This window comes from Palaemon carinicauda, chromosome 8 (assembly GCF_036898095.1).
Source record: "Palaemon carinicauda isolate YSFRI2023 chromosome 8, ASM3689809v2, whole genome shotgun sequence".
Classification (NCBI taxonomy): domain Eukaryota; kingdom Metazoa; phylum Arthropoda; class Malacostraca; order Decapoda; family Palaemonidae; genus Palaemon; species Palaemon carinicauda.
In genome coordinates, this window is record NC_090732.1 from 65,174,679 (window position 1) to 65,246,767 (window position 72,089).

The 72,089-nt window shown below is 45.0% G+C and overlaps 4 protein-coding genes across 4 annotated transcripts in view; 2 read left to right on the forward strand and 2 right to left on the reverse strand.

The window, feature by feature from the left end:
- Window positions 1-11,449: 11,449 nt before the first annotated feature.
- Window positions 11,450-11,881, forward strand: LOC137645264 (uncharacterized). The gene has a single exon (XM_068378084.1). It carries the CDS (start codon window positions 11,450-11,452, stop codon window positions 11,879-11,881), a length of 432 nt encoding a protein of 143 aa, XP_068234185.1.
- A 4,942-nt stretch (window positions 11,882-16,823) lies between these two features.
- LOC137645265 (uncharacterized) lies at window positions 16,824-17,498 on the reverse strand. The gene has a single exon (XM_068378085.1). The coding sequence runs from the start codon at window positions 17,496-17,498 to the stop codon at window positions 16,824-16,826; it is 675 nt and encodes a 224-aa protein (XP_068234186.1).
- A 3,450-nt stretch (window positions 17,499-20,948) lies between these two features.
- Window positions 20,949-21,896, reverse strand: LOC137645266 (uncharacterized). Its single transcript, XM_068378086.1, has one exon. The coding sequence runs from the start codon at window positions 21,894-21,896 to the stop codon at window positions 20,949-20,951; it is 948 nt and encodes a 315-aa protein (XP_068234187.1).
- Window positions 21,897-59,567: 37,671 nt separating this feature from the next.
- Window positions 59,568-72,089, forward strand: part of tank (EI24 domain-containing protein tank) — a 543,339-nt gene continuing 530,817 nt past the window's right edge. Inside the window, exon 1 of the mRNA XM_068378643.1 lies at window positions 59,568-59,783. Within this exon, the coding sequence (XP_068234744.1) occupies window positions 59,769-59,783 (15 nt within the window). The 5' untranslated portion in view covers window positions 59,568-59,768. The remainder of the gene's footprint in view (window positions 59,784-72,089) is intronic.

Consider the following 72,089-nt stretch of genomic DNA (forward strand, 5'->3'; position numbering starts at 1 on the left):
AATGGTTAAGGATACCAAAATGTGTAATTTATTCCAAATGATTTATTACAGAAAAAGGGATGGAAATAACTCGATGATTTTAACACAACAAAATTAAAAATTGGAAAAAATATCAGTAACTCAATTATAAGTTTTACATATGATAAAATGAATAAGTGAATTTACAACACGAAAAATTGAAAACGTTAAACGGAATTAACTCGTGGATTAAACCTCAAACAGAATAAATAAGAGTAAAAAAACTCTGATCAACAATTTGTGCGGTGGCTGCTGTGAGGTCCCAACATGTGGTCAGTAACCTCAAGCAAATACCAAGATCAAAAAAATATGAGTACATTAATTTCCATGCACGCAGCCCGAAAGCTGTAATGCCAAAATAATACCTAAACTTAACTTATGAGAAATTGAAACTTATCTAAAGGGGGAATGGCCATTAGTTAAACTCACAAGATTTTTTTATGTTGTGGGCGCCCGTGTCCTAAATGTGGCGGTCTTCAGTTTGCTCACTAGGCCTACAGCACTTATTCTGCAGAGTCAACGGCCCCCTCCAAGCTCTCCAACTAGCCCCCAAGACTGGAACCGACGTGCTGTAGAATTAGCAGCTATGCACTAACACTGGTCATCTGCTTGACCTCTTCTACGACGTATTCTTGGCTAGTTATTGTGTAAGGGGACAGGCTAGTGATGGAGAGTGGGAGCACGAGGTTGACATTGGAGCCTGACTGGGCAGCTCCGTTTCGTACCGTGGCCTGTATGTTTGTGAGGTCGAGTTCAGGTCAGCTGCGTCCTCCTTCCTTCCCAAAAAAAAGCATATCTTGGTGCGTAGGCCTACAGTCTTGAGGTGCCAACTCTCATTTAGGACAGGCTCAAAAACCTTGTGCCTTGTGAATTTCAAGCAACACACTTATTTAGAATACAAGGAGAAATCTTGCAACTCCAGGGGGCAAAGATAATCCTAATTCTAAACAACTGGCATACAGAATAAAAATGAAACTAAAAGGTAATTTAGCAAGTCGGGCTTACGTGTGTGGACAACCATACCTCCTAGACTAGCAGACTTGAGTTGTAATTAAGAGATTTAAAATACTGTACCTAAATACTTACGGTAGAATAATGTATACAAAAAACACATAAGTAGTAATCTTGGGACACTCGCTCAAGAAAGACACATTACTCACATTTTTCCCTACCGTGACGTCACGAACAATAACAAAGTCTACGTATGAACTATGAAGAAGAAGAGTAGTGAAGAAAATTCTTCACACTATGCTTACCTTATTCAAAGCCCTCGGCACTTACTCTACAAGGGGAAATCTACCACGATACATTGATTCTCTGGTACTCTTCCATCAGGACGTCATGGCTTGAGCCCAAAAAACGGATTTTGAGCGAAGGGAAAAATCTATTTTTGGGTGAGATAGCCATGACGTCCTGATGGACCCTCCCTGCTACTCTAGTCCAGCCTTTCAGGCCCCACCCTGTCCTGCTGTATCATGGTGATTGGCAAGCAGCTGGCATCAGGATGAGGACGGACGTGACGTCATTTAGCAATGGCGCCCGTTTGTTTACGTTTCGAGTACCAAAAGTAGCCACGGACGAGTATAGCTGTGGAACGGCTCCCCAGTTATTCTCCGCCCCACCATATCGAAGTGTTAACTCTATATGGGGTGCAGATAGCTATGTGGGGTGTTAATACATGCGTCCCCTGTTGATATACGATGTCTTAAAGGGAAACCTTTAGGATACTCGCTCCAGAAGTTAGAATTCTGTGATAACCTGTGGTTAAATTCTCTGGGAATATCTTAGTAGTTAATATACCCAAGGAAGCTACCAAAAAGGAACCTTCAATCAGGACGTCATGGCTATCTCACCCAAAAATAGATTTTTCGCTTCGCTCAAAATCCGTTTATTGTGCCTAAGAGCTAGGCCTGTTACTGGAGGCGCCATGGGCGCCGTCGTTCGTTAGGCATGTGTTATTTAGTTAGCAGAATGACTTCCAGTTTTAAATAGCTTTATTTAATTAATTTAATTATTTAGCTATTTAGGCAATTATACTCGTAAAGATTTTAATAATGTGCATAATTTTCCTTTTCAATGTCGATTGTATAGTTAGAGTTTCGGTGATTTAGGTAACCGAGATCTCGTCTAGCCTAGGTAACCTAACCTAGGCGTTTTATTATACGTTCAGACATTTCCCCGGTTACCCTCATGTATTGTTCTTTCAATTCAAGTGGAGACTGATACCTCCTAGAATTATATGAAACATTACACGTCTCGATGGAGATTTAAGGGTAATCTCTTTTCCCTCTGAGTGTAGCTTCAGGCTACAACCCTAATGGCTGTGCCATGAATTTTATTCAGACATGACTAGCCTAGGGTTTTTCTGCCTCTTCCCTTAACCGCTGGTTGTGGTATACCAGCAGGTTTTGGGATTTAGCCAGAATCTCAGAGTATTTAGTTTTATGTCGGCGACCTGTCAGCAGGGCGAATGGGTTGTAGGATACCATCATTCCCCTGCCGGCTAGGCTGCCGGCATTGGAGGCTAGCCCTCCATATCTGCACTTGAAATTGTGGTAGGATACCATCTTCTTGCGACTAGAAGACTAGTCCTGTGCCGCAGTCCCCTAGGCTGAAGAGTGATATTCTTCTTTTGCCTAGGATGACGTGGCACTGGAACTCTGTTTTTACCCTTGTTGAGAGGAGGCGGCAATGCCGCCATCCCCTTAACTGTATCGGCAATCTCTAGGGTGGAGAACTGAGACTCTCCTGTCACCTAGGATTCTGCCGATACTGAAACAGAGTTTCTTTTAAGAGGTGGTAGGACTGATAATTTTGCCAGTTCCTTTCACACGCTATACAGGACCCTGTTCCCTACCCCTCTGTCCACTTTTGATAGCCTAGCCATTGTCTTTCATTGGGCCGGCATCTTGCAACCTTACTATTGCCGGTAGGTTGCCAGAGCCGGCCAGACTCCCTCTCTAGCCATGACAACTGTCGGCAACCATGTTGGATGTCAGTAACCATGGCTGGCGGCAGTGCATACTGCTGGCAGCCACATCATCTGTCAGCAACTATGGTCTCTGCCGGTAGCTGATGACTGTCGGTAGCCAAGATGGCTGCTGGCAACTGGCGGCTGCCGGCAGCCATGATGGCTTTGAGTGGGATGTCCCTTTCTGTCCCCTTGGACTGCTATCCACAGGTTCTATTGCCAGAATACCGCCGGCCAGGCCTGCGCAGATAAGTGCTGACTTAGATGGCAGCACACCGACTGTACTGATACTGCCGGAGGCTAGCCTGCCGGCAGTGTATTGACGGCACCTTGCCGGCAATAGTACTGTAGCTGGATGGAAGCCTGAATGGTACATTCTCCCCTTCCATTAGAACCTTCTTTCTGGAGAAAAGCAGTAAAATTAGACTTTTACATCCTTCATTACTGTATACATACACAGTAAAGGAGTAGCCTTTACTCCATGCTATCTCTCTCTCTCTCTAGCTAGCATACTAGATATGCTGGCAAGACCTAGCTATGCCGGCAACATGTCGGCTGAACTACAGTATATGTTATACGGGTAGCCAGTATATCTACAGTATAGAATATACTGCAGATAGAAAACTACTTTATATTTCATACTAGTAGTTATTTCCAATATATCTTGGATATCCATACACAGGTATTTGCTGAACCCAATCCCATATTGAATGAATATAATTTCTTCAATATTCTGATTAGAAATCAGTATTCGGATTACCCTACAATATTAAATAGCTTCAAGGCAGGGGTGATACACTCCTAACCCTTAAAGGGTAGAGCCTTTATCCTTGAGTCTCCCTGATCAGGAAACTCTATAATTTAATATTGTAAGGAAGGCTACGGCAAATAAGCTTAGTGGGATACACAAATATATGTCTTTATTTTCTGAACTACAATACATGATTGTACAGTAACCAGTAATTTGCAATATAGACTTACTGCAAATAGAAAACTACAGTACCATTATACAGTAGTAATTTCTAACATAACGTGGGTACCCGTGTGCGAGCATTCTGCTGGTACCGCTCCTATATTGAAAGAATAATGTTTCTTCAATATTCTGATTGAGAATCAGTCATCCTGACCCCACAGTATTAACAATATAAAGGGACAGTGAATTTGTACTTCTCTACCCCTAGGGGTAAGAGCCCTTCTACTCGGAGTTACTTGATAGAGGAATCTCCATATAGTTAATACCGAGGGGAGGTAACAGCATTTGCTTACGGGGCTACACATGTATGTATCTCCTACTATCCCTTTATAGCTTACTATCCTAAGCTATTCTGTTATAGATGACCTTTGCATGTTGATTATCAGGGAGATAATCCTTTGTATACTCATTTGGTTTTCCTTTCTTTACAGGAGGAACACCTGATACCTTGTGCTGCAGTCTTTTGCAAAGCCAAGAGTAAGTATTTTTACGGTCATAATACTTACAGGTTTCATGCCCCCTGCAATATTATTTCCGAATCCCTACATTATTGGAACCCGTAGGTTTGCAATATATGTCGGACATTAATGTCTGAAGGTTTCGAGAATCCCAAGTCTACGGGGACTAGGGATACAGCTCAATACAAATTACGCAACTGGGTGAGAGGCTTCCAGAAAATCTCTCCGGGACCTTTCCTAACTAATGATAGGATGCATAAACTACTATTTCCGAAAGCAAGTAAGGAAATAGTAGTGCCTCAGGCACCAACTACATCCCCTGACGGCCAGATAACCTTTGGGAATGAGGGCAAGAAGTGCCCCAGGGTAGAAGAGGAAATGTCGTGTCGGAATTTCCTCCGCCTATGCTGGCTCTAGAGCCATCGACGTCGACATCTTCGTCTTCTACCCCTCTATTAGATAGAATGGTACAATTATGTATCCAACTGAATAATCAAATAGAGAACTTTCGTAAACAAAACGAAAAGCAGGAAGTAAAACGCAAGATAGAGCCTCGCAAAACTTCTATTGTCGCTTCCCAAGGGTCACTCAAACGACCCATGGATCAAGACCTACTAACATGCTCCAAAACCAATCCCTGGAGGTTTGCGAAGCTGATGCCGATTTTTAATGGCAAACTCTACATCTCAGAGAAGATGGGTGCTGTTCCTTTGGACAAAATTCAATTTTGGCCAAGCTTTGATGCTTTCCCTAATTGTTTGGTTCGACTGAGGTACGAACCAAACTCAAGAAAAGGAACGGAATCAAAAGAGGTCATGATTCTCGACCATGATAAGGCACAGGCTATCCTCTCAGGTAGTCTGAAAAAAGGCGGGTTATTCAGAGTCGAAGGTATTCTCACTGAATAACAGACACCCTTCCTTTCTTGCTCCTGCTTCATTCTCATTCCCCTTTGTGAGGAAGGCATTTACATCTGTTGCCGAAGCGGTGGAGGCGGGTATGCCATGTCCCACACTCGAGGAGTGCAAGCCTTTGTCACCAGCTTTTCCCAGCCAGGAAAAGGACTGGAAGGAAGTCCATTTAACCTTTTCAGTAGGAAAATTAGACGCGGATGTCGCAAGTCGACAATTTAATGAATGTCTCCCTAAATTATCTGAGTTGCTCTTGTATAATGAACAAGAGACAAAGGGGAGACTTCCAGCCTCCCTTTCTCTACAAAACTACATAGAGTTGTGTTCAACCTACCAAAATACCCCAGACATGCTCATGGTCATAGCCAAAATGCATATGGCTACCTTAGTGAAGGACCTTTACGCCTTTATGAAGGCTAGGATAGCATGTAGAGACTTTGTGTTCGCTGCTGCAACAGTGAAACACGAAACAAGGAAGCTAATATCTTCCAACATCTGGGGTAAAAACCTCTTCCCACACGAGGTAATTAGGAGAGTGATTAAGAACGCCACCATGGAGAACATAAGTGTTCTCCAAAAATGGGAAATGCTGGAAATATCCGGGCTGCTCAACAACATCCCACTATTCCAGTGACCACGATGCCACAGGCAGATTGTCAAAAGTTTAAACCTACTGACTATTCGAAGCATGAAAACGCTTCTGCTAGGAGGAACGTTCCTTCAGGATCGTCGGACCTTCGATCCTTGGGTCCAAAGCCTATTCATGATGGGACCTTGATGGGAAACAGAAATGTATTCACCATCATTTCCTTACCTTCTCCTACAATCCAAAACCTTCCTGGAGGAGTATACCTGAGAGCTCTAGAGCATACAGGTAGTAAGAAAACTATAGTCCATCGAGTTCCAGGGAAGGCTGTTTTGTGTTCACGAGAAGGACTCAAGGAAACTCTGAGTCATTTTGAACTTGTCGCCACTCAACAAGTTCATAGAAAACAGCAAGTTCAGAATGTTAATCCTTCCGAACATATGGACCTTGTTCCAAATAGGGGTGTTCATAGTCTTGTCAGACCTGAAAGGTGTCCTGTGGCAACTTCCAGTCAACCACCCCCTTCCCTCCTATCTAGAATTCAAGTTACAGATAATAACATTCATCCTAGGAAAGACACGTGTCGGATTGGACACAGTCCTAAATATCTTCATAGGATTGGCAGACTTAGTCACGTTAAAACCAAGCCTAGAAATGGTTCAGGCATTAATATACCTGGACGAGAGGCTGGGGTGGGCAGCACCCGAAGTGGCTGGTCAATGTGCATCTAAAGAAATGACCCGGTTCCCGGGACATCACGGATGCAAGATAAGCTTCTAGAAGTCTCGACTCTCTCCAGCTCAAGGGTTTCAATGGCTGGAAAACCATTGAAGCCAGCAGTCACATCAACTCTCCTTTCCCTTGGGAATATAAAAGGAGGTCGCGAGGTCTGTCAAGAGACTCAGGTAATCGGTTAGATTTCCAAGACGCTAACAGGGAGAAGCGCTAAACTCTCTCCAGTTCGTAATAGTGACAGACCTAGTGCTAAGAGCACTGCGGAAAGATGCGTTAAGAGCCTGGAGAAAATACGCATCAAACGCTTGAAGAGATAAAAAAAGACCGATATTGGTCACTCCTTAATCGCTTCTCTAACAAAAATTAAAGCACAAAAGTCCCAAGACTCTGCTGGTCCTATCAAAAGTGAGGAAGCTCCCTCCACACAGAGCAGACTTCTTACGACTGATTCGGGACACCGAAGCGATTATAAGACGTCACAATTGATAATGCTAAAGAACGTCTCATACAGTCTAGGTGAAGTTAACCATCCCTTTCTTAAAGGGATGGCACCTGTCAGCAGTTCATATACAATTGATCCACAATGTGACAGTGGATGCTCTATTTTAATTCAAGCCGATAGAGTCGGAATGGTCCATGGACGCAGACCTATTCCCTCCCAGATGGGAACAAGTCCCGGAACTGCAGATCGACCTCTTCATCACGAGCGTTTTCAAGAAACTACCTCGATATGTAGCCCCATACGAGGATCCTCTAGTGGGACTGATAGACGACATGTCTCTGGAATGAAAGGGATGGACTCAGGTATACCTGTTCATCCCATCCAATCACCTGCTGAAGATTCTCAACAGGCTCAGATACTTCTAAGGGGGAGTAGCTCTTTTGGCTCCCAGATAGCCCAAGAGCAATCTGTCCTCCCTAATGAAGAAACTGAAGATAAGGCTGGTCCTAGTTCTGATCCTAGGTATATTTCAGAAGGTTCAAAAATTAACTACCTTCGTTTTATCACAGAGAACCCAAACCCTTCATTTCATGATTTTCTTACCGTAGCGGTTAGAAAAAGATTTGGGATCTCAGAAGGCAATATAGAATTCTTAGAAGAATACAAGGCTAAGTCAACTAGAAGACAATATGAGTCTTCCTGGAAAAAGTGGGTTGCGTTTGTGAAAGCAAAAGGACCGAAAGAAATTTCAATGAACTTGTCTGTCCTTCTTTGTCCACCTTCATAATCAAGGTCTGGCGGCCAATACGATAAATACGTGCAAGTCAGCCTTGACTATAGCTCTTCTATATACCTTTCAAGTAGATCTGGCGAATGAAATCTTTAATAAGATTCCGAAGGCATGTGCAAGGCTTAGGCCCTCAGTACCACCAAAGCCCATCTCTTGGTCTTTGGACAAGGTCCTACATTATGCCTCATCTGTGAACAATGAAGATTTTTCTCTTAAGGATCTAACCCAAAAGGTTATTTTTCTATTCGCTATAGCCTCTGGGGCTAGAGTTAGTGAAATAGTGGCCCTATCCAGAGATGAGGGCCATATTCAGTTCACAGAAGTGGGAGAACTGAATCTCTTTCCTGATCCATCCTTTCTCGCTAAAAACGAGCTACCCACTAGGAGAATCAGCCCTCTGAAGGAAGATGTCTCTCTATGTCCTGTAGAGTGTCTAAAGGTCTATCTTCGTAGAACTTCAGACTTCAGGGGAGGACAGCTCTTTAAAGGAGAAACTTCTTGATCAAATTTATCCCTGAAACAACTAAGGGCGAAGTTCACCTACTTCATTCGTAGAGCGGATCCTGACAGTAATCCCGCAGGTCATGATCCGAGAAAGATTGCTTCATCACTGAACTTCTTTCAGTATATGGACTTTGAGCGTCTTCGTTCATACACTGGATGGAAATCATCCAGAGTGTTTTACAAACACTATGCAAAACAAGTGCATGAACTGAAACACTATGTAGTGGCGGCAGGTAGTGTATTAAAACCTGCCCCCTAATTACTGTTGTAAACAGTCAATGGTTTGGGACTTCAAATGTCCTCGCACATATGCTGGGTGAGAATCATCCAGAGTGTTCTCAAACACTATGCTAAGCAAGTCCATGATTTGAAGCAGTATGTGGTGACGTCGGGTGGAGTATTTAACCTGCCGTCTAATTCTACAATGAACAGCTAATTGACTGGGAATGTCAATTAAAGGGAGAATGGGTCATCCCTCTTAGGGTGTGACCTCATTTGATTAAGTGTTACCATGGTGACACTAGCTCTGTTCAAAATCCCAGGTGTGGAATTATACAGATAGCACTAGTGCCGGTGTACGAAGTACAGAGTGCAGATAGAAGTAACCAGCACAGGAATTATAAAGAGAAATTGCTTTATAAATTTTCTTCAATCTGAGAGTGGCACTCATCATTTCTATCCTTTCAGGAAAGAAATATAGTCTCTGTACTCGTTACAGGTATAATCCCATTGTCATACTACATTCGTTTTACTAGCCATTTCTTTTAGTCATTTATTAGGAATAAATGTCTATTAGAATGTAGTGCATCCGCATTCGCCCGACAATTGCGTGTATAAATGCCAGAGTTCTTTGACTTACCAAAGTAAGTATTCCTCATATAATTGTATGCTCACAAATAACAGATATAAGAGACACTGATATTGATTCAGCAATATATACAACAATGAGACTGTTTGTATATTCAGTGTATACTTATGTTTGTTCATATTTGTTAACCTATATTTTTGGGTGAGGTGGCCATGTCGTCCTGATGGACCCACCCATCTCTTCTAAAAAAAGAAAAGATCTTCACAGTATCCCTACCATTGCACTGTATCTGTAGCACCATGCTCAATGCTACAAGGAATGTCCGCCATCGTGGAAATGGCGCTGTTGTCATACTCTATAGTAGTACGAGAACGGGGGTAAACTTGATACGGCTCCCCTTCTATTCTGCCACACCTCCTCGAAGCGTAAATGCTATTAGGGGTACAGATTGCTATGTGGCGTGTCAAGAATACGTCCTCTGATATTATACGATATCCTTGAGAGAAAATTTAAGGATATTCGCGCCAGGAGTTAGAATTCTGGATACCTAAAGGTAAAATTCTCTGGGAATATCACTGTAGTACATATTTCCCTTAGGAAGCTACCTTAAGGAACTTCCATCAGGATGACATGGCCATCTCACCCAAAAATAGATTTTTCACTTCGCTCAAAATCCCTTTTGTTAGCTACCTGTTGACGTAATGTAAACAACAGGATTTGTGTGTGATCAAATGTCTCTCTTATTCATTCATTCATTCTATCAGTGATAATTCCTAGTTTCTGCGCAGTATTTGGCTGTTCTAATACAAGTGAAAACCTAAAAGTTCAATTATAAAATATGATCTTTTTCCATACATAGATCAGTGGGTATAATACATTCATGTTGTCGTACAAAGTGAATTAAAGTCCTAATACGAAAAGTCTATTCAAGTTCCAGAAAGGAATAATTCTTATCATGTAAATTTGTCATTCCTTTGTTTAATAGGTTAAAAGGTTCTTGTAGCATTGTCAACCTACTGACACAAAGATTAAATCAAGTCATCAAGATTGCCTTGAACGTTTCTTTGGATATAAAGGGCAAATGGACGGTTAGCATGATCATCCACATAATATGAATTTTAAATTTAGGCTTGAAAAAAAAAAAAACGTTCTTAGGGAATCAAAAGAAGGTAGCCTAATAAGAGAAACATGTGATACCACAGTTGAAAAATCGCAAGAATCTGGCAAAGGAGGAAAATAAGATAAAAGAAAGGGAGTTAGCTTTCGAAATGTCCAACAACGCAGATGTTTACAAATTTAGATTCCGATTTAGAAAAAGATATTTTTGACAATGAAGAAGACCTTTTGAGTAAAGAGAGAAATAAAAAAAGATATCAAGGGAGCAATAGAGGCAGAAGCTCTTAAATTCGTTGGGGGAAGATTATATTGTCGAGACAGTATGTGTTAAATATTCTGAGTTAGGAAGTAAGAATAGAGCTCAATTCACACATTTCCGATTATGGCTCCCGATGCTGATTTTTTGTTCTATCGTAAAAAAATTGCCGATTTTCCTCGATTATGTGCGATTGGAGGGCCCAGGCAGAAGATCGACGTCATAGGCCGAAAATCTGGAATCCTCGGGGACCACGCTACGACTGTATTAAGACTGTCGAATCAGTATTACATTCGATGATTGTAAAGGTTTACGATGATCTGTTGTGTGCTAGAGAAATTAGGCCACGCACCCTTAACGATGTTCGGGAAGTTGCACGATCGCCGTAAGAAGCGATTCGATTTTCAGCAGCCATTCAACAATCATTGGGGGTTGGCTTCGACGGTCTAAAGCACAGCACGAACGTCGGGAACAAGGATGGCTTCATATGAAAGGGCAGTGCACCTGTGTGCTGTACTCATTCATTGTTCATCTCCCGTTGCAACAACAACTCTCACAACATGGATGCACTTTTGAAAATCATGGAAGAGGACGTGGCTGTCATCAAATCAGTCTTTATGAATCCTGCAATCCTTCAGAACAAGAATTTACTGATAGCAATTCTTAATTACTTGGAGGCTATAAAAACTTGGGATTCAGCAAGAAGAGAAACAACAGCCGTATTTGCAGAGAAGAATGGAGCAAGGACATTACGACAACCTTATGCGAGAGTTGGCCAATGAGTGTCCAGAACTCTTCAAAAATTTTACAATGATGGACCAGACGTTGTTCAACGAGATAGTGGAACGTACAACACCCCTCATTCAGAAGAAGACTACCTGATGGTGTACACCTATTCCCCTGGCTTTCGTGTTGCAGTGACCCTATGGTTCCTAGCTACAGGCAGCTTGTACAAGACTTTAGGCTACGCATTCAGAGTTGCTTACAACACCATCAGCTTGATAGTTCCAGAGACTTGTCGGGCCATCATCAGTGTGTATGGTGACGGTGAACTGAAGTTGCCACAAACAGCAGAACAGTGGGAGCAGGTGGCCCAACAGTACGAAGAACGCTTGAACCTGCCACAGTGTATTGGTGCCATCGACGGAAAACACATTTGTCTTCCTAACCCAGCACTAGGTGGCAGCTACTACTACAACTACAAGAAGTTTTATTCAATTGTGTTGCTGGCCATTGTAGATGCAGCATACAAGTTCATGTACATTGAAGTCGGTGCCATAGGGTCCGAATCTGATGGTGGTGTCTTCGCCTAAACCCAGCTTGCTGGTCTTCTGGACAGAAATGAGGCTCAACTCCCGTGGTGGTGGCAATGTCTCCTGAAGGAGGACTTGGGACTTCCTCAAAGTCTGCTGGGCTTGGGCTACAGCTGGGGGAGGGGCTTTGTTGCTTTGTTGGCGAGGAGCCTTTCCCATGTCCTTCCTCAACTTCTTCATGTCCTTCTTAAGCATGATTTGTGGCGGTGGTGGGGTGCTGAGAAGGGCGCAGAAGATGTGTGTGCTGACTCAAGCAAGAGTTGAAAGGCAGACTGTCGAAAGGCATCCCCACACCTCATATTTATGCTCGGCATTCATGGCAACGATCATCGGAAGGTTGCCAACGAGGGTATTTTTTTCACCGAAGTTCATGCGCATATTTTGATCATCGTATTCTATATTATGATGATCTAAATGCTCCTTAATGATCGAAGACATGTTTGGATGATTGATGATGTTACGATGATCAGAAAATGAATGCCAAAGTTTGTTAAAAATTTCGACAAATGGGTGTTGCCCCGACCATTTAGCGTGGCGCTAAATGGTCAGCCCGGTTCGGGCCACATGGCGCCGCGCCACGAGGCTCACCCCGCGTCCCGCCATTCGTACCAACCTCACCGACGTGGAAAAAAACCCTTCGATATTCTGTCATTAAACCTTCGATAATCGTTATAGGTTGCCATATATATATATGTGTCTGTGTGTGTGTGTGTGTGTGTGTGTGGCATGAAGAGGCAAAACCTGATGAATGGGAGTTAATGATGTTGGTGAAGATAGCATATATATATATATATATATATATATATATATATATATATATATATATATATATATATATATGTATATATACTGTATATATATATATATATATATATATATATATATGTGTGTGTGTGTGTGTATGCATATATATATATACTGTATATATATATATATATATATATATATATATATATATATATATATATATATATATATATATATATATATATATATATATATGTGTGTGTGTGTGTGTGTATATATGTACTGTATATATATATATATATATATATATATATATATATATATATATATATATATATATATATATGCGTGTGTTTGTGTGTCATGAAGAGGCCAAACCTGATAAATGAGAGTTAGGAGACTTGGTGAAAAAAAAGAGACCTGACTGATTGCAATAATTACAGTGGCCTTACACTTACGAAGATTGATGAAAAGCTGAGAGCTGAACAAGCAGGTTTCGAAAAGGTAAAAGTTGTACTGACCAAATTTTCATTTTGAGACATGTACAATAATGCATAGAATGTATAAATCGACGGTAGATGGCATTTGTGGACTATGAGAAAGTCTTTGATAGTGTGCACTGGCCAATTCCATGGATAGTCCTACGCTATTATGGAATTCCTCTTAAATATGTGAATTTGATTAAGTCTGTTCATGAGCGTAGCAAGTGCAAAGGTAATGTCCTATTAAATGAATTTCCCATGAACAGTGGCTTACTCCAAGGAAATGTGTTGTCACCTATATTGTTTATCCTCCTTATGGATTTTGTAATGCATAGGATATTCGGAGATGGCGAAGGATTGGACTGGATTGCTAATAGGAAGTGAGCAGACCTAAAATATGCTGATGAAGCTGTCATTATTAGCAGAACACCACAGGCCTTGCACTGCTTGCTTACCAGAATGAATGAAATATCACACGAGGTTGGGCTCAAGAAATATAAAAGAAATACAGATGATGAGAACGGAATATGCAATGGAAGATGAAATATCATTGGAAGGAGGAAGGATTAATGAGATAGAATCATTTAAGAATCTAGAAACTATGATCTCCAATAGAGGGTCTTTAGAATTAGAGTTTAGTGAAAGAATGAAAAAAGAAAATTAGACAATGGCTAGGTTAAGTAAAATTTGGAAATCAAATCGCCTGAATTACATATAAAAATCAGGCTATATATCAGTTTGGTGAGATTGGTGTTACTCTATGGACACGTCTTGGTATGACAATGAAACAGTCTACAATAGATGTAGTAGATTTGAGAACAAAGTCCCCACAAGGTTGTTGAGAGTTAGATGGCAGGACATCATTAGAAATGAAACTATGAGATCATGATGAGAGGTAGATGAAGATGGTTTGGGTATGCTCTTCACACTCCCCAAGAGAGATTAGTTCACCAAACGTGTAGCTGGGCTCCATAAGGCACTAGTGGAGTTGGAAGACCCAGGCCTACATAGCTGAGGACTATGAAACGTGAAGTAGGAGATGATGAATGGAGAAGTATTGAATTAAAAGCTCAAAATAGAGACGACTGGCGAAATCTAACCGAGGACCTTTGCGTCAATAGACGTAGGAGATGTTGATAATGATGGTATAATATATATATATATATATATATATATATATATATATATATATATATATATATATATATATATATATATATATACAGTATATTATGTTCAACTATCGTACATGACATACATTATACAAATCAACCAAAAGTTTACCAAACAATAGCAAAACATTGATAGCAAGTGAAAATGATAGCCAGCAAACATAAACTATAACTATATTTAAGAGGTAGAATACATATTTACAGTATTATACAAGATCCACTGAATTCTCACAGCAAACCACAAAACTAATTAATAATATACAATGTTCTTGCAAAGAAGTAGGTCTTGAGTTAACACGAATTTCGATGCAATTGCAGTGAGGGACAGACGAGGTTGCTGTTTCAGATATAAAAGGTTGATATATAGGAGCACAGCTTTTAACGTTGAAACATGAATTTTTTAACTTTTTCATCTTCAAGATATTCTATCGTTGTGTGTAGTCACTAATTTTCAGTCACTTAGGGTTTAGCTGGAAAATGTCTCCAAACACCAGCGGTGTGGTAGTCTCGTTTCCCTCCTCTTGCTTGTCACTTGTCATTTATATACGAGGGACCAACACTCCCGAATGTTCCTGACGGACAATGAGTGCCCAGGACTAGCATTACACAAGTAACAACATGAAGGAGCGGCAGAGACACTTTCGAATCTTTTGAGTTCTTATTGGCGCCGAAGGAGTATCTACAGCTCTCGTTTTAGAACACAGCTATATTTCAGTCTCAGATTACATTAGCATGTATAATAAATTATTTTTTTTTTATTTTTACATTAACATACTGTAAGGACAACGTCCTACAACGCTTACAGCATTATCATCACCTTTATATATATATATATATATATATATATATATATATATATATATATATATATATATATATATATATATATATATATATATATATATATATATATAGTGTGTGTGTGTGTAGTTATAATTCCTGACGTTGTGTGTCGTGAATTTTCTCCGACTGATTACAATTATGATTCTAGGCCCGATAGTGTGGGCCGATAACAAGACCTTGAAGAGGTTAGCCTCCTAAAACTGTCCAGGATTCAATAAAATATGAATACACTTTACAAATTTATTACAAAAATAATTATTTAACAAGGAAATTACACACTATAACATTTGAACTAATTGATAAATGAAACTGTCTCCCTTGGGGGTCTGTAACATGTGCCCGTGGGGCACTAAGTCCACGTCGGACTAAAAAAGAACTAAATACACTCAACTTCAATGTAATACCTTGGTAGAACACCTACCAAGGTTCTCTGACATATCTTAGTAAAAAAATCTAATCCCCAATCACTGGGATCACAAAGTTATAAACAGATATAAAAAACACTTGGCACTCGGAAAAAGACTAGGGGGAACCGACCTGGTTTCATGCAGTTTGGAGCAGAGATAAGAGAGAGTAACAAAGAACAACTTACTTGTTTGGGGACTATAGGTAGAGAGGACGACCATAGCTCTGGGCAGCTCCGAAGAAAACTTCGGTCTCCCGCGCTAACTAAAGTGTCCTTGGTAGAGGGGAGGGAATTCTTACGTTATTTATTTAAAAGGGGACTGATAAAGCTTCTTTATCGACCACAAGACTGAAAAACTGTTAAAGTCTTACTTCAGATCGAAGGATGAGCTTAATGCTTCGGCTAAAGGCCATAATTTGCTATAATTCACCAAACTAGAGAGTCCTTGGCTCTAAACATATACATCAATATTTTTATCGTGGTGCAGTAATACGAGACGAATTCTGTGATTCGTAAATAACAAACACTTAATTTCTCTGACACCCGCTCCTTCCCCAACAGGTGGTTAAATTTTATGCCCCAATACCGTCACGTATTGGACCATAGTCATTGGCATCAACGCCCACGAGATCTTCCAGACTTAGCTCAATTTAACGTAACGTTTGTGGAGTTAAATGGCGGGACTTTCGAATGATCAGTTCGAAACTCCCGACATCCTCCACACCCGAAATAAAGGGGCGGTGAAACGTCGGTCAATTAGGCAAGACTGGACTCGGGGGAGGAGTAACCACTCCAAGACTCCGTCAGGCTCGACAGCAATATTACCCCGGGGCAATCAACTCTTACAGGTGTGCACAAGAATGGCAATAAAAAATGTACCCAGACATATAATAGGCTACATACATCAACTATTTAAATAGAAAGGCAAGTAGGCAATGGGCCTACAATAATCAATAAGCATGTATATATACACAAGAATGGCAATAAAAATGTACCCAGACATATAATACATACAACAATCCAATCATAAGGCAATCTGCCCTTAATCATATCAATGGAATCACCTTTCCCACACTGCCACACCTTGGCAATTACTTTAGGGGGAACAAGAGGGAGGGGCCTGGTTCTGTACAACGCTCGGTTAAGTACGAGAGACCATCCCATCCCCGTTCTCCACACCCGACGCACTTCCAACCTCTGTGGATTCATTCGCACCTACATTCACTTCTTTTCATCCTCCCTACCTACCGGATGGGGCACTCCCTTTTTCACTCACTGTTTGCAACTATGCATTATATATCCTCACTCCGGACTAAACGTTCTATCAGTTCTCGCTGCTTCGCAGCGGCCCTTCTCAATGGGCGTGTGGAACGTCCTTGTGCGTCCGTCGTCTCGGATCCTGTCTCATTTTCACTTGCCTCACTTACTGCATTGTTATCACTATTAGCGTCATTATCCAAGGTCTCTGTGGCTGGTTGTCGAGATGTCGTAGCCTGAGCCATCTCCTGGTTGTCCCCAGACGTCTCAACAATCCCTGGCATTCCTGCTGGCAAACTGTACGCACCCTCCTCTCCGTCGTCGTCGTCGTCTTCTCCAACACCATCATCAGAGGAGGCAATTTCCAGGGGAACCAGGTGGCTAACAGCTCGCAGGGACTCGACATCCTCAAATAACACCTTGGCTGAGCCCACGACTCCGTCGTCGTCAGGATGTGTCTCCACGACACGTCCAAGGGGCCACGTAGCTCTTTTTTTATTTTCTTGCTTGACTAGCACGACGTCTCCGGGGTGCAGCTTGGAAGGTTCCCCAGATCGACAGTCCTGTCGGGCTCTCAGGGCACTCAAATACTCCTTTCTCCACCTCTCTCGGAAGGCCTTCAAAGAGTCTGTCAGTTTTATATAACTGTCCCGTAGTCTCCGGGCGGTGAAGGTCGCATTGAGGTGGTCGTCCGGCAAGATCGGTGCCATGAGGTGGACTGGGTGTCATCTCAGCAAATGGGAGGGAGTGAAGACCTCATCCTCGCACTTGTCGCCGCTGTACATTAGAGGCCTGTTATTTACCACTGCTTCTGCTTCCTTCACAAGGGTTAATACGTGGGCGTCCGGAAGGTCCTTCTTCCCGAGGGCTATCTGGAGGGTACGTTTCGTCACTCCGATCAGGCGCTCGAAGAACCCACCTTTCCAAGGTGCACGGGGCATCTGAAAGCGCCAATCTATGCCAGTTCTCCTCAGGAACTGCTGAACTTCATCCTCTTCGTAGAGTCCCTGAAGGAGGTTGCTGGTAGTCTTGAACGTTTGATGATTATTAGATGTGATGAACGACGGAGCACCGTGGGTGGCACAAAATCGTCTTAGGGCTAAGACGAATTCTTCCGCTTCCAGGGAGGGGCAGAAATCGAGGTACACGGCCCTGCTGGCCATGCATGTCACAATCAGTATGTAGCCTGGCCGCGTTTCAGTCTGTATGGCCGCTGTATGGTCCACTCCGACTGCTGTAAAGGGCTTCGTTAGGGTGATCCTTTCCTTCGGTATGGGGGGTGGTGGTGGCTGTCTCAACAGGGGCTGGAAGGCTAGCACGCATTCTGGACACTGTCGTACGGTCCGCTTCACAATGGAACGTAGGCCCGCCGCCCAGCATTTCTGTCGAAAGATACCCATTAGTGTATTCACACCACAATGTAAGTGCAAACGGTGTAAATATCTTAAATAAGCCCTAACTAAGTACCCTTTGGCTGGCAAGAGAATTTAATGTTTAATTTCCTCTACTTAGGACACTCGTCCCCCAGTGCAAATTAATTTATCGTCTAACACTAGTTTTAATTGTCTGACAAAATTAGTAACTTCACGAGGGGGTCTGAAACCGCCCTCCAATTAAGCATACACTGTAGGCAAATAATGTTTTTGCTCTAGTTGGACAACAATACTGAACGGATGCCGTTTCAATCTGGTAAACCTTTGAATTACCCTAGCAACTCTCAACAAGAATTGGAACTCTACTTCCCTCTGTAGAATTTCCCATATCTCTCCTGGTGGGACAGGTCTTATTTCCTCCCTCATTTCTTGTACCGCCACCACTATGGTGTTTTCATGGGTAGGCTCGTCCTCCTCATACGGAACAGGCTCTCCTGTGGTCCTCAAGAAGTCTGGACCATTTTACCAAAGAGGGTTATTTAGCAGTTGTTGCGTCGTTGCTCCTCTGGACAGGACGTCAGCAGGATTCTGTTTGCTTGGGACATGGTTTAAACTGAATCGGCAAACCTGATGAAGAAAAACAATCTCCGCCACTCGGTTAGATATAAATATGTTCTTGTGGTCCTTGGCATCGGGAGATGCTACCCATGCCAACGTGACCTTGCTGTCGGTCCACATGACTATCTCTCGTGGCTCTATCAGCTCTTTGAGTGTCCTAGCTAATCTGCAGCCTAACAACAATGCTAATAGTTCTAGCTTGGGAATTGTCAACTTGTTCATCCCCCTTGGAGTGATCCTCATTTTACAAGTGAGTAGGCTTACCTGATTGCAATTGTCCCTAGTATATGCTACTGCGCTGTATGCCTTACTGCTGGCATCGGTGAATACATGGAGCTCTAAACCTTTCTTACCTACTGCTCTTGGAAATGTGATGTCGCTCACCGCTTTCAATTCACTCAACAACTCATTCGCTTCTCTAGCTTTCTCTCTCTTTAACACATCATCCTAACCCACGTTATCCTCCCATAGTTGTTGGAGGAAGAGTTTTCCTCTTACAAATATTGGGCTTACCAAACCTAGAGGATCGTAAATTGAAACCAACATGGAGAGTACCCTACGCTTCGTAGGCATCCATCCCTCCCCCAATTCACTGATTCTCTTACTTTCTTTCACACACAATCTGTCGACGTCCCGGGCCCATCGCAGCCCAAGCACGTTCACATTCACCGGCTCACTCCACTGCTTCTCGCTATCGAAGGCTAAGTGATTGGACGCCAACCCCTCTAAAGGCATACCAGCCCCTTTTAAGATCTTATTGACAGACTCATACTCCTGCCTCATGCTCTCTAGATCCTCGAAAGTACTAAGATAATTATCTACGTAAAACGACTTCGTCAAATCTGGCCTACCTTCCCTTTTGAAATGACAGTTTAAAACTTGTTGCAACAAAAAGTGCCTCGCCGGGATGCCGAACACCACGACTCTAAAGGCGAAGGTGAGCACTCGACCTGCTATCTCGCGCCACAGAAATCGTGTGTATTTGGCATCACGAGGATCTAACAAAACACGGTGGAAGGCCTTGCTGATATCGGCTAGCGTGGCATATTTGTTCAACCTGAACCTTATGAGCAAATGATATGCTAATTCTACCAGATTGGGGCCAGGTAAGAGGCATTCATTCAACGATTTATGACCCTTGGATTTCGCCAAGGCATTGAACACGATTTTGAAGGGGGTCGTGCGGCTATCTTTCTTAATTCCAAAATGCGGCATATAATACCCTTCAACCTTGGGTTCCTTCACTTCTGATATAAAACCTGCTTCAAGATATTTATTTATCACTCCCTGATATTGATCAAAATATTCCCTGTCCTTCCTGAACTTAGTTTGCAACGACTCTAACTGCGCTACAGCGTTTCGATAGTTCGTATCTGGCCTAGCATCCGACCTGAATGGTAGGCTAACCTGATAACCCTCAGGTTTCTTTACAACACTTTGTGACACCTTTCGCATGGCTTCCGCCTCGCGAACAGTATATTGCTCTGATGGGGCGATGCCAACACGGTCCAAACGCTATCACTCATCTACGTCAAACTGGTATGGATCACTCGCAATTTTACATACTCTCAGCGTTTTCACCTGTTCGATCCTTTTCCCTTCCAATAGCCACTGCGGCACTTTCCCATATGGCGACATACCATTATGGGTCAGGAAAAGATTTATCCCATCAACCTTCTCGATGCCTATGATGAAGTAGCTAAAATAATCAGCCCCTACTAAAATGTGGAAATTTTTCAGCACATCGGACTTGTTCTCTGGATCGGCTAATTTGACTCCTTTACTCAACCGATGCTGTCTGACTTGTACATAACCAGCGTTATGTATTGGGATGTCAACGTTTTCGTGTGCCACCAGCTTCATTCTTACTGTTCTTTTTCCCATCTCTACCCTACAGCTTACAACATCATATTGCCCGCTTATTTCTGCGGAGCCAACGGAGCTATGTTCGATGCTACCCTTCCTACCATCGGTAAGCCTAATTATCTCGCGGTTTTCGCAGATATGAAGCTATTTTGGCTTCCTGAATCGAGGAATAAGCGGACTCGCTTGTTACCTTTTTTATGATTGACTTCAGCCATAGCCATTGGCAAGTTGGTACATGGGAGGTCCACGTCGGATGTCTGTGCGATCTTTGCACTTTTGCACTGTTTGGATTCCACTTTATCTTTAGAAGGGCGGGGGGCAGTTTCCAGTTTCGTGCTGTCGAGGTGTCGCATTTACTACGGGGCGGGACGTTGTAGACGGACTACTACTATTACTTGGACCTGATTGCGGTCGTCTTCCCGCATTATAATTATCACAAATGGCTGTGTGGTGGTTAGCATTACAATTTTTACAAGAGTTTGGGACGGGACACTTATCACTTCGATGACCAGACTTTGTACAATTGAAACAGAGGCCCCTTTTTAGCAAAATGCGACGTCTGGCAATCACATCAGTTACTTGTCGGCATCCGTGAGGCGGGTGCAGTTCGTTACAAAAGGGACAAGAATTATTGTGGATGGGTTTTGTCTTCGCTCTTACACTGATGTCTACTCTCTTGCCAGGTTCAAGTTTATCTCCTCGCTGCAAGGCATCGTCCTCGAACCTTCTGATAATGAAATCTATCACGTTAAAGAACTCATCTAACATATAGTCACACTTTCTTAGATGCTCGACCACTTTCCTGTAGAGCTTCCCTTCAGACAGCTTTTGATTAATGAGGCTCATGACTATACCATGGCCTATATCATTACTACTTAGCCTCTTGATTTGCTCAATTATAATTGCGAAACGGAACCTTTTCAGCTCTACAGGATCTAATGAGGGTACAAAGATATTAGCCAACTTTCTGTGCAAAATTACGAGTGTCTGATGGACATTACCATACTGTTTACCTAAAAGATCCAACGCTATTTTATAGTTTGCGGCAGTTACACTTAGGGATTTCACGATCCTAAGCAGCTCTCTGCCTAAGGTCCCCAACAAATATGTGAATTTAGATACATCATCTAAATCTGCTCTTCGATCTACATGTATCGTAAAGAGCTCTCGAAATGAAGCATATTCCTGCACTTCCCCTTCAGACGTGGGGAGAAGCAGCGGCTTCAATCGGGGGAGGGAAACATTCCCCATTGGAGCGACTTTCACTCTGTCAATGCGATTATATAGAAGGGTAGAAGCTCGCGTAGCTTCTCCCAACGGCTGATTCGGGCTTCTAAACTAGGTTCTAGTTTAACATATTGATTCTTATACAGCTCTCTTGGCTGTCTTACCTCCTCTTGTAATTCCATGACCAGATTCTGGTACACTGATTCAGAGTAGGTTTCTACCAATGCGCGTTGCGTTTCACTAAGTACAGTAAGTCGACTATGAGGCCCATTGACGCCTCGATGTGTACAATCGTGGCCACCGCCATTTTGACTAACTTTACTCTATTTTAGGGGGGGGGGTGGTTTGGCAAACTAGAAAGAAAGAGAATTATATTTACGTTAAGAAGGTGGGGGCACAAAAAAAACCAAAGGCGCACGCGGTCGATCGCACATCGGGACGCTGAGGACTTTAATTGTTACGTCTCTCCCTCTCTCTCCTGATCAGCCTCATCAAACGGTTGAGGAAAGCATTGCAAATTGTTTGATCGAAGTGGACTCCGTCCCTTACCCTGCCCTCGCTGTAGGCTCTTGAATTCATCGGCAGGTGTCTCACACCGTACCGATGCCTCGTTGAATAATACTTGGAGACTCTCGCGTTAAAGTTCTTTACCTTGCTTATATACTCGGTCGGATTGACAGCGAACCTATTGTCAGGTAGGTACCCCCTAACCTTGGCATCACAAATAGCTATAATTTCTGTAATGTTCCTCAACCGTTCAACCAGGACCCTTAAGTTATCCCACACGGTTTTGGGGTGGTCGGTGGCCAGGTCGTTCCCTCCCAGGTACAAGACAATCAGATCATACCTCTTCTGCCAATATCGGAAATCGTCATTTAGGAATTGATTAACCAGACCCCCTGGCCTTCAGTAAATTTCTTCCTCGTTACCTGAACATTGCGGCAGATTCGGGGGAAGCTGGCTATGTCCTATCAGGGCTACTCTAAAGGTCATACTTTACTGATTTCCTTTCTAGCTCTGGGAGGCACTTGTTATCCGGTTCGAAGGACCAAATGTCGTGAATTTTCTCCGACTGATTACAATTATGATTCTAGGCCCGATGGTGTGGGCCGATAACAAGACCTTGAAGAGGTTAGCCTCCTAAAACTGTCCAGGATTCAATAAAATATGAATACACTTCACAAATTTATTACAAAAATAACTATTTAACAAGGAAATTACACACTAAAACATTTGAACTAATTGATAAATGAAACTGTCTCCCTTGGGGGTCTGTAACATGTGCCCGTGGGCACTAAGTCCATGTCGGACTAAAAGAGAACTAAATACACTCAACTTCAATGTAATACCTTGGTAGAACACCTACCAAGGTTCTCTGACATATCTTAGTTAAAAAATCTAATCCCCAATCACTGGGATCACAAAGTTATAAACAGATATAAAAAACACTTGGCACTCAGAAAAAGACTAGGGGGGACCGACTTGGTTTCATGCAGTTTGGAGCAGAGATAAGAGAGAGTAACAAAGAACAACTTACTTGTTTGGGGACTATAGGTAGAGAGGACGACCGTACCTCTGAGCAGCTCCGAAGAAAACTTTGGTCTCCCGCGCTAACTAAAGTGTCCTTGGTAGAGGGGAGGGAATTCTTACGTTATTTATTTAAAAGGGGACTGATAAAGTTTCTTTATCGACCACAAGACTGAAAAACTGTTAAAGTCTTACTTCAGATCGAAGGATGAGCTTAATGCTTCGGCTAAAGGCCATAATTTGCTATAATCCACCAAACTAGAGAGTCCTTGGCTCTAAACATATACATCAATATTTTTATCGTGGTGCAGTAATACGAGACAAATTCTGTGATTCGTAAATAACAAACACTTAATTTCTCTGACACCCGCTCCTTCCCCAACAGGTGGTTAAATTTTATGCCCCAATACCGTCACATATTGGACCATAGTCATTGGCATCAACGCCCGCGAGATCTTCCAGACTTAGCTGAATTTAACGTAACGTTTGTGGAGTTAAATGGCGGGAGTTTCCAATGATCAGTTCGAAACTCCCGACATTGTGATAGATCAGTACTTGATGGTTCTCACCAAAGACTATAAACTGAAGAAAGATAGGAAGGCTGACTCCTGAGCCTAATAGCACTCAATTGAGTGTGCTAGTAAAAGATGCCAGATACTCCCATACGAACGAATGACTCCATCTATTGAGCGGACGGTTAAACATTCAGATCGGTAATGCTTACGGGAATACAGGATGGAATTCCATTATATATTTTGCTACATTTCTTTTCATTATTTGCAGTATATTTTATTCTTATACTTATGACATTCTTAAATTTTAGATAACTAAATTATAATTCTACAAATAGGTAGGCCTATATAAATAGATTAAGAATACATATCTTTATGTTTCTCTGTCTATTTTTCAGAAACTTAATCGCTATATCTCTTATAATTTAGTTATTTTTCTTGCAGTATTAAGTATTGTAATTACAATAATTTTTAAATGCTCTATACATAATTAAGTTAATTTTCTTTCAATATTAAATATTGTATATTACAATAATTTTAAATGTTCGATACAATATCATGTTCGAGTAAAGTAAAACATACTGTATATCTGATTTGTTAAATTTAGCCAAAAGTGCATATGTGTAGGCATAGACTACATTTTATTACAGTTTGTAGGCTACTGTAGAATGGAGATATTAGGATTATATAAAACACATTTGCAAATTTTTTATCGAAACGGAAATGCATGATGCACTCATGTACACTCTTTAGTAATCTAAACTATTGAATGTATACACAGAAACTGTGGAAATTGTTTCCACGCTTTATTTTAGTCAACCCCGTTATTCCATTTTTTATTTTTTGCTTGTTATTTTCTGGGTTTTACGCATCTCTTTTTTTCTTTTGTTTCCTTTGTAACCTTCATTATTATACCCTTAAATATTCATTGCTGCTAACATGTCCATCATTCCCCTGTAATGCTTTACCTTTCATCACCTCATTCCTCTGTAGATGATTTTATCTCATTTCCTGAGCTCACAGTACATTGTTTGACGATGCAACCGACCGTCGACAATTTTTAAGAAAAAACAGCACTTGGTTGCGTTCTGTTCCAAATGCCCTTGAAGCTTTGGATGTTTATCCACAATTGGTTTGTATTTAAGTAACGCTTTAATTTACGTAACTCATTGATCTTAGCTTATTGCTATTTACATCTCAGTACCTATTTATGAGTATGTCTAGCTAGGATTGTTTTTTGTGTTATTGAACATCACTAAATGCCACTTAATTTTTTTGTATGTATATTAATTTTTATAAACCAGAACGTAGGATTTCTTTATAATTACACTCCCCTGGAGTTTCAAGAATGATCCTTGTATTTATAAAAAGCACCCTTAAGCGAACCACGTACTCATGAAAATTTGAAGAAGAAGGACTCAACCTGCTTGAACCTGCTCAGCGCCGGGAGGAAGAAGCGTGTGAGCGCCCCACTTAAAAACCAGGAAGCGTGGAAGACGGACGTAGATATAGCCTCTTCTTCCGAGACGTCGTTGTGGTATAGGCGTCGGTTCGACTACCTGTTGGTCAACCATTTACTAACCAACAGTATGCCTTTTTGGGCTCAAGCCATGACGTCCTGATGGAAGGTTCCTTCGGTAGCTTCCTTGGGTATATTTAACTACAAGGATATTCCCAGAGAATTAAACCACAGGTTATCACAGAATTCTTACTTCTGGTGCGAGTACCCTAAAGGTTTCCCTCTAAGATATCGTATATCAACAGGGGACGCATGTATTAACACGCCACATAGCTATCTGCACCCCATATAGAGTTAACACTTCGATATGGAAAGGTGGAGAATAACTGGGGAGCCGTTCCACAGTTACATTCATCCCTGGCTGCTTTTGGTACTCGAAACGTAAACAAACGGGCGCCATTGCTAAATGACGTCATGTCCGTCCTCATCCTTCTGCTTGTAGCACCTTGCTCTAGACGGATTTCCCCTTGTGCGATTTTCATCGACTTGCATCGCCGTTATGTCTTTACCTTCAGCCTCGCCTTCTGGAAAGTTGAGTACCAGGTCCCAGTATTGTTTAAATAAGCTCTAGCCGTAAAGTAACTTTTACTTTTCGTAATATTTTGTGTTTTGTGGCAGAGCTGTGCTGCTACCGGACACGCCATTTTATGGCGTCGCTGTTCTCTTGCATGCCTTATTTAGCTAGCCAGAACAGCTTTATCCGGCCTCTTAACTAATTGATATTGTTAGTTATTTAGTCTTCATAGCTAGGAACTACGTATATCGTGTTTTAACGCTCTATTACTCGGTCGTCGTTCGACCCCATACTAGATCGCTAGCTTAGCCCCTAGGCTAGATAGCCTAGCACTTGTGTTCATGCATGATATATTCCAGTGATCCTAGGTTAAGTTATGAAGATAGTGGCATTATTTATCATACTGTTAACTGTGATGTAAGTGTTTTCGCCTTCAGGGACCATATAGGGGATCGGTTTGATTGCGTTCCTTTCTAACCTAACCTAAATGTAGGAACCCCTATATGCTCCCTCCATCCCCTGCCTACGGGCTTTCCCTCTGTGTGGCCATGCTTGCCCTTCTATATAGGGGAATCTTGTCCCAATCAGAGTATTTATCGCTTTCTCTGTCTACCCTAAGGGAATGATCCCCCCTTAGGGTTGCGACCGAGAAAGAGGAACGGCTCTGCCCTTCCTCAGTTGCTTCTGGTTGGGTTACTCATCCCTCCCTGCAACTTGCGATGTGTCTTTCCGCCTACCTAGCCTGGGAATTAACATTCCTTATCTAGGTTAGGCTTTGGGGGGGGCTAGTTCTGTACTGTACTTTTATAGTTTGAGACGGTACCCTTACACCATTCTCATTCAGGTTACCTACCCTAGGCTAGGGAGCGTTCTCTCTTTCCTTGGTGGCCGTTCTTGTACAGAGCCTCCTCTATGAAAGACCCCTCTTCTTCTCCCTCCCCACCTATCCCTTTGGTGTAGGCTAGCCTATACATAGGCTTGCCTATACACATCTGTCCCTAGTCCTACAACTCCTCCCTTGGGTGGAGTGATAGGGCTATCTTGCTCTCCTGCTGAGCAGGCCGCTCTGGTACACATACCCCTCATAGCGTCCTATGGGGGTAGCCACTGGCAGCGATTTGTCCAGCAGGGGGTTCCCCCTCTTGAGTGTACTCTAACCCAACCTTGGGTTACCCTGGCACCCGGCCGACTGCCGGCCCCCTGCCATTGGATGCTAGGAGTATCTACTCCTATCATGTGTACACTCTCTCTGGAGGGATGCCGGAGGGGTATGTGGTCTTACCCCTCCAATCCCTCCTTACCTTTCTCTCCATCTATCCATGTGCCGGTCCCTTGCCGCCTCCACTGCCGGCGATACCGCCCTACACTTTGGTGACACTCTTTCATAAGATACCCACCCTCCTCTAAGTCATCAGCCTTCCGTGTGCCGGGGGCTGCCGCCTTCCGTCGGCATACAACCGATGTTCCACCCCTCCCTTACCTAGTTTCAGTTGGCCGACCTTCGGGCCGGCCTCCGGCGTGCCAGCATTGATTACTGGCAGTCTGGGTATACTACCATATACTTAATTATCTTATGAACTGATCCAAGCTCACCAAGCCGTCAGCCTTCGACTGCCGGAGCCGCCGGCGACCCTCCGCTGTGCCGGCGGTCGCCAAGATGGTATTATGCTTAGATACTCAATGTGTCTGTCTTGATGCCTTCCACCCTGCTGGAGCGGCCTCCGGCCGGCGTGCCGTCGGCCTGGCGGCGCCCTCCGGAGGCGCCAAGGGACATGCACCCCTTCTCTTACCTGCCCACAACATGCCGACAGTCCTACACTACAGCCAGATGGTTTAGCCACTTCTATATATAGGTATTGTCTTACCATCTAAACTTGTGGCTGTGCTGTCTTCTTGCACATTACAATATTCCAGCATACTCTGTGTGTCTTAGCACGGCCGGTTGCCCGATCCTATATCTAATACGGGGCTCCAATTACCCTTCTACCCCAGGGAACTGAGTGGTCTCAGTCCCTGATACACCTCGCAGGCAATTTCTGTTAGAAACTTAGCTTCTACCCACCACGGTGATCCACATGGATTTCCGTTTTGTGTCCTTCAGCCACAAAAGAAATTACCTAATGATAAGGTTACGGTAACCGACTGGGTGGGATTCACAAGTATGTGTCTATCTACTTCCTTTCCCGCTCCTACCCTCAAACATTATAATACTTATGAATTATTTAATGTTAGATAAAATTTTGATTACTTAATCTTAATCTTAGAGTAATGTAAGTCATTCTTATGCCTTCCATATACTCATGATCTCTTTCTTTTACAGGAGGAGTATATGAAGTGTGAAAGCAACTTCTGTGGAGTGAAACGCCCGGACTTCTACGGGCACAAGGCATGTCAGACCTGCGCCGCCAAGAGAGGCGACCTGAAATTCTGGGACCCGCAGCACTGTACAGTCTGCAAGAGTCATCTGGTTGAAGCGTTCGACGATCCTCCTTCAGCGGAGGCAAGGGACAACGCTCGGGAGAAGCTACGCAAGTGGGTGCGTGGCTTCCAGAAGAACGCCACCGGACCGTATCTCGCCACCGAAGATTTGAGGGCCTTGATCTTTCCGAAGGCATCAAAAAACTCAGTGGTCCCCAATGATCAGATTCCCACCGTCCAGATAGTGGTGGAACCTGATATTGTCATGGCCCAGTCCATGCATGAGTGCCGTCTAGATTCCAACAACGCAGAACGTATGTCGGAAGTTTCGGAAGAAACGGAGAGGAACCTCATGGGCGAGGAGCTCAACTATGAGGAAGATCAGGTGGAATACCCTGTTTCGGAGCATGAGGTCGCTCCCATTCCTACCCCCGCACCGACTCCTACACTGACCGAGGAATCCCTTCCTTCGACGTCTGCCACCCCAGATCCTCTCCCATCAGGCACTCAGGAGGTCTTCAAGATGCTTGAAGCCCTCATGGATAAAAATCTTCGCGAGACCCACGAGCTATTCAGGTCTAACTTGGGAAGTTTTAAACAACCGAAACGGATTTTGGTTAAGGACCTCCCTGCTTGCTCGGATACTAACCCATGGAGGTATGCCGAGCACATGCCGATCACCACGGACAAGATCTTCATCAGTGAGAAGGTCGGCTCGATCGCGTTGGAAGAAGTGGAGTTCTTCCCGAATTTCGAGGCTTATCCGGACTGTTACGTCCGGCTCAGGTCCGAACCCGCCTCTAAAGAAGAGACCGAACCGAAGGAGGTAATTGTGTTCGATCTCACGAAGGCCCAGGCTATGCTAGCCAACACGGTGAAGAGTAGGGGCTTCACCAATTCCAAGATGCCGGCGCTCAGCAAAAAGCACCCAACCTTTGTTGCACCGAACAATGCGACCTTCCCCTTTATAGAAAAGGCCTTCACTGCGGTATTGAAAGCAGTGGAAGAAGGGAAACCTTGCCCTGTACTGGAGGAGTGCATACCCTTCTCCCTGACTGTTCCCCCTGATGATAGACACTGGAAAGACGTCCAGTCAACATTCACAGTGGAGAAGTTAGAGCCTGACGTTTCCGGTCGTCAGTTTAATGAGGACCTCCCGAAGCTCAACGATCACCTCCTGCGTAGGGAACAAGATACGAAGGAGAGGCTTGCCGCATCGCTGTCCCTCCAGGTACAGCTTGAAGTCATGGCCGGAGACACTAGAATCCTGGACTTCTACATGGTCCTAGCCAAAACGCATTTGGCAACGGTAATGAAGGACCTGTACAGCTTCACTAGGGCTCACAGAGCCTGTCGTGAATTCGTGTTCGCGAACGCTACGGTGAAACACGAACCCCGGAGGCTGATTTCCTCCAATATCTGGGGTAAATACCTCTTTCCATCCTCCTTAGTGAAAGAGATCGCTGACAAAGCCGCCACGGAGAACAGGAACCTTCTCCATAAGTGGGGCATGTCGAAGAAAAGGAAATCCTCTCAGGACGATGGCCCTCAACCTAAGAGGAAACCTCAGAAACCCAAACCCCAGCAACGTCAACAGAGACGGCAGTTTCCGGGTTCCGCTACTCCCCAAGTGGCAGCTCAGCCACAACAGACCTTTCAGCTGGTCACCCAACCGGTGGTATCGCAGTCACCGGTCTTCACCCCTGCATTTGAGCAGCACACCATTACCTTTCATCCCAAGGGTAGAGGCTCAAAAAGAGGTTCTGGCAGAGATTCGTCTCACTGCCCCTCCAGAGGCAGAGGAGGAAGGGGAGCCAGCGGCCGAGGTGGCAAACCCTCGGGAAGCCAGAAGCAATGAAGTGCTTCCGGTGGGAGGAAGACTCCGCCAATTCCAGGATCGTTGGACCTTCGATCCCTGGGCACACAGCATCGTCAAGAAGGGACTAGGCTGGAGCTGGACACAACAACCCCCAGCCTTCCAGCAATTCTTCCAACAGTCAACCCCCCTCCTGGAAGAATACGTCCTGGAACTCTTGAACAAGAAGGTGATCAGGAGGGTAAAGTCAACCAGGTTCCAAGGGAGACTATTTTGCGTCCCCAAGAAGGACTCTGACAAACTCAGAGTCATTTTAGACTCTTCCCCCCTCAACAAGTTCATTGCGAACAACAAGTTCAAGATGCTGACTCTTCAACAAATAAGGACCCTCCTGCCTCAAGGGTCCTATACGGTCTCCATAGGATTTCGACTCCAAAGGAAAAGTTACGCCTTCAGGGCCATGCCCTTCGGGCTCAACGTGGCCCCACGGATCTTCACCAAGCTGGTAGACGCCATCGTCCAACAGCTCCGCCTTCGCGGCGTCCAACTGATGGCTTACCTAGACGACTGGCTGGTCTGGGCGACATCGCTCGAAGATTGTGTACGATCCTGCAACAAAGTCACCCAGTTCCTAGAACATCTGGGATTCAAGATAAACGCCGAGAAATCTCGCCTCTCTCCCTCTCTCCAGCTCAGAAGTTCCAATGGTTGGGAATCCATATGGATCTTCAGTCACACCGCCTTTCCATCCCGCAGAAGAAAAGAAAGGTAATAGCAGGGTCTGTCAGAAAACTGCTGAAATCCAAGCGGATCTCAAGACGACAGCAGGAACAAGTTCTAGGCTCTCTACAGTTCGCCTCTGTGACAAACCCAGTGCTTCGCGCACAGCTAAAGGATGCCGCGGGAGTCTGGAGACGTTCTGCATCCATCGCTCGAAGAGACCTCAAGAGACGGCTTCCAAACAGACTACGGCTACTCTTAAAGCCGTGGTCGGAAGCAAAGGCCCTGAAAAGGTCCATTCCTCTTCAACACCCGCCTCCATCGCTCAACATCCACACGGACGCTTCGCTGGAGGGTTGGGGAGGTCACTCCCACCAACGATAGGTTCAGGGAACATGGTCTCCCCTATTCAAGACGTTTCACATCAACATCTTGGAGGCCATGGCGGTCCTTCTCACTCTGAAGAAACTCTCTCCGCCTCCCTCGATCCACATCCGTCTGACTCTGGACAACTCGGTGGTAGTCAGATGTCTCAATCGTCAGGGCTCGAGATCGCCCCAGATAAATCAGGTACTTCTTCCAATCTTCCGTCTGGCAGAAAAGAAGAAATGGCACCTGTCTGCAGTTCACCTACAAGGATTCCGCAATGTGACGGCGGACGCTCTATCACAGACAAACCCAATAGAGTCAGAATGGTCTCTAGACGCAAGATCATTCTCCTTCATCTCTCGCCAAGTCCCGGAACTTCAGATCGATCTCTTCGCAACGAGCGACAACAATCAACTTCCTCGTTATGTGGCCCCGTACAAGGACCCCAAGGCAGAAGCAGTGGATGCCATGTCACTGGATTGGAACAGATGGTCCAGGATATACCTGTTCCCTCCCCCCAACCTTCTGCTGAAAGTCCTCTCCAAACTGAGAACCTTCAAAGGGACAGCGGCCCTAGTGGGTCCCAAGTGGCCCCGGAGCAATTGGTACCCCCCTGGTCCTGGAGCTGCAGCCCACGCTGATCCCCCTCCCGGGCCCAGTTCTCTCTCAGCAAGTACAGAAGTCGACTGTCTTCGCTTCATCACTGAAAGTCAGGGACCTTCATCTCATGATTTTCTCTCCGTAGCTGCAAAAAAAGGTTTGGGATCTCGAAGAAAAGTCTAGACTTCCTCGAGGAATACAAGACCGAATCCACACGACGGCAATATGAATCGTCCTGGAGAAAGTGGGTCTCGTTCGTCAAAGCAAAAAATCCTACGGAAATCACCATTGATTTTTGCATGTCCTTCTTCATTCACCTTCATGGACAAGGCTTAGCAGCCAACACGATTTCTACCTGCAAATCGGCTTTGACTAGACCACTACTGTACGCCTTCCAGATTGATCTGTCCAGCGATATCAATAAACTACCAAAGGCATGCGCTAGACTACGCCCAGCACCTCCGCCAAAACCTATCTCCTGGTCCCTGGACAAGGTGCTCCATTTTGCCTCTAACTTGGACAACGATTCGTGCCCTCTCAAGGATCTGACTCAAAAAGTTATCTTCCTTTTTGCTCTCGCCTCGGGAGCCAGAGTCAGCGAAATAGTGGCATTATCAAGAGATGAGGGTCATATCTTGTTCGCAGATACAGGATAACTTACCCTCTTCCCTAATCCGACGTTTCTCGCAAAAAATGAATTACCCACCAAGAGATGGGGCCCCCTGGAGAATCTGCCCCCTGAAGGAAGATGTCTCTCTATGTCCAGTGGAGAGTCTCAAGGTCTATCTTCGAAGAACTTCAGACTTCGGTGGAGGTCAACTCTTCAAAGGAGAAACCTCGGGTAGTGACCGGTCACTGAAACAACTAAGAGCGAAAATCACCTACTTCATTCGCAGAGCGGATCCTGACAGTACACCCGCAGGTCATGATCCTAGAAAAGTTGCGTCTTCTCTGAATTTCTTCCAGAGTATGGATTTCGAAAGCCTCAAGAGCTTCACAGGATGGAAATCTTCACGCGTTTTCTTCAAGCACTACGCGAAGCAAGTGCATGAAGTCAAACATTTCGTGGTAGCCGCAGATAGTGTTATGAAACCTGCCGTTTAACTCTGCATAGAACAGCGAGTTACTTGGGACTTTAACTCTACGGGTGCCTGTGTTGACCCTCGTGTGATTCATAGTGATTTCATGGACACTTAGTGTTTCTAATAGACTGTTCTTATCAAGGTGAAATGTCATAGACTTCACATGAGTGCCACATGCCCTAGGGCATGATGTGTTTTTTTCTTTGATAAAGACTGATGTTCCTCAGGAACTTGTGTTTTCTAAATTTGAAATTTCTTTCAGATTCAAGATTGAAGTCTTCTATTGTCTATGTACATTATTTATTATTGTAAATTAACTTTACACCCTTTATTGCAATTATTATTACTATAACCTGCAATTTATGAAATAAAATGTCTATTTTATTACTTGTGCGTCTCTCTTCGCTCCTATTACCATTATGAAATACATGATTGTCATAGTTTCATTTACCCCTTTCACTTGAAATGAGAAGAATAATATAAATTGTCTGTATTATATACTCACCCATGCCGTGTAATATTCCTACTTGAATACTTACCTTCGTCATGCCTTCGAGACCAGATTGATCTCTAATCTATGGAATGTAGTGATTAATTATCACTTGTCCACTCTTGAGAATATTCCTACACAAATATTAACCTTCTGTCTTGTCTCCGAGTCCTACACGAACTCTCCGCAGGGTGAGTAGCCCTTCGATGACCACTTTGGATTTTGGTATAATCCGCCGGGACTTCTCTGCCAGGGGGGCAGGAAGCTGGATCCCCACGGAACCTCTACCGAGGTCACATTACATACCTCTATTCGAAGCCCTTGGCACTTACTCCAAAAAAGGGGAAATTTTCCACGATACATTGATTCTCTGGTACTCTTCCATCAGGACGTCATGGCTTGAGCCCAAAAAACGGATTTTGAGCGAAGCAAAAATCTATTTTTGGGTGAGATAGCCATGACGTCCTGATGGACCCTCCCGTCTATTCTAGTCCAGCCTTTCAGGCCCTACCCTGTCCTGCTGTATCATGGAGATTAGCAAGGAGCTGGCATCAGGATGAGGACGGACGTGACGTCATTTAGCAATGGCGCCCGTTTGTTTACGTTTCGAGTACCAAAAGTAGCCACGGATGAGTGTAACTGTGGAACAGCTCCCCAGTTATTCTCCACCTTTCCATATCGAAGTGTTAACTCTATATGTGGTGCAGATAGCTATGTGGCGTGTTAATACATGCGTCCCCTGTTGATATACGATATCTTACAGGGAAACCTTTAGGATACTCGCACCAGAATTAAGAATTCTGTGATAACCTGTGGTTTAATTCTCTGGGAATATCCTTGTAGTTAAATATACCCAAGGAAGCTACCGAAGGAACCTTCCATCAGGACGTCATGGCCATCTCACCCAGAAATAGATTTTTCGCTTCGCTCAAAATCCGTTTATTTTGTGCCATTATTCAAACGATAGGACTAAGAAGACAAAACACGACTGTGCAGAACTGAAGATGCACCGTGTTGTTAACAGTTTTCAAGATGCCTCCACTTCAATCAACCCTCAAGAGCGTGAGTGCAAATTAGCGGTGCTCAACCTTGGCCAAGGAATTGTACCCCCCATTTTTTTCTAGCCTTTATTTGACGATGTGCACATTTAGCTAGGAAGTCATGTTCAAACTGTCTGGTTTAATCATTCGTGGCGTGTCCATTAACATAAGTTGTGTTCCCGTTCCCCTCTATCAAGTTTGAAATTTTATTGCCCGAGAGGAATGTGTTCAAAGTAGTGAGTAGAACTTTTGGTATTATTTCAGTCACCATTTTTACTTTCATTGGTTGATTAGTTATTTACTTATTGATTTACGATTTAATTGATTTGACCATTTTCTTAGCATTTTTCATTTTTCATATGCCATGCGGTCTTTATTCAAATTTCTATTAGGTAGTTTTGCTAGTATTTTCCTGTGTCAGTTCGGTGAAAATTCCTGTTGTACTTTATGGAAATAAATGCCATTTTTAGGTTAAAATTATTAACTGTTTTTAACTTGACCTTTACATTTTGAAATGACTAAATGAGTTATCACATGAGGTGAGATATGACTTAAGGGTAAGTTTATATTTACATCAATCTAAAGCTATCGGTGTCAATCCTTTATTGTAATGTTCTACGGTATTACCTCCCGGTGGTCCTTAGGACGTTTTGACTTTTACAGTATTGCTCCCCCTAACTCTTTGTGAAACTGTCGTTAACGTAACTGATTCAGTCCAACCACACTTGATTGGGATTTACTATTCTGTGCCCTGGAGTAGCGTCTGAAACTGTCGTTAACGTAACTGATTCAGTCCAACCACACTTGATTGGGATTTACTATTCTGCGCCCTGGAGTAGCGTCTGAACATCAAGGTGATATCGGTGCCGACAGTCCCGGTATAGAATAATCTTTGGACTTAAACGTGTAGGGAAGCTAACCGTCTTCGTTGCGGTTCTCTAGTTTGTCAAGTGTGAGAGTGTTGGTGCTCTATCCTTCAGGCTCGGGTCCGGAAATTAGAAACGGGGAGGCCTTTCCCGGAATTATTTCCCACAGAAACAAAAGGAAGAAAAAAATAGCATACAAGCCAACCAAAAAATGCAAGATAAATCACATGCAAATGAACTTTAATAAATTATACATAAATAAGAAAAAAAAACAGTAAATAGTATTGCACATATAAAAATTGTAACCCACACCCCCCCCCCCCCCCACCCCGCAAAAAAACAACATACAAGTAAACCAAAATTGCATCATGAATTACATGCAAATAAACTCTCATATGATTATTAATATGAGAAAACATAATACCAAAAAAAAGGGTTTCTTCAAGAATTGAATACATCGTGCAAACATAAGTCAAAGCAAGTATGCAAACATAGAAAGCACAGACAGTACACACACATTCAGTGTACATGAAGATACAAATACAAACAAATACAGTTTACATATACTGTAAAGTTTTCAGTCTTTAATTTAGGAAATAGAAAAAAATAAGAAGACAAGGAACACTTACAAAAAAACTTGTTGAAACATAGGCCTATACTCCTGTAATGCTACTCAGGTGTGCAAACATGCTGAAATATTCAAACACTTATAAGTTAAATCAAAGTTAAATATAATACATACCACTAAACATATTCTTAATGTCAAATATGTCAGTTCCTGAGAAATATATAATTTCAATAGCTTTATGACCAAGTAAAAAAGTTTGAAAAAACGGATTTTGAGCGAAGCGAAAAATCTATTTTTGGGTGAGATAGCCATGGCGTCCTGATGGAAGGTTCCTTTTTGGTAGCTTCCTTGGGTATAAGACTACTAAGATATTCCCAGAGAATTTAACCACAGGTTATCACAGAATTCTAACTTCTGGAGCGAGTATCTCAAAGGTTTCCCTTTAAGACATCGTAATACAACAGGGGACGCGCATGTCTGAACGCGCCACATAGCTATCTTCACCCCGAACAGAGTTAATGCTTCGGTGTGTAAGGACTGAGAATAGCTGGGAGCCGTTCCACAGCTAATCTCACTCGTGGCTACTACTGATACTCGAGACGTAAACAAACGGACGCCATTGCTCTAATGACGTCACGCCCGTCTTCATCCTGAAGCCAGTTGCTGCCCATCACCATGATACAGTAGCACAGGGTGGGAACAAAACTGGACGAAGTAGTAGGGAGGGTCCATCAGGACGCCATGGCTATCTCACCCAAAAATAGATTTTTCGCTTCGCTCAAAATCCGTTTTTTGGGCTCAAGCCATGGCGTCCTGATGGAAGAGTACCAGAGAATCAATGTATCGTGGTAGATTTTCCCCTAGTATTAAGTGCCTAGGCATTGACAGAACAGCAAAGTAATCTTAGATAAAGAACCATAGGGAAGAAGTATCCTGCCCCCCTTGGCAGTGAAGTTCCCATGGGCTATGCCGACGTCAAAGTGGTATTGAAGGGCTATTCATCCTGAGAGAAGAACTTGAAGAACTTAGAGATGAAGCTGAATGTTTGGTATTTGTATAGGAACATTCTGAAATTAGACCAGTGGTGGTTGGACACTGTGTATAGAGTTCATCTCTTGGGTATCAGAAGTAAGTATTCGTGTAGGAACCTTACTTAGTCAGGGTGAATATAATTTAGGATTAGACATCTTAAATTCTTCATAACCATAAGAAAGGAGGAATAAATAAAACTATGACAGGTATGTATTTCATAGTAAGTAGGAGCTGATAGAGACGCACAAGTAATAAAATAGAAATTTTATTTCACAAATGCAGAAATTAAATAATTTACAGCAAAAAGTAAAGTTCATTTACAGTAATAATAATGTACATAGAAATAAAGGCTTGCTCTTGAATCTGAAAAGGAATTTCAGGATATTAGTAGGTACTCGTTCTCGAGGAACGCAAGTCTTTAATTAAAACACATCATGCTCAAGGCATGCGGCACTTGTGTGACACTATGACATTTCACCTGGGATAAGAACAGGTATAAAAGCACTAAGTGTTTTTCGACATCACTATGAATCGCTCGAGGGTCAACATAGGCACCCGAAGAGTTAGAGTCCCAAGTAACTCACTGTTCTACGCAGAGTTAGGTGCAGGTTTCATAACACTACCTGCGGCTACCACAAAATGTTTGACTTCGTGCACTTGTTTCGCATAGTGTTTAAAGAAAACTCGCGAGGACTTCCAGCCCGTGAAGTTTTTAAGGCTTTCAAAGTCCATGCTCTGAAAGAAATTCAGAGATGATGCCACTTTTCTAGGATCATGACCAGCGGGTGTACTGTTCGGATCCGCTCTGCGAATGAAGTAGGTGATTTTCGCTCTTAATTGTTTCAGTGACAGGTCGCTGCCCGATGTTTCTCCTTTGAAGAGTTGGCCTCCACCAAAGTTCGAAGTTCTGCGAAGATAGACCTTGAGGCTCTCTACTGGACATAGAGAGACATCCTCCTTCAGGGGGCATATTCTCCAAGGGCCCCATCTTTTGGTGGGTAATTCATTTTTAGCGAGAAACGTCGGATCAGGGGAGAGGGTCACTTCTCCTGAATCGGTAAACAGGATGTGTCCTTCTTCTCTTGATAATGCCACTATTTCGCTGACTCGAGCTCCCGAAGCGAGAGCAAATAAAAATATAACTTTCTGAGTCAGATCCTTGAGGGGGCATGAATCGTTGTCCAAGTTGGAGGCGAAATGGAGTACCTTGTCTAGTGACCAGGAGATCGGTTTCGGTGGGGGTGCTGGACGTAGGCGAGCACATGCTTTTGGTAGTTTGTTGAAGATGTCGTTGGACAGATCAATTTGGAAAGCATATAGAATTGGTCTAGTCAAGGCCGATTTGCAGGTTGAAATCGTATTGGCTGCTAATCCTTGTCCATGAAGGTGAATAAAGAAGGACATACAGAAATCAATCGTGATTTCTTTAGGATTTTTTGTCTTGACGAAGGAGACCCATTTCCTCCAGGATGATTCATATTGCCGTCTCGTGGATTCGGTCTTGTATTCCTCTAGGAAGTCTAGACTTTTCTTCGAGATCCCAAACCTCTTCTTTGCGGCAAGGGAGAGAAAATCATGAGATGAAGGTCCTTGATTTTCGATGATGAAGCGAAGACAGTCGACTTCTGTACTTGTTGAGAGAGAACTGGGCCCGGGAGAGGGATCAGCTTGGGCTGCAGCTCCAGGACCAGGGGGTACCAGTTGCTCCGGGGCCACTTGGGAGCCACTAGGGCCGCTGTCCCTTTGAAGGTTCTCAGTTTGGAGAGGACTTTCAACAGAAGGTTGGTGGGAGGGAACAGGTAGATCTTGGACCATCTGTTCCAGTCCAGTGACATGGCATCCACTGCTTCTGCTTTGGGGTCCTCGTACGGGGCTACGTACAGAGGAAGTTGATTGTTGTCGCTCGTTGCAAAGAGATCTATCTGAAGTTCTGGGACTTGGTGAGAGATGAAGGAGAACGATCTTGCGTCTAGAGACCATTCCGACTCTATCGGGTTTGTCCGAGATAGAGCATCCGCTGTCACGTTGCGGAATCCTTGTAGGTGAACTGCAGACAGGTGCCACTTCTTCTTCTCTGCCAGACGGAAGATTGGGAGAAGCACCTGATTTATCTGGGGCGATCTTGAGCCTTGGCGATTGAGACAACGAACTACCACCGAGTTGTCTAGGGTTAGACGGATGTGGATCGAGGGCGGCGGGGATAACTTCTTCAGTGTTAGAAGGACCGCCATGGCCTCCAAGATGTTTATGTGGAACGTCTTGAATAGTGGAGACCAGGTACCTTGAACCTGTTTCTGGTGGGAGTGACCTCCCCAACCTTCCAGTGAGGCATCCGTGTGGATGTTGAGTGATGGAGGAGGGTGTTGGAGAGGAATGGACCTTTTCAAGGCCTTTTCTTCCGACCACGGCTTTAGGAGGCGTCGCAGTCTGTTTGGAAGCCGTCTCTTGAGGTCTCTTCGAGCGATGGATGCCGAGCGTCTCCAGACTCCCGCGGCATCCTTTAGCTGTGCACGAAGCACTGGGTTTGTCACTGAGGCGAATTGTAGAGAGCCTAGAACTCGTTCCTGCTGTCGTCTTGAAATGCGTTTGGATTTCAGTAGTCGCTTGACAGACCCTGCTATTTCCTTCCTTTTCTTCTGGGGGATGGAAAGGCGGTGTGACTGAAGATTCCAGTGGATTCCCAACCACTGAAACTTCTGAGCTGGAGAGAGGCGAGATTTTTTCTCGTTGATCTTGAATCCCAGGTGTTCTAGGTACTGGGTAACTTCGTTGCAAGACTTTGCACACTCTTCGGGCGATGGAGCCCAGACTAGCCAGTCGTCGAGGTAGGCCATCACCTGGACGTTTCTTAGGCGGAGTTGTTGTACTATGGCATCCGCCAGTTTTGTGAAGATCCGAGGGGCCACGTTGAGGCCGAAGGGTATGGCCCGGAAGGCGTAGCTTTTCCTTTGGAGTCGAAATCCTAGGTAGGAGGAAGCGTGATGGTTCATTGGAACGTGCCAGTAGGCATCCGCCAGGTCTATAGAGACCGTATAGGAACCTTGAGGCAGAAGGGTCCTTATTTGTTGAAGCGTCAGCATCTTGAATTTGTTGTTCGCTATGAACTTGTTGAGGGGGGACTTTACCTTCCTTATCACCTTCTTGTTCAAGAGGTCTAGAACATATTCTTCCAGAAGGGGGGTTGATTGTTGGAAGAATTGCTGGAAGATTGGGGGTGGTTGAGTCCAACTCCAGCCTAGACCCTTCTTGACGATGCTGTGCGCCCAGGGATCGAAGGTCCAACGATCCTGGAATTGGCGGAGTCTTCCTCCCACCGGAAGCACTTCATTGCTTCTGGTGTCCCGAGGACTTGCTGCCTCGGCCGCTAGCTCCCTTTCCTCCTCTACCTCTGGAGGGACGGCGAGATGCGTCTTTGCTTGCACCCCTGAATGAGCCTCTACCTTTGGCACGAAAGGTAGTTGATTGTTGCTCAAAGGCAGGGGTGAAGACCGGTGACTGTGACAACACCGGTTGGGGGACCAATTGAAAGGTCTGTTGTGGTTGGGCAACCACTTGGGAGGTAGCGGGTCCCGGAAACTGACGTCTTTGCTGACGTTGCTGGGGTTTTGGCTTTTGGGGTTTCCTCTTAGGCTGAGGTCCGTCGTCCTGAGAGGGTTTCCTTTTCCTGGACATGCCCCACTTGTGGAGAAGGTTCCTATTCTCCGTGGCGGCTCTGTCAGTGATTTCCTTCACAAGGTCAGAAGGAAAGAGGTGTTTTCCCCAGATGTTGGAGGAAATCAGCCTCCGGGGTTCGTGTTTCACGGTGGCACCGGCAAACACGAATTCACGACAGGCTCTTCGAGCCTTTATGAAGTGGTACAAGTCCTTCATTACAGTCAATAAGTGGGATTTGGAGAGTACCATGTAGTGGTCTGGTACTCTAGTGTCACAGGCCATAACTTCAAGTTGGACTTGATGAGAAAGAGATGCCGCAAGCCTCTCCTTCGTGTCTTGTTCCCGACGAAGGAGGTGATCGTTGAGCTTAGGGAGGTCTTCATTAAACTGAAGTCCGGCGACGTCAGGATCGAGCCTTCCCACGACGAAAGTATGTTGAACATCTTTCCAGTGTCGAGCGTCAAGGGGGGTCACTATGGAGAAGGGTCTGCACTCCTCCAATGCAGGGCAGGGTTTCCCTTCATCCGCCGCTTTAAGGCATGCAGCTAAGGCCTTTTCCAAGAATGGAAGAACCGCAGTTTCAGGTGCAACGTAAGTAGGGTGCTTCTTGCTCAAGGCCGGAAGCTTAGAGCAGGTAAAGCCTCTACTCTTGAATGCGGAGGCTAGCATAGCCTGGGCCTTTGCGAGATCGAACACTATCTCTTCCTTAGGTTCGGTCTCTTCCTTAGAGGCAGGTTCGGAACGAAGCCGGACGTAACAGTCCGGGTAGGCCTCAAAGTTTGGGAAGAACTCCACATCTTCCAAAGGGACCGTGCCGATCTTATCACTGACAAAGATCCTGCCGGTCGCAATAACCATATGCTCTGCATACCTCCACGGGTTGGCATGAGAGCAAGCGGGGAGATCCTTGACCGAAATCTTCTTCGGTTCTCTGGATCCTATCATCGACCTGATGGACTCCTGGTTCTCCTTCAGCCTGTCGTCCATGACGGCTCTAATCAGTCGGATCAATTCTTGAGTGGAAGAAGAAGGATCCGGAGTCGAGGAGGTAGACGGAATAGACATTTCCGTCGGTGTAGGAGTAGGAGGGGGGATGGACGGGGGAGCGACCTCTTGCTCCGACTCGGCGTATTCCACCTTGTCTTCGTCATCTTCGGCTCCTTGAGCCATAAGCGTTTTCTCCGTGTCTTCCGAGACATCCGAAATCTGTTCGTCATCTTCGGAATCCAAACGACACTCGTGCATGGACTGAGCCATGACTACATCAGGTTCCACCGTAATTTGGACAGTGGGGATCACGTCTTTGGGTACCACTGAGTCAGGGGAGGCCTTAGGGAACAACAGTGACCTCAGTTCTTCGGTGGCCAGGTACGGTCCGGTAGCATTTTTCTGGAAGCCACGCACCCACTTGCGCAGCTTTTCACGAGAAATGTCTCTAATCTCCGCTGAGGGAGGATTATGGAAGGCCTCAACTAGGTGAGCCTGACAGACCGTACAGTTCAGTGGATTCCAAAACTTCAAATCCCCTTTCTTGTCTGCACAAGGGGCGTGAGTCCTGCAAGCCGTATGCCCGTAAAACTGCGGGCGTTTCACAGCGCAGAAGGCGAAATCACACTTCATCTGCTCCTCCTGTGGAAGAAAGAGAAAATGAGTATGGGGGAGTCATAAGAATGGCTCTTAAAGTAAGTTAATATTAATTATTAATTTTAACTTAATGAAAGGTGTGATGCATAGAGAATGAAATAGTAAAGGAGAACATGCTCCATGCATCTCGCCCGGCTGGTTACCATAAGCTTGGTCCCTGGATAATCCGAGTGACCGAGGGCACCGGATATAATTCCTTAGAGCTCCAAGTATTTTGGAATTCCGTGGAAAAATCCAAGGGCAAGATTGGGACCGAGATCATTCGGTTCCAAGTTAAGGGCCAGAAGGCCTCTTTTAAAGGTAACTGCTTCTGGCAACCAGCCGTGCTAAGATGCACATAGCATGCTGGAATTAGAAGAATGCAAAGAGACAGCATGATCACTAACAGAGCAGTACCAGGTACTGATCTTAATAGTAGAAACAGTCTATCTGTTTGCGATATAGGGCTATCATTGTCCTATGATAGCTACAGGAAGGGGGTGCAAGTATTCTTGACGCCTCCGGGGCATCCGGCAAGCCGCCGGCATGCCGGAGCTCGCTCCAGCATAGATTCTGGCATTAGGACAGACAATGTTCAAAGTCAGTCAAATACCAGGATGGAGGCCGCCGGCACAACGGCGGCACGCCGGCAGGGAGCGGCGGCTCCGGCAGTCGGAGGATGCCGGATTGGTGACTGGGATAAGGATGGTTAAAGCTGTACCGGGTTGCCGGCAGTATATGCCGGCACTCCGGCGGCCGACCGGCAGGCGGACGACAAGCTAGGAGGAGGAGAGCCGCCGGTAGTAGCCGGCAGTCCCTCGGTACACGGGGGGCTGGCGGCAAGGTTAGGAAGAGTCACCAAGTAGGAGGCAGGTATTGCCGACAGTAGAGGCGGCAAGAGACCGGCACCCGGATAGGGAGAGAGACAGGGGGGAGGGGGGAAGGGATGCAGGAAGTACCATCAGGACTCCAGACATCCCTCCCCCTCCCTGAGAGGGTGTACCCATGATAGAGGCAGGCTCTAACATCCAGGAGCAGGGGTCACTAGGGACCGGGAGCAAGGTAGCCCAAGGGAGGGCTAGGGAACACCCAAAAAGGGGGGGGGGGGGGAGACTCCCATATGCAGAGCTATACTAGCAACTAACCTTATAGGACACTATGAAGGTATATGTACCAGAGCGGACTGCACAAGGAAGCTCGGGTAGCCCTACTATTCCACCCTAAGGAGGAGTTGTAGGACAGGGGACAGATGGGTATAAACTAACCTAAGCATAGGCTAGGCTATACAAGAGATAGGTGGGGAGGGAGAAGAGAGAAGTCTTCCAAGGAAGGGTTTCTGTACCAGAGCGGCCACTAGGGAAAGGGAGGACACTCCCTAACCTAAGATCAGGCAGATCAGCTAAAACGGTGCGAGAGTACAGTTTCAGCATGGAACAGAGAAACCTTCCTAACCTAACCTAGAGCAGGGCTAAGAGTCCTGAACTAGGAAAGGAAGAAGACATATCGCTATCGCAGGAAAGTCATAGACTATCCTAGCCATAGAGGTAGGGCTAGCCTAACCTCACTCTCGGATGCAACCCTAAAGGGGGTTCATTCCTTTAGGGAGGACAGAGAGGCGATATATACTCTATTAGACAATTGATCCCTTTACTCAGAAAAGGAATCAAGGCTAGATAGAGGGAATGCCAAGGCAGGGGATGAAGGAAGCATATAGGGGTCCTATCATTAGGTTAGGCTAGAAAGAGTCACTGACTAGCCTATCCCCTATATGGTCCCTGAAGGCGAAAACATTTGCATCACTGTCAAAAGTATTGTAAAATAATGCCACTATCTTCATAACTTAGCCTAGGATCACTAATAAATCATGCATGAACACTTGTATGTAGGCTCCTGGCCTGGGGGCTATAGTAGCCGACTGGTATGAGGTCAATCGATGACCGATAAAAAGCGTCTAAACACGATATAAAAGTTCCTAGCTATGAAGACTAAATAAACTAATGTAATCGATTAGTAAATAAGGCCGGAAACGTTGTTGTGGCTAACTAAATAAGACATGCATAACAACAACGACGCCATAAAATGGCGGGTCCGGTAGAGGCACAGCTCTGCCACAAAACAGCAATTATCTCGAAAAGTAATATTTACTTTACGGCCAGAGCTTAATTAAACAATACTAGAACCTTGTACTCAACTTTCCAGAAGAAGGCGAGGCTGAAGGTAACGACATAGCGAAGATGCAAAACGATAAAGTTAACACAGGGAAAATCCGTCTCAGTAGGGCAGCTACTAAACAAAGGATGAAGACGGGCGTGACGTCATTAGAGCAATGGCGTCCGTTTGTTTACGTCTCGAGTATCAGTAGTAGCCACGAGTGAGATTAGCTGTGGAACGGCTCCCAGCTATTCTCAGTCCTTACACACCGAAGCATTAACTCTGTTCGGGGTGAAGATAGCTATGTGGCGCGTTCAGACATGCGCGTCCCCTGTTGTATTACGATGTCTTAAAGGGAAACCTTTGAGATACTCGCTCCAGAAGTTAGAATTCTGTGATAACCTGTGGTTAAATTCTCTGGGAATATCTTAGTAGTCTTATACCCAAGGAAGCTACCAAAAAGGAACCTTCCATCAGGACGCCATGGCTTGAGCCCAAAAAAAGTATATTGTGGATGCCTTGCCCTAATCTTATATCCAAAATCGGTGGGGCTTACTCATTAGTAGCACATATTTCATGTATTATACTTTCAGTACTCCCCTGTCTGTATCCTTACGGAACCTGTGAAACTCAAAATGAGGATCGGTTTCCTTTCGTTTATTGCAAAAAAGACACTTCTGTGACTTATTCACAGTTGTCGCCATGGTTTTGTCTGTGTCAACTGTCAAATTCTAAATATAAACAAACAGACGACATGCGACATACCTACAGATTACAACACCATCTGAATACTGAGCGTCAAACTATTATGTTCACTTTGAAGTTGGCAATTAGTGTAATAACATTCGTATTTTGAGCCTTCCTATCTTCCTTCAGTATAGAGTTTCCGGTTCTTACCATCACTGAGCCCCTCAGATGACGTAGGTGCGCAGAAGAGGCTTAAATTTGGTATGTCATCATCATCTGAGTAACCTGTTGTATATGGACAGTCGGTGGTTGGAAAGAAAAGCACTGCAAGAAACTTTGGTGGTATTCAAATAAACACAAATAACAACTCTGTCCTGATATCTAGTAAAGTTTGTGATCTAGGTTTATCTCTTAATTGTAACTTTTCTTTCAATGACCAAATAAATAATGTAGTAGAAACATTGCTTTTATAAAGAAATACCTGAATGAACATTCTGTAAAGAAAGTTGTGATATACTGAGCTATTACCAGTATTGACTACTGTAACTCCATCTACTACAATTTACCAAAAGTACAACTCAAGAAATTACAAAACATAATAATTAGAGGAACAAGATGGATAAAAGGTGTCACACCCTGAGAAAGGATCACTCCTATACTACTTGATTTACACTGGTTGCGTATTAAAGAGAGAATTGAGCTTAAAGTATGTACAATAACACATCAAGTTACCAGAATCTGACGTCCAAAATATCCAAGAGAAATACTACATATTGTAAAGCCTACAAATCGTGTTGGCACGAGAATAGTTACACATGGTTTCAAAAATATGGGAACGTCGATCCATGTCTACTGTAGGCTCTAGAGCAGGGGTTCTCAACCGGGGTCCACATGGACCCTAGGGGTCCATGGAATATTTCTGGGGGTCCACAGGCAAAACATAACAAATTGGGGGTCCACAGTGATATTTTGGTGGTCCATGATGAAAACCAACTCATGATGGTTTTTATTATTAAAAATTTAATTTCTACTGCAATTTTGGCCAGACGATTTTACTAGGTCATGAAGGAAGTGGCAGCTGCCTTCCTAAATAGGTTGGATTATAATCTCCTTAGGGAATCAATTCTAGAAATACTTCGATCTGTCGAATCCTTCTATATTCGACCCGAAGAAATAAGGCGGCTGAAATCTTAAATATTAGGGGAAAGTCATCCTTTTCGGCCATAAACAATCTGACCAAGCTTCAAGTTAATCCTCTGCCCTGATTAACACCTTGGTGCCAATGAGGAACCCCCATCGATAAAGAGTACTTGTTGTTGTTGGGGTATTAAAGCCAACACTTGTTGTTGGCACGGGCCTTTCCCTTGGTTGGCCCGTAGCAAAGAGTACTGATCCAGGACTGCTAATCTATGATTATAGGTGGCCGTGACCATCATTGGTCATTTCACACGGCTTAGTCATGAGTGAGGACAAATTCTTTGCGTTGAGACAATAAGGATTACTAGGAGGTAGGTAGATTACTGACCCTTCAAATCACCTCCCACCGTGCTCAGGTGTTTAAGTGCCCTATGTCAATTCCTGTGGATCAACTATAGGGGAAATTTATTAAAAAGTGAATTCACCCAAGCAGTTGACTTCAGTCTAACGTTGAACTCCATCGTGGAAAGGTAAGAGATATTAAGAAGTTCCTAGTATAGACATTCTATCGTATTTTTTCTTTTATTTCTGCATTTCGATAACAAAAAAATCACTTTCCAGTATAAAAGTATGAAAAGACTGAAGAGAAAAATGGCAATTTTTTCCCGTTTTGATACAAATTTTAAATATCAATTCATAACTTGTCAATTATCTGAATATAATTATCAGCTTTGAGGAAGTAAAAAATGTCAATGGTGACCTTAATGATAATAGTTAATGACTTGTATAGTTTTTTTAATCATTCAGGTTATTTTAACTATAACATTTCTATTTACCAGTTTTACCTCAAACACTTAACTTGCACTCTGTATCTAAATATGTGTTATATTTGTCGAAAATATATATAAAAATTAATAGCAATATACATAGTTAGATATTATGAACTGGAATAATTGTATTACCAGCTGTATATATATATATATATATATATATATATATATATATATATATATATATATATATATATATATATATGCATATATATATATATATATATATATATATATATATATATATATATATATATATATATATATATATATATATATATATATATATATAAATATATATATATATGTATATATATATATATATATATATATATATATATATATATATATATATATATATATATATATATATATATATATATATATATATATATATATGTATATATATATATATATATATATATATATATATATATATATATATATATATATATATATATATATATATATATTGTAAGGACAGTGAGACGAGCTATGACCAACAACAACTGACGGTTTATTCAAACATGTGCGAGAATATAATACAAGGTGCGGACGGAAAAGTAGCATGCACGCAGGCGCCAATCTGGCTTGAACTAACCGCTACAATATGTGTGTTTTTTTACACTTACAAATGCTTGAAATACAAGTCAATAGAAATAGGTAGCGAAATGATAAATACATAAAATTGTAGCTCTGAGGGAGCGGAATAAATATATACAGTGAACTACAGTGTGGTGAAAGGAGAATTTAAATGAAATGGAGAATTCGATGAGAATGCTGGACGACGGAGGGAGCGATGTCCTTACAAGTCTTCCCCCCCCAAGACATCAGGCGGCGTAGAAGGCTGATGAGGCTAGTCTTCGTATCGTTTCGGGCGTCGGAGGGTTCCTCTTGTTCTTGAACGGAGGGGCGCTTTGGCGGTCGGCGTATGGATCGCTACCTCTCGTCGTCGTTTGTTGCTTTTCTTCTCATTGGGCGCCTTGTTTTGAGGTGGCACTCTGGATCTGCCAGGTCCCGCGGAGGCAGTGTCGCTTCCTTCGAGAAATGCCGGTTTCACGCGGTCTATTGAGACCCAGTCCTCTTGGCCATGCACGCCGAGAAGGAAGGCTTTCGTTGTTTTCTTGATTACTCGGTAGGGGCCTCGATAGGGTCTGATTAGCGGCTGTCGATGAGCGTCGACACGGACGAAAACATACTCTCAGTCGTCTAGGTTCCTCGGCTTGAAATGCTTAGTTCTGTCCTGGTAAGTTTTAAGACATGACCTGAACTTTCTGGCGATGTCCCTAAGATGATCCAGCTGCGTGTCGTCGGTTGATGTGGGAAAGAATTCGCCGGGAACTGCGAGCGCCTCTCCATAAACCTTTTCAGCGGACGATGGCTCGCCATCTGCGCGAGGGGCGGTGTGAAGGCCGAGAAGTACCCAAGGAAGTCGTGATTTCCAGTCCCTGTCGGTGCAGCTCACCATCAGGGACGCCTTGAGGGCACGATGAGTTCGTTCGACCATGCCGTTTGCTGCGGGGTTGTATGCCATGGTGCTGTGGAGTATCGTTCTCATCAGGTTTGCCAGAGCGAGCCATATCTCTGACAGGAAAGCGGGGCCTCTGTCTGTCGTGATGTCGTCAGGAACGCCAAATCTGCTCACCCAGCTTGACAAAAGGGCTTCGGCGCATGCTTGGGTCGTAGCTTCGGTCATCGATGATGCTTCCAACCACCTCGTGGAGTTATCGATGATTGGCAGTAGGTAGTGAGCAGATCCTGAAGGCGGCAAAGGTCCCATGACGTCGATGTGGATGTGACCAAAACGTCTTTTCGGTTGGGGAAAATCACCTATCCCCGATTCGGTGTGATGGCTTATCTTGCTTGTCTGGCAATTGATGGATGTCTTCGCCCATTCCCGGGCGTCCTTTTTGATCCATGGCCAGATGAACTTTTCAGATAGGAGGCGAGTAGTGGTGCGTCCTGAGGGGTGTGAAAGTCCATGGATGATGTCGAATATTTTTCTTCTGCAGGAAGCCGGAATCCAGGGACGTGGGCGGCCGGTGCTGCTGTCGCAGAGGATAGTTACTCCTGCTGGCCCGAGGGGAATTGCAGTTATCTTGAGCGCAGATGGCGCCGTCAGGTGATCCTGTGCCTCTAGGTCGGTGCGCTGCTCGGATGCGAGGTTGGCGTAGTCAATTCCCAGGTGGACTGCGTCGATTTCAATCCTTGAAAGGGTGTCTGCGACTGGGTTTTTCTTTCCGGAAACGTAGCTTATGGTGCACCCAAATTCGGCGATTGCTGCGAGATGACGTTGTTGTCGGGAGGACCATGCGTCTGTCGATTTTGTGAAGGCATGTACGAGGGGTTGATGGTCCGTCGCGATGGTGAAGGGTGGGCCTTCCAGGATGTGCCTGAAGTGGCGGACGGCGAGGTAGACGGCGAGGAGCTCCCTATCGAAGGTGCTGTATCTTGTTTCGGCGGGTTTCAGTTTTCTGCTGAAGAATGCCAATGGCTGAGGAGAACCATCGACGAGCTGTTCCAGCACAGCCCCACAGGCGACGTTGCTGGCGTCGGTCGTCAGTCGCAGTGGGGCATTGTCGTCGAAATAAGCCAGGGTAGTGGTGTTTGCGAGGGCGTCCTTTGTCCGGGTGAATGCGTGTTGTTGTGGGGAACCCCACTCAAGTTTCTTCGCCTTTCCCTTCAGGACGTCGTCGAGGGGTGTCAGGGTCTGTGCGATGTTGGGGATGAAGCGCCTGTAGTAATTGACCATCCCCAGGAACTCCTGAAGTTGGCGGGTGGTCGTAGGTGTTGGGAACTTTCTGATGGCGTCCACCTTGGTTGTCATGGGTTTTATCCCACTCGAGGACACGCGATGACCGAGAAAGTCCACTCCTTCAGCGCCGAATGTGCATTTGTCGAAACGTACAACTAGGCCATTCTCCTGCAGGCGTTTGAGGACGGCGCGGACGTGCCTCCGGTGTTCCTCCTTGGTCCTTGAGAATATCAGGATGTCGTCGACGTAGCAGACGCAGAATGGTAGGTCGCCCAGGATGCTATCCATTAGGCATTGGAAGGTCGCCCCCGCATTGCGTAGACCGAAGGTTGAGTATGCGAAGGTGTAAGATCAGAACGGTGTCACAATGGCAGTTTTCGGAATGTCCTCTGGAAATACGGGGACCTAGAAGTAAGACTTGAGAAGGTCCATCTTGGTGAAGTATTTCGCGCCATGCAACGCATTCGTCAGGTCTTGCATGATGGGCAGAGGGTAGTGGTCAGGCGTTGTGATGAGGTTGAGGCGCCTGTAGTCGCCGCAAGGTCTCCAGGTCCCGTCAGGCTTCTTTACCATGTGTAGAGGAGATGCCCAGGGGCTCGATGCTTTCTTACAGATACCCATGCGTTCCATGTCCTCAAAGGCGCGTTTGGCGTCCCTCAGCTTCTGAGGCGGGAGGCGGCGGAATTTGGCGTGTGTAGGAGGTCCCGTCGTCGTGATGCGGTGGTAGATTCCGTGCTTGGAGGGGGATCCCAGCGATTGTCGGAGCTCGGGCTTGAAAACGACAGGAAATTCTTGCAGAAGGTCGGCGTAGGGCTGCGTCATTACAGCGGATACGGACATTGTGGCAGGGCCGGCTCTCAGGGTGCGGGACCGGCAGGTTCCTGTGTCAATGAGGCGTCTCCCGACAACGTCGACAAGTAGTCCGTGGTGAGCGAGGAAATCTGCACCGAGGAGGGGGCGACTGACGTCAGCGATGGCGAAGGGCCAGGAATACGAACAGCCCAGGATAGATATCCTGAGGATCCTAGTCCCATAACACCGTATGGAAGACCCGTTGGAGGCGACGAGCGAGGGGGCGTCTTTGCTGGGACCACGGTCTAGGTCGGCTTGTGACGGCGGGAACGTTGACTGCATAGCGCCGGTGTCAACCATGAGTCTATGGTTGGAGACGGTGTCGAGGATATAGAAACCATTCTTGCTTTGGTTTCCTGCAGCTGCGATGGTGGTAGGTGGTTTCTTCTGGCGTCATCTTCTAGGGAAATTGCATGGTGCCCTACATTTCTTGGCGTTGCTGCTGAACTGCTGGTGGTAGAAGCACCATGCTGGATTAGGCCTAGGGTTCGTACGTGTCGGTTGCGGTGGTTTCCTCCTTGCTAGAGCGTTGATCTCGTCGTCGTCGTCAGGAGGCGTTGCTGAAGAGTCTATGGAAGAGCAGCTGAAAGAGGAGAATGAAGGCGATACTGATGATGCCCCGAGGCGAGAGGCTTTGGAGGCCTCGTGGAGCTTCTGAGCCTTCGACAGGAGTTCGTTCATCGGAAGTGTGTCGGCGTCCGTCAATTGGGCCCTTACGTCCTGCGGCAGGCGTCGAAGGAAAATCTCAAGAGATAGGCTAATCTCGCGCCGTCAGCCGTTGCTGTCGGTCTCGGGAAGCATTAGCAGGCCGGTCAACTCGTCCCACGCCTCGACAGGAGAGGTGTCACCCATGGGTTTGCCGGCGAGGTCTAGGACTTTCTGTGCCCTTGCTGAAATGGAGAGTGAGTAGATACTGATGAGTTTCGTTCTCAGGTCGTCCTAGGAAACTTGGCCAGCCCGGGCGTCAAGCTATGGGGAAATCTTGTCGAATACCTCCTCTGGGATGGAGGTGAGAACGATGTTGGCCTTGGTGCAGGAGTCGCTGAGCCTAGTGACTCGGAAGAGTACGTCCGCTCTCAGGAAGTGGTGTTGTGTTGAGAAAACGGCGGCAGTTTGACTTTGGGCGTGGAGGCGAGGCCGTTGGGCGTGATGGGCAGGTTGAATCCTCCGTTGTGGTCAGTCGACGAGTCGGCGAAGAGGTGTGAAGTTGATATGTCGGTTAAGCTCATCCTACTGCCTTACAAATGCACCAAGGTGTGGGAGCACCAAAGGCTGAAGCTCACGCCTAAGGTAATGGAGTAAAAGAAGGTAGCACGTCAATACAAGTCAATAGAAATAGGTAGCGAAATGATAAATACATAAAATTGTAGCTCCGAGGGAGCGGAATAAATATATACAGTGAACCACAGTGTGGCAAAAGGAGAATTTAAATGAAATGGAGAATTCAATGAGAATGCTGGACGACGGAGGGAGCGATGTCCTTACAATATATATATATATATATATATATATATATATATATATATATATATATATATATATATATATATATATATATTATAGCCACGGAAGGAAAAATGAAAAGACTTGATTGGAGTTAGTACTTTCATCCACTCTAGACATCAACAGACTCAACAATGAGAATACATGTACAAAGACATCGTATTTATACAGGAGAAGGGGATCCAACAGCTGTCAGTTTCTTAACAATTCTGAAAAGGTCAGATTTTAGATAAAAGGATAATACTGGATTAACAGAGAACAGACCTGAGCTTAGATTCAAATTTGAATCTAAGCCCAGGTCTGTTGCACTCCCCCAGTCATTATCATACTTATGAGTAGCACTCCCCCAGTCATTTTTATACTTACAAGTTGCACTCCCCCAGTCATTTTTATACTTACGAGTTGCACTCCCCCAGTCATTATTATACTTACGAGTTGCAATCCCCCAGTCATTAATATACTTACGAGTTGCACTCCCCCAGTCATTATTATACTTACGAGTTGCACTTCCCCAGTCACTTTTATACTTACGAGTTGCACTCCCCCAGTCATTATTATACTTACGAGTTGCACTCCCCCAGTCATTATTATACTTACGAGTTGCACTCCCCTAGTCATTATTATACTTACGAGTTGCGCTCCCCTAGTCATTATTATACTTACGAGTTGCACTCCCCTAATCATTATTATACTTACGAGTTGCACTGCCCCAGTCATTATTATACGAGTTGCACTCCCCCAGTCATTATTATACTTACGAGTTGCACTCCCCCAGTCATTATTATACTTACGAGTTGCACTGCCCATGTCATTATTATACTTACGAGTTGCACTCCCCTAGTCATTATTATACTTACGAGTTGCACTGCCCCAGTCATTATTATACGAGTTGCACTCCCCCAGTCATTATTATACTTACGAGTTGCACTCCCCCAGTCATTATTATACTTACGAGTTGCACTCCCCTAGTCATTATTATACTTACGAGTTGCACTGCCCCAGTCATTATTATACGAGTTGCACTCCCCCAGTCATTATTGTACTTATGAGTTGCACTCCCCTAGTCATTATTATACTTACGAGTTGCACTCCCCCAGTCATTTTTATACTTACGAGTTGCACTCCCACAGTCATTATTATACGAGTTGCACTCCCCCAGTCATTATTATACTTACGAGTTGCACTCCCCTAGTCATTATTATACTTACGAGTTGCACTCCCCCAGTCATTATTATACTTACGAGTTGCACTGCCCCAGTCATTATTATACGAGTTGCACTCCCCCAGTCATTATTATACTTACGAGTTGCTCTCCCCTAGTCATTATTATACTTACGAGTTGCACTCCCCTAGTCATTATTATACTTACTAGTTGCACTGCCCCAGTCATTACTATACGAATTGCACTCCCCCAGTCATTATTATACTTACGAGTTGCACTCAACTAGTCATTATTATACTTACGAGTTGCACTCCCCTAGTCATTATTATACTTACGAGTTGCACTCCCCCAGTCATTATTATACTTACGAGTTGCACTCCCCTAGTCATTATTATACTTACGAGTTGCACTGCCCCAGTCATTATTATACTTACGAGTTGCACTCCCCCAGTCATTATTATACTTACGAGTTGCACTCCCCTAGTCATTATTATACTTACGAGTTGCACTCCCCCAGTCATTATTATACTTACGAGTTGCACTCCCCCAGTCATTATTATACTTACGAGTTGCACTCCCCTAGTCATTATTATACTTACGAGTTGCACTCCCCCAGTCATTATTATACTTACGAGTTGCACTGCCCCAGTCATTATTATACTTACGAGTTGCACTCCCCCAGTCATTATTATACTTACGAGTTGCACTGCCCCAGTCATTATTATACGAGTTGCACTCCCCCAGTCATTATTATACTTACGAGTTGCACTCCCCCAGTCATTATTATACTTACGAGTTGCACGCCCCTAGTCATTATTATACTTACGAGTTCCACTCCCCCAGTCATTATTATACTTACGAGTTGCACTGCCCCAGTCATTATTATACGAGTTGCACTCCCCCAGTCATTATTATACTTACGAGTTGCACTCCCCTAGTCATTATTATACTTACGAGTTGCACTCCCCCAGTCATTATTATACTTACGAGTTGCTCTGCCTCAGTCATTATTATACGAGTTGCACTCCCCTAGTCATTATTATACTTACGAGTTGCACTCCCCTAGTCATTATTATACTTACGAGTTGCACTGCCCCAGTCATTATTATACTTACGAGTTGCACTCCCCCAGTCATTATTATACTTACGAGTTGCACTGCCCCAGTCATTATTATACGAGTTGCAATCCCCCAGTCATTATTATACTTACGAGTTGCACTCCCCTAGTCATTATTATACTTACGAGTTGCACTCCCCCAGTCATTATTATACTTACGAGTTGCACTGCCCCAGTCATTATTATACGAGTTGCACTCCCCCAGTCATTATTATACTTAAGAGTTGCACTGCCCCAGTCATTATTATACGAGTTGCACTCCCCCAGTCATTATTATACGAGTTGCACTCCCCCAGTCATTATTATACTTACGAGTTGCACTCCCCCAGTCATTATTATACGAGTTGCACTCCCCCAGTCTTTATTATACTTACGAGTTGCACTCCCCCAGTCATTATTATACTTACGAGTTGCACTGCCCCAGTCATTATTATACGACTTGCACTCCCCCAGTTATTATTATACTTATGAGTTGCACTCCCCCAGTTATTATTATACGAGTTGCACTCCCCCAGTCATTATTATACTTACGAGTTGCACTGCCCCAGTCATTATTATACTTACGAGTTGCACTCCCCCAGTCATTATTATACTTACGAGTTGCACTCCCCTAGTCATTATTACACTTACGAGTTGCACTCCCCCAGTCATTATTATACTTACGAGTTGCACTGCCCCAGTCATTATTATACGAGTTGCACTCCCCCAGTCATTATTATACTTACGAGTTGCACTGCCCCAGTCATTATTATACGAGTTGCACTCCCCCAGTCATTATTATACTTACGAGTTGCATTGCCCCAGTCATTATTATACGAGTTGTACTCCCCCAGTCATTATTATACTTACGAGTTGCACTCCCCCAGTCATTATTATACTTACGAGTTGCACTGCCCCAGTCATTATTATACGAGTTGCACTCCCCAGTCATTATTTTACTTACGAGTTGCACTCCCCCAGTCATTATTATACGAGTTGCACTCCCCCAGTCATTATTATACTTACGAGTTGCACTCCCCTAGTCATTATTATACTTACGAGTTGCACTGCCCCAGTCATTATTATACGAGTTGCACTCCCCCAGTCATTATTATACTTACGAGTTGCACTGCCCCAGTTATTATTATACGAGTTGCACTCCCCCAGTCATTATTATACTTACGAGTTGCACTGCCCCAGTCATTATTATACGAGTTGCACTGCCCCAGTCATTATTATACTTACGAGTTGCACTCCCCCAGTCATTATTATACTTACGAGTTGCACTGCCCCAGTCATTATTATACGAGTTGCACTCCCCCAGTCATTATTATACTTACGAGTTGCACTCCCCTAGTCATTATTATACTTACGAATTGCACTCCCCCAGTCATTATTATACTTACGAGTTGCACTGCCCCAGTCATTATTATACGAGTTGCACTCCCCCAGTCATTATTATACTTACGAGTTGCACTCCCCTAGTCATTATTATACTTACGAGTTGCACTCCCCCAGTCATTATTATACATACGAGTTGCACTGCCCCAGTCATTATTATACGAGTTGCACTCCCCCAGTCATTATTATACTTACGAGATGCACTCCCCCAGTCATTATTATACTTACGAGTTGCACTCCCCTAGTCATTATTATACTTACGAGTTGCACTCCCCCAGTCATTATTATACTTACGAGTTGCACTCCCCTAGTCATTATTATACGAGTTGCACTCCCCCAGTCATTATTATACATACGAGTTGCACTCCCCCAGTCATTATTATACTTACGAGTTGCACTCCCCCAGTCATTATTATACTTACGAGTTGCACTCCCCTAGTCATTATTATACATGCAATAAACACTCCCTCTGTATAATAAGCTCTCGCCTAGTTTCTGTGTGATTTGTATAATTGTCTGTTCATTCCAACGCCCAGTACTCACCGTTCTCTCGAGCAAGTCGTAAGTTTCTACATTTTCTCGAAAAAGCTTTGATTTTGCTGGTAAGTAAACTTTACGTCATATCTAATTATTATAGAGATTTCAAACTTGGTTCAAATCTTAGTTTATGAAAAGCTGCAACAAAGATGACCTTGAAAAGGGTGTCTAAGGTCAGAATTTTGAAACCTTGATAATGGAAAATGTCAAAATATTAATATCAAATTTAGTGATTCAATTTTGAGTATGCAAATTCATTCGCCTCAAATAACGAGACAGTTACAATTCGAAGGTGGGTATCTTACATTCTGAGAAATTAAAGGTATTCTTAAGAGCATCAATAAGCACCAGATACCTAAATGGCATTTATCTTTTATATGGCCTTTTCCCCTTTCCCTCATGGAACCCGAATAATTAAGTTTTCATACAAAATGTTATATTAATGTCAAGTTTTAGAGAAAAAATCTGGCTCAGTTTATGTTGTGTATTATGTTACATTCCTGTTCTTTGGCAATATAGCTCCATATACCAAATTAAGTAACTCAATCCGATTTTCAGCAAGGGTTTTAAAGTAATTAACCCTCATGAAATGGCGTGCCAATTATCCATAAACTTATTTTTCTTTTTGTGCCATAAGCCATAAAATATATCCTTTGCATCGGTAGGCCTATCATGCCGATTATGCACAATACCTATAGGTTATTTGTGTTTTTTGTTTTTCTTGTAACTCGATTAAAATTCTTAACAATCATATCTGATAGGTTTTCTTAAATAGCCTACATTATTTAAGAAGTTTCAATGAACACGGCATGTTGTAAGAGGGTGCATTTTTTTCACCCCTGGATTTTCTCTATTCTTTTTTATAATAATCAAACATGTTTTTTCTCTGCATGACCAGTTTACCTGGATGTCAACTTGGCGGTGAACAAAAATCTCTCGTGCACCTCTAACACATTATATACAAAGTGATTTCTTTGCCGATTAGGTAATATCTTTTCCTTGTGGATTTTTTCCCCCAAATATATCTTGGTTTCCTAGGTTGCTGAATGGGGAGGTGGTAAAACCGTAAGAGAGTTATATACAGAAAGACTTTGACCAACATTGTTGATACACCCAGAACAAATTTAACGATCACCGTTTCAACTGAGTTGTGGAAGTTTTTTTTTTTTTTTTTTTTCCTAATGTTTAATCAAAATGTATCAGATAAGCTATATACGATGAGACCGAGAAGACTGTCGAGTAACTTAGAATTATTATTATTATTATTATTATTATTATTATTATTATTATTATTATTATTATTATCATTATTATTATTATTATTATTATTATTATTATTACATCCTCCACCAAGGAGGTTATATTTTCGAGTTGGTTTATTTATTTATTTATTTTTCTGTGTGTCTGTGGACAAGATTACATGAAAACTATCGAGGGGATTTTGACGAAATTTTCACCACAGATAGATCTTAGGTCATGGATATCCCCAATAAATTTTGGAGACGACCCGGATCCGGATTCTAGATCCAGACTGCATTTTTTTTTTTCACAATTTTAAAGATTACGTCAAAACAAATTGACACATTGGATTTTTACCAAATTTTAATCATCATCATCATCGTACCTCCTCCTACGCCTATAGCAAAGGGCCTCTGTTAGATTTCGCCAGTCGTCTATATCTTAAGCTTTTAAATCAATGCTTCTCCATTCATCATCTCCTACCTCACGTTTCATAATCCTCAGCTATGTATGCCTGGGTCTTCCAACTCTCCTAGTGCCTTGTGGAGCTCAGCTAAACGTTTGGTAAACTAATCTCTTTTGGGGAGTGCGAAGAGCATTCCCAAACTAATTCCATCTACCCCTTATCATGATCTCATCCACATAAGGCACTCGGGTTACCTCTCTTATAGTTTCATTTCTAATCCTGTCCTGCAATTTAACTCCCAATATTCTACTGAGGGCTTCGTTCTCAAATCTACAAAATATGTTGGATATTATTTCATTTTCATACCATGACTCGTGTCCATACAGTAGCATCGATCACACTAAACTGATATATAGCGTGGTTTTTATATGTAATTCAGGCAATTTGATTTCCAAATTTTACTTAACCTAGCCATTGTCTGGTCTGCTTTTATACAATCGTTCATTAAAAACAAATTATAAAGATCCTGTATTAGAGATCATAGTTCCTAAATATTTAAATGGTCCACCCCATTAATCCTTTCTCCTTCCAATGATATTTCATCTTCCATTGCATATTCCGTTCTCATCATCTGTCTTTCTTCTATTTATCTTGAGCCCTGTGATGTTCTGCTAATAAGGACAGGTTATCAGCATACTCTAGGTCAGGTAATTCCCTGTTACAAATCCAGTCTAATACTTCTCCACCATCCCCAACTGTTCTATGCATTACAAAATCCATAAGGAGGATAAACAACGTAGGTGACAACACATTCCCTTGGAGTGCGTACTCCAATGTTCACTGGAAATTCATCTGATTAGACTCCATTAACATTAACTTTGACACATATAAATTTTAATAGTGGATAGATATTATGCATCAGAAGAAACCATGAAATTTTGTAGAGGTTACGGATCAAGGTCACGATTCTGGATCAGCATTGCACCTTTCACCATCTACTATACAGTGAGCATATGAAAAGTTGGAGGCATGTCCGTAGACTTTAGCCAAATGTTGGCAATATTCATCGGCAAGTTAGGAAAGCGAAATAAAAGTTCACAGGTTCGAACAGTGAGTGCATCCAGTGCAGAATGGAAATTTGCCAAAATTACAGTAAAGCCAGTAAATTTTAGACCTTTCGGAGTACTGTATATAGACAATGGCTACGCTTTAATCAGTTATATCGGTATTTTCTTGCAATTATAATAGGCATGTGGTGGGAATGGGGTCAGGGTTTGTAAAGCATGCGGGAATTATGGAAAGGGTTCAGAAGTCACAAATTACTTAAAGTACAGTAGTTTTATTTCTATATATGTAATGACAATGACTATTTTTATCATGTTATTATTCATTTCAGAAGCACTATAAGCCTCTACAGCAGATATATTTTCATCGTCTAATGGTTAATTTTCAAGTTCTAACTTTTAGGTGGAATTATGAATAAATATTCACATGGACGTATAGATAAGCATATAATGATAATACTGAATTACTGATACTGTACTTTATTTTTTTTTTCTAATTTAAGTGAGACGTAATACTAAATTTTAAGTGACCGAGTCACCGAAAGAGAAGTTCTAGAAGTTATTAGGTTACAGAAAGAGCAACTCTAATGTTTACTATAAGTCTAAACCATTTGTTGGACGAGAGTTCCTTTAAATCTCTATTAAGTTCTATGCACGTGAATTAAGTGGCCTTATTTCTACCAGAAGTACTACATGCCAACTTACACCTGTTAACGTTATGCTAAAATGGACTTTATAAAGGTAAATGTTGTTTCATTAAGCAATGTCTGTTATCTGTTAAGAAATGGTAGCCTACTGTAGGGTCTTGGGTCTTGTGGTGTTCTCAGAGCGAAGCCCAACTCACCGAATCTTAGCCATGAAAAAGTCATCGGAAGAAACGATTCTTGGAATAATTCATGTACAACAATAATTAACAGGAAACTGTAGTAAACCCATTGTGACTTTGGTTGTGGGTCCCTGAGGTTAGGCTGGTGGTTATCACTTTATTATTCAGTAAGTTTATTCGTTATCCGTTCTGTAATACTTGTTTGTGTATGCTATGAGCAGGAACAGGTAATAGGAGGTCCGTCTAGGATTTCCATTATGCTTTACTACAAGATTAAGGTAAATTTATGATGCTTTTGGGGTGTATGTATGATAGCGGCCACCTTTATGTATTATTATGGCTAACGTAGAATACGGCAGTGTAAGGGGGGTCGCAAGTGGGTGTTAGCCCCCCCTTTAAGTATGTAGGTAAGGACACGGCTTGAAGGATAGGTTAGGGGGGAAAGTTTAGGTCCATTTTTAATCAACGCATGAGGAACTAGCCGCTGATGTATAAAGGCTCCGATGCTTTAATTTTTAGCCAAATGCAGGAACCATAAATTTTTCCTACTCAGTATCTTATGCATTTCTGGGCAAACCATCTGTTCAAGAGATTTTGGACCCCCTTATTTGAAGACAATTATGGAGGACCCCAGTGGGAAACCGGGGTGTTTTTGGGTGGGGAAATGTCTTAAAAGAGTTATTTGCAGCAGGAATGCAAAATAAGCACAAGGTAACCAGTTAGAACAATATATGGTTCATGTACTGTAAGTGGCTGAAAACAGGCCAAAACATGATTTTTTGGGCTCGAGCCTTGTCGTCCTGATGGAAGTTCCTCATTGGCGGCTTCTACTTGGGATATTTCTGCGAGTGATATACCAGAGAAATTTTGCCTTAGAATTTTCAATGGAATTCTAAACTTTGGAGCGAATATCCATGAGAGATAGCGTGTACTAATCAGGGACGTGTTAATAACAAGCCATGGTTATCCTTCCTGAAGAGAGTTAACCTTGTCTCGAAGGAAAGGTGTTGGTAGGATACGTGGGCGAGAGAGCCGTTACAACTCCCAATCTCAGTGTGCTACAACTAACACGTTTCCTGTTGATCCATTCCCCTTCACAGTCGCCATCGTTGACGGTCGCTTGGAGAGTTTCTGCTAGTTTTTCTTAGTTTTCTGAGTGATTTTCCATCATGGATGCTTCAGCTACTTCCTCATCGACCAAGTTGAGTACGGTACCCCTTTTTCGTGTGTTTATTTTGATTGCATTATTGTTCCAAAGCCAGCATGCGGTCGGCGCCATTGCATTATGTTCCAAATCGCTCAGAAACGCTTGGTTATTCAGTCATTTTACTGTAGGAAAGTTTTATATTATTTTAAAGTATGGCATGTTTATGGTATCCCCCCCCCCATCCTTCCTTGGCGTTTCTTGTGTATTTTTTATCAGCATTGACTTGGGCTAGCCTACCCTAGCCAGCGGCCATGCCTGGTAAATTTTCACTATGCGCCATAGTTTCTTTCACCTAACCTTACTGGTTGGGTGAGGTTGTCTATCCTCCCATGCTGTCGATTCATCACGGTGGGGAGCTGCAGTCTTGAAGGTCCTTCTGGGAGTTGTATAGTGTTCTCAGTTGCCCTAGGGCAACTATTTTCACTTTCCACTTAGCCTAGATATTTGGCGAGGCGGTACAGTTCTTGGGATCCTGTTCCCTATGTCTACTTATGTTTACCCATTGGGACACCTTACCCCCTGTTCTGGTGCTGGATAGTAGACCACCTTGCGTTGCCTTAACCATTATTAGGCTTCTCTCTTAGTCTTTGGTAGGTTATGCTTGGTTGTGAGGACTTGTCCTCTGTGCCCTATCACGGCAGACCTTTTGGAACACTATTGCTGCTCTAATGTTGCTTTGTTCTGTAACTGGAATAAAAACCACGCTATTTATTAGGGGTTATACTTTCGGCAGAGCTGAAATGACGAGCCATTAAAATTTAGCGAGGGTCAACTACCCACACCGCTAGTTAACGGGGGTAGGGTGGGGTAGCTTGCTACCACTCCCGTTCACACACCTGTGATTTAGTCACTTTACTTTTGGCTTGGATTGAGAGTGGTTGTTTCCTCTCTCCCTCCTCGCCTATTCTGGACTGCCATTAATTTTTGTCTTTTAACTTAATTTTTCTTATACTTGTACCTGTATATATATGAAAACATTCTTAATGTTTATGTATATATATATGTGTATAGAAATGTGGTAAGTTTCCTTTTCAGTGTTTGTGCTGTGTGTGTGATACATATACGACAACGACACTTGCGTAGTAGCAAGGCCAGCACAGTTCCACTTCGTGGGGAACAACCTCTCCCTCTCTGGTCCATCGGTCTTCCCGTCGGCATATAACCGTTAACTCAGCCGCCGCAGGGGAATCGTCATCGCCTGGACCCTCTTCATTCAACTATTGTCTTCGCCTTTTCCTTTTTTCTTACGGGAAACATGGATTCTGAGCGAAGGGAATGTGGCCTTTCAAAGATTGACTACGGTCTCTCTCTTCTCGAGGTTGTTCACCTTTACAACAACAGCGTACTATTGGGATGCTCCTTTCCCGTGCGTGGGTTAAGTTGCTCTTCCGATTGTTTGTCTCAATTATTTTTAGTGAAAATATAATTGTATTTTAACTCTTCAGCTTTCTCCGTGGGGAACACTTCCCTTCGGAGGGTCAGTGGTTCTCACTATAAGTGAATATTCTTAGCAGATTTAAATAATTGTAATTCTGTTTTTATTACAATTACTTCGCTCCCCCCTTCTCCCGTGGATGTCGACTGGGGAAGGAAGGGCGCAATACTTAATTTTATGCTTTCCCCTCTTCGGAGTTCCTCCTGGGGAATTTGTTAAATAATAAATTTTTTGTCGGCGCAATACTTATTTGTTCCGTAACTGAAATACAAACCACGCTATTTAATATGGGTAATTACTTTCGGCGTAGCTGAAAAGACGAGCCATTAGAAGTTTAACGAGGGTTTACTACCCCACCGCTAGTTAGCGCTTGGTAGGGAGGGGTAGCTTGCTACCCCCCCCCCCCCCTCACACACACCTGTGCTGAGCTCACTTTGCTATCGGCTCGGGTGCTAGACGGACGTGTCCCCTATCACCCTCGCCTACACTGACAGCCATCAATCTTTGTTTGCTTTTTCTTTTTGACAGAGTGTTTGGAAGTTGGCCTCTGCGATGTGGAAGTGTCCCGGCTTACCTGACCGCCCTTGTGGGACTTATATGTCAGCGGTCGACACAGATCCACACACCTTATGTCCTTTTTGTAGGGGCCAACGGTGTGATAGAGATAACGTATGTGGTGAGTGCAGGGAGTGGTCTACCTCCCAGTGGGAGAGGTTTTCCCGGCGCCGGAAGAAGAAGTCTAAACGGGATTTGTTCCGTAACCGAAATACAAACCACGCTATTTACATTGGGTTTACCTTTTAGCGCAGCTGAAATGACGAGCCAAGAGTTTTGACGAGGGTTAATTACCCCCGCGCTAGTTAGCGGGGGCTAGGGGAAGGGTAGCTTGCCTCCCCCCCCCCACACACCGGTGACTTGCTTCTCTTCACTTTTGGCTCGGCGATGAACAGACGTGTCTGTCCATCGTCCTCGTTGACAGCCTTTAATCTTTTTCCTGCTTTTTTTTTACTACAGCTTGTGTGTGTTTGAAGTTGACTACCTATTATATTATATTTACTATGCGTACGTGCCCTGGTTTTGCCGGCCGCCCTTGTGGGACCTTTATGTCGGCCTTGGATGCGGATCCTCACACCCTTTGCCCTCAGTGTCGGGGCCGACGGTGTGACCAGGAAAACGTGTAGTGAGTGTAGGGAGTGGTCTGCCTCCCAGTGGGAGAGGTTTGGCCGCCGGCGTAAGAAGAAGACCAAGAGAGACCGTTCTCCTTCGGGGGTTGCCTTGAAGGAGGAAGGTTCTCGGGACTCGTCTTTCGCCGCCCAAACCTCCTCCGAAGCTCCCCCTCGTCCGGCTCCTAAGGAGAGTCGGCCGAGTGGTAGCACAGGCCCTAGTTCTGTTTCCCGACCTTGGGTGGGGGGAGAGGGCGTCGCCTCCCATAGCGGGGCGGTTCCCCCTCCTCCTCCGGGGGAGGTTATTGATAATTCGTTGTCTAATGATGATCTTTTACAGATTTGGGCTTCGCTGGGGCTTAAGGGCTTGCCCTCCAGGGTCGCCTGGATTGACCTTGTCTCGTTGGGGGCCGCCGTTAAGCAGTCGCCGGCGGTAGCAGAGGTAGACCCTCTGTCTATCGTCGACGTCGTGGTGGCAGAGGCCTCCGACGGAGCGGGGCAATCCACTGCAGGTGAAGTTGAGGATGATGGTGCTGACGGCTCTCCTCCCCCTTCCGTACATCCTTCGAAGGGGGAAGTGAGTCCTACGGGCTCTTCTGCTGTTCAGCTTCCCTCTAAGGGAAGTGCCTTGACTGAGACTTCCCTTCGGAGAACTGATGGTCCTGATGATCTTCCCCGTGGCCGCCTTCGCCGTAAGGCTCACCGTCCGCTGCGTCATAAGGGCCTCCCTTCCCCTTATAAGGGGGTTAAGAGGCACCTTTTTGGATCTTCTTCCTCTGAAGGGGACTCTCCTCATCGTACTCAGCTTACAGCTCCTGCTCCTTTGGACCTCTCTGCAGACTGTTCTCCAACTCCTGCTAGAACTTCACCTTCTGGGGAACTCGTCACTCGACGGGCAACGGTCCCTTCGGGGCAAAGGGATTCTTCCCTTTCATGTGCAGTGTTAGCGCACAGGCGCTCTCCTGCTCGTCAGCGTTCTCCTGCTCGTCAGCGCTCTCCTGCTCGTCAACGCTCTCCTGCTCGTCAATGCTCTCCTGCTCGTCAGCGCTCACCTGTTCGCCGGCGCTCTCCTGATGTTCGCCCTCCTCGTCAGCGCTCTCCTGAGTACATCCTACATCCTGTGGTTCCTGAAGAGCGCTTAGCGCGCCAGCATTCTTCTGCTCGCCCTTCTGCAGTGTTAGCGTACAGGCGCTCTCCTGCTCGTCAGCGCTCTTCTGAGCGTCATCGCTCTTTTGAGGATCATCGCCCTCCTGCTCGCCAGCGCTCCCCTGTGGTCTCTGATCATCCTGCAGTCCCTGTTGGACACCCTGCGCGCCGTCAGTCTCCTGAGCTCTCTCGCGATCCTCATCTTGTGTCTACTCAACATCGTCCGCGTTCTCCAGCGCTTGTTTCTAAAGCACATGTTCGCCCACGCGCCTACGCTCTTCCTGTTCCTGTTCGTGAACGCGCCGCGCCACCTGTTCCTTCACAGGATCTCACGCGTCGCCCCCTTGCTCGCCAGCGATCACCTGCTCGCCAGCGTTCACAGACGATCCTAGTATCGCCTGTTCGTCAGCGCTCTCCTACGCGTCAACGATCACCTGTTTATCGGCGATTTCCGGACTGCCCGCGTGATTTACAGCCTGCGCGCACGCGTTCTCCAACGCGTCGTCAACCAGAGGTTCTGGAAGGACATGGTTCGCCATCTGCTAGCTCGCCATCGCGCGATCATTCACCTGCGCTTCCTGCGCGCTTTCGCTCGCCAACGCGTCACCATGCGACAACGCGCCATCGCTCACCTGTGCGTCAGCGTTCGCCAGCCTACCACCGATCGCCTGCTGATTTACGCCGCCAGCGACCTTCTTCGCCCACGCAGCAACGTGTTCCCTCGCCATCGCGCCAACGCATTCGTTCGCCGACTCGGGCACGCGCTCGTTCACCTGTACACCCTAGCGCCCACTCGCCTGCGCGACCGCTCGCCTGCGCGCCCGCGCGACCGTTCGCCTGCGCGCCCGCGCGACCGTTCGCCTGCGCGCGACCATCGTTCGCGGCGAATTTCGCAGCCAGTGGTACAGCAGGAACGCGTGTTCCTAGACAGCGCTCGGGATCGCCTCCATCCAAACGCAGGACTGTAGTGCAGGACAGGGAAGACACTACGGAGATGTTAGTGCATCATTCTTCCCCCCTTCTTTTCAGGCAGGTACTGTGGTGTCCACTCCAAAGGATCGCCCGATCCCTTTCCCTCCAGCGAGGATTTCGGACTCTGTGTCCGTGGAGCAACAGACTTGGTTTGGTCCTCTGATGCGGGTGTTAGTGAGGGTAATGAAACCAGCACTCACCGATCAGGGCAACAAACCAACGGCTGCCTCTCCTACGCTGAAGAGAAAGAGAGGAGTAGACTTCGTGGTGACTTCCCCCAGGGCGAAGTTGGTTCCCAAGAGGTCTGTCGCGAAGCCCCCTTCTCCTGCTCGAGCGTTTTCTCCTTCTCCCGTGGACGAGGCTTTTCCGTCCTCGGGTGAGTCCAGTGAAGCGGTAGTCTTCCCCTCGGCACCAAGGGGGGAGACTTCGCTTCATGGAGGAGAGTCGTCTCGTGAGGAAGGGGCTCCTCGAACCTCTTTGTTGGGGTCCTGTATCCCTCCCAGGAGGGAATCCAAGGACTCCAAGACCGTCCCGAAATCATCTTCGAGGATTCGCCAGGAACCCGCGGCTCCCCGGGGGAACGTCCACGCTTCACCCCAGGAAGAGATTCCGGGGACAGGAGACTTAGCTGCCAGCCCGCAAGGAGGAGATCAGCAGGAATCCGAACATGCCCTCTGGCAGGTCCTGAGCCTGATTAGGCAACTTAATGGGCTTATGGACCCCGTGATCGCCCCCCGTGAAGGCAAGGACACTATCTTGGACGAAGTGTTTGACATTCGGAAGGCCCCTAAGTCCAGTGCGGCTCTGCCCTGGTCTCGGGGTCTGAAGAGTGCCAGAGCTAGGGCCAACGCTCAGCTCGCGATTCTTGCCGCCTCCAGTCGTTCCTCTGCCGGGAACAAGCTCATCCCTCCTCCTCGTCTTCAGCAGAGGAGGTATTTTGAGATCTTGGGTGAGTCCAGCCTCGCTCTTCCTCTCCATCACTCCGTGGAGGAGCTGGCGAAGGGAGTTCCCCCTGAGAAGCTCTCTGCCCGGCAGGTGTCGTTCTCGGCGGCAGAGATCCTTAGCCATGAAAAGGTCGCGAAGTGTGCCATGCAGGCCACTTCGTGGCTGGACACCTCGCCTATCCCAAGTCTCCTTGTTGATGCTGGAGAGTTACCTCTAGACCTTTACCGAATGTCTTCCATTCTTCGGTATTGGTTTAGATTGCAAAGGCTCCCTAACTCTCTAGCCTTTCAGACTGCAAGCCTTGTAAGACACGCATCATACTTTGAGTTGCACCCAAAATCTCCTCAACCTTATGGCTTTCGGGTGAAACGATTATTAAATAGTCTGGATATAATTAGAAATAAGGTACTTCCATTCAAGGTATCATCAACGCCTCCATGGAAGTTACCAGAGATATCTTTTTGTAAATATTTTATTGGAGATAAGAAGAATATGTCAGACCTAGAAGCCAGGTCTCTTTTTAATGAACATGTTAAAGAACATAGAGGATCAACTTTTATCTATACTGATGGCTCCAAATCTGATGCTGGCGTTGGATTTGGAGTACATAGTAATGGTTTTAATTGTAGAGGTGCACTTCCTCTGACCGCTTCTATATTTACTGCCGAACTGTATGGCATATTAACCGCTATTGAGAAAATATCGTTGGAGAAGGAGGGTAATTTTACAATTTTTAGTGATGTAAGGAGTGTCCTTCAAGCTATGGAAGTTTTTAATTCTAATAACCCTCTAGTTTTAAAGATTTTAGAATGGCTCTTCCTTATTGGACGGAGAGGTATAACAGTTCAATTTTGTTGGGTTCCAGCACATGTAGGTGTGTCCGGGAATGAGAAGGCAGATTCACTGGCTAAGGAGGCTGCATCCGAGTTGCTGCCAAGAAGGTATCCCATTCCCTGTAATGATTTCTTACCTGACATCAAGAAATTGGTTTGCAATAAATGGCAACAGCAATGGGATAGTCAAGATGGCAATAAAAGGAGGGAAGTAACAAATGACATATATCCTTGGAGGTATAATATGATGCCCCGAAAATGGGAGACGTCTCTTTGTCGTCTCCGTATTGGTCACACTCGGTTGACACATGAGTTTCTGCTGAAGGGCCAACACCAACCGTATTGTGACAACTGTTTAGTACCTCTAACAGTAGGGCATTTGTTGACCGAATGCCCCAATTATAACAACTTGCGGAATAGATATTTGTTTGAGGCTCGAGGTGAGGGTGGCAGGTTCATCCTTGCCAAGATTCTTGGAAATGATGTGTCCTACCATGCAAGTGGCATTTTTAGATTTCTTTCAGAAGCAGGTCTTCTGAAAAATATTTAACTTTTATGACATTCAATTTTTATGATTTTAATTGAATACTCTTTAATTTTTTATTTTATTTCATTTTTCATTTTTGTATACATAAATTAAATGTTACCGGCGTCAATGACCTTAGATGTCAGGATGCCTGAAAACTTTAAATCATTCATTCATTCATTCGTGGCTGGACTTTTGGCTAGGAACTCTGGGCATCCTATTGCGCTCTGAGGACTTGTCCAAGGAGACCAATAGGAAGGCCCTGGAGACCTTCTTACTCTCGGGCACCCGCTCCATCGAGTTTTTGGCGCACCAGGTTACCACCCTGTGGGCCAACTCGGTGTTGAAGCGGCGCGATGCTGTGACCGAGAGATTCCATCCATAGGTCCCCGCCGTGGATGTGTGCAGGCTCAGACATGCTTCCCTTCTGGGGGAGAACCTGTTTGAGCCTCAGGACATGGAGCGAACGGCTGAGAGGTGGAGGAAATCCAGCACGGACTCCCTCCTCCATAGGGCCCTTACAGCTCGGCCCTATAAGCCTCCAGCTCCGCCGCAACAGCAGCAGCAGCCTCGTAAGGCTCCGAAGCAGACACCGGCAGTTAAGAAGGTGGTGTCTAAGCCCCAGCCCTTTCCAGCCAAGGTCAAGAGGGGCGGTAAGTCCTCCAGGGGAGGCAAGACTCCTAGGGGTGGCGGCCGCGGCCGCAAGCCCTAGGGGTGGCAGTCCCCCTGCGTGTCCACCTGTGGGGGGATGCCTTCAGCGTTGCGTCCGCAGGTGGCAGCAACACGGAGCCGATGCTTGGACGGTCTCAGTGATCAGCCAAGGCTATCGCGTCCCGTTCACAACATCTCAACCTCCCCTGACAGCGAATCCAGTGTCGTTGAGCTCCTATGCCACGGGGTCGGCAAAGGCTTCGGGCCGAAGTCGAGACCATGCTCGAGAAGGGTGGTCTCCAGGAGGTCGTCGACGGCTCCCCAGGCTTCTTCAGTCGACTCTTTCTTGTAAAGAAGGCGTCTGGAGGCTGGAGACCTGTCATCGACCTCTCAGCTCTGAACGGGTTTGTCAAGCAAACCCGGTTCAGCATGGAGACAGCAGACACGGTCAGACTTGCGGTGAGACCACAAGACTTCATGTGCACACTGGATCTAAAGAACGCGTACTTCCAGATCCCAATCCATCCGTCTTCCAGGAAGTACCTGAGATTCTGCCTAGACGACAAGATCTACCAGTTCAAGGTGCTGTGTTTCGGTCTCTCCACAGCTCCTCAGGTGTTCACCAGAGTGTTCACCCTGATTTCATCTTGGGCGCACAGGAACGGCATTCGTCTCCTTCGTTATCTGGATGAAGGGTGGGGCGCACGTTCTGAACCAGAGGGTCTCAGGCCTTTGGTCAGAATCAGAAAAGTGCCTACACATCAACCTGCTAGAATTGAAGGCCGTCTTTCTCGCTCTTCAGCAGTTCCAACGGTCCCTGGCGGGTCACTCCGTGGTGCTGATGAGCGACGACACCACGGTAGTGGCTTATATCAACAAGCAGGGAGGCACTTTTTCGCAGCAGCTATCCCATCTTGTAGTAGAGACTCTGAGGTGGACCGAAATCCACTCGATAACACTATCAGCTCGCTTCATTCCTGGCAAGAGGAATGTGCTCGCCGACAGTCTGAGCAGGGCCTCGCAGATAGTGAGTACCGAGTGGTCTTTGGATCGTCTAGTAGCCAACAAAGTCCTGACTTTGTGGGGTTCCCCGACTGTGGACTTGTTCGCGACAGCGTTGAACTTCAAGCTGCCCCTGTACTGCTCCCCAGTCCCGGACCCCAAGGCACTCTGGCAAGATGCTTTCCAGCAACGGTGGGACAACATCGACTTGTACGCCTTCCCACCGTTCTGTCTGATGAGAAGGGTGCTCAACAGGACCAGACTATCGGTCAACTGTTCGAGGACTCTGATAGCTCCGCTATGGCATCACGCGGAATGGTTCCCGGACCTTCTGCAGCTCCTGACGGAGCTCCCGAGGGAACTTCCTCCACGACACGAGCTTCTCAGACAACCCCACTCCGGCGTCCCTCACAAGGCCGTGGCCTCGCTTCGGCTTCACGCCTGGAGACTATCCAGTGTCTCCTCGCGGAGAGAGGCTTTTCTCTTCAGGTTGCGGAGAGAATGCCTCGGCACCTGCGAAGGTCCTCTGAGGGAGTCTACCAAGCAAAGTGGAGAGTCTTTTGTGGTTGGTGTCGTGGGAGGGGTATCTCTCCACTCGATGCCACTATTCCAGCAATAGCGGACTTCCTCGTTTATCTGCGGGAAGAAATGCGCCTTTCTGTCTCGGCAGTGAAAGGCTATCGCTCAGCCTTAAGCTTAGCCTTCAGGCTGAAGGGCGTGGATATTTCTTCATCGCTAGAACTCTCTTTACTCATACGTAGATATGAGCTTACCTGCCCCCAGTCGGAAGTGAGACCTCCTCCTTGGAACGTGGTTCGAGTCCTCAGGTCTTTTAAGAGACCTCCCTTCGAACCATTACGCCAGGCCTCCGATCGCCACCTGTCTTGGAAGACGGCTTTTCTACTCGGTTTGGCTTTGGCCAAGCGGGTTAGTGAACTTCATGGTCTCTCGTACGACATCGCCCATTCAAGGGGATGGGGGGGAGGTAACGTTCAGGTTCGTCCCTGAGTTTGTTGCCAAGACTCAGAATCCTGGAGTGCCGGATCCTCGCTTCGAATCTTTCAGGATCGCGAGTCTCCGTTCTGTAACAAGCGACCCAGACCAGCTGCTACTATGTCCAGTGAGGTGTCTGAGGCACTACTTGAAGAGAACGGCTGCAGTCCGTCCTCAAGTGCGAGCTTCGTTTGTGAGCACAGGCAGGACTAAGAGGAGGGTCACCAGGAACACCATCTCAGCTTGGATTCGAAGGGTTATTCACCATGCCTTGAATCCGGACCCTGCTCCGTCACGTCGCCCTCAGGCACACGATGTCAGGGGTGTTGCTACATCCCTGGCCTTCAAGAGAAACTTCTCTGTGACGCAGGTACTGTACTTCAAGCTGGGGTCTGGAAGCGTCAGACGACCTTCACAGCCCACTACCTGTAAGACGTGACCCACAGGAGCCTCGATACGTTTTCTATCGGCCCTGTGGTGGCTGCACAACAGCTGGTCTAACCTCAGGCTCCTTTTTGGACAAGTAGCAGTAGGTTGAGGGCATTGTTACCCGGGCTTAGTCTGCGTGAATGAAAGAGTATGTCTGACCCTTACTTCTTTCTTCATTCTCCCCTCTCTTGGGGAAGCAGCATCCTGGTCCTCGCATAGCTTACCTCGACCTCTGCAGGTAACCCATGCTTCTTTGTGCTCCTAGTATTAAGCTTAATACTGTTGCATCTCCCATACCCTGACAAGGTGGTATTGGGAACGTCCTATCCTAGATTCCTATCTAAAGGTCTCAAGGTCAACTTCATAGGACGAGTCACACTCTCCTCCACACACTGCTTATGTAGGCCACTCGTTCCTAGCGATGCTAGGAACTTGTGAGGTACAGGGGCCCCTTTTCTCTAGTGCTGCTCACTGAGGGATTGAGCCCCCGGGCAAGCCGAAGTCAGTAAGGCTGGGGACTTTCCACCCTTCCTAAGGGGTAAGTCACCCAATGTAAATAGCGTGGTTTGTATTTCGGTTACGGAACAAATGACAAATTCGAAGATAATTACCTTAGCTATTTACACATATGTGCCCGCCATCCCTGATCCCCAAGTCAAGTCCTACCTCTAAGTGAAGTGAAGCAAGACACCGGTGTGTGGGGGGAGGGAGGGGTAGCAAGCTACCCTTCCCCTACCCCCCGCTAACTAGCGCGGGGGTAATTAACCCTTGTTAAAACTATTGGCTCGTCATTTCAGCTGCGCTAAAAGGTAAACCCAATGTAAATAGCTAAGGTTTGTATGGTTAGGAAAAATACAAATTATCTTCGAATTTGTCATATTTCTCCTTCAAGGGCTTCCTTGAAGAGAGAAAATCCCAA

Excerpts from the sequence above, each read along its gene's own strand:
- LOC137645264 (XM_068378084.1), top strand. The coding sequence starts at position 11,450 with ATGGTGTACACCTATTCCCCTGGCTTTCGTGTTGCAGTGACCCTATGG.
- LOC137645265 (XM_068378085.1), bottom strand. The coding sequence starts at position 17,498 with ATGGCACCGATCTTGCCGGACGACCACCTCAATGCGACCTTCACCGCC.
- LOC137645266 (XM_068378086.1), bottom strand. The coding sequence starts at position 21,896 with ATGGGGAATGTTTCCCTCCCCCGATTGAAGCCGCTGCTTCTCCCCACG.